Here is a 69548-nt window from a genome sequence, read left to right as displayed (position 1 = left end):
TTCCGATACTTAATCTATTAGGGAAATTAACGGGTCACGCGAATGCTCGATCCCGAGAGTGCGAGAAGATCGAGCGATCCTGGAGATCGGTACCTCCCTCCCTCCTCCCGTCTTCGACCAGCTTAGATCCTACGTAGATATACAGAGACTCTAATTAAACAATTAATCGAGAAATCTTGCTAGCAATTTTCTCATTCGATGACAGGATCGATCGTTGCCGCGTGTGAACTCGGAAAATTCTCATTCATCCATATCAACGATCTCTTTCGTTGTCCGATCGTATCTTTCTAAATTCATCCTGAAGAGAAATCTTTCTTTGATCTCTTGTATCTTTGCAGATTCGCTACTCAGAATATTTCTTCATGCCTTTTAACACTATATAGAATCATCGATGGTGCATTTTGGTTCCGCTAACTAATCATTTCAATTTTGTCTTTTTTTTTATTATAAAATATATAATGTAAAAAAAGAATAGGAAATTATCAAATTGGCACCTTCGGAAATTCTAGTGGCATATCATCAACGGTTTTAGTGTTAAGAATAATGTTGAAATAGAACATCAAGTTACGCGATACAGAATTTTTTACGTAATGAAACCTAAAATAAATTCAGGTTATTTCTTTTATTGCACAACTTTCAAATTTGTATTTGCTCGGATACTAATATTCTAGAAATAATATTCCGATAATGCAATCGAATAATGCGTGACTAATGTAATCGAATGATCAATTGCAATTGACTCCACAAATAAATATGAGCGTAAAAATGTCGCAATACTTTCTCTCACATGTAATTTAGCATATTGTTCAAACATGAAACAAAATTATTATCTGTTGTAGACAATAAAGAGTTATTTATTTAATATTACAATTACGACAATATATCTGCTCTGATAAATTAAAGTTGTATTTAACATTTGAATTTTGAATCACTAATCATCACGTTTATTGTGCTTCTACCTAAACTATCATCCTAAAAAATTCTTCACGGCGATCATTCATATTTTTGGAAAAAAACGTCGTAAAATTACAAACATAGAACAGTTATCGTTAAGAAAAGACGAACCTATTTATCGATGCATTTATACATCACGACAAATGATTAATAATTTATTGATCGTTTCCATTAGTTTTTCCCTTTGTAACATAAAGTTGTAAATATCTAACTATAATATATAATAATTAAAAGTCAGGTATCCGACTAGTAACTCATGGCAGTGCAGCTTTGTGAATGCGATGCGTAGACGAAAGCGAGAAAATTATCTTCGATAATATAAGGTTATGCTTACTCTATACAGTTTCTAGACGGCGAAACCGTTTCGAATGTTAAATAAAATAATAGGAACGATAATTTCCCCTTCATATATGCGGTGTCTACTTCATTAATCGATCGTATGATTTGAAGGCCTTTCTTGAAATAATATAGAACAATCTCTCTCTCTCTCTCTCTCTCTCTCTCTCTCAACTTTAAACAAAGTTCCAATCATTTTAATTATTATTGTTATAATTGCATACTTATAATTATTAATATATATACGTCTACTTTAATATGAGATAATATTGAAAGTATCAATAGTACATATCCCAAATGCAGAAGATAAAGAATCAAGGAGTAAGTAAAGATAAAATCATGTTTATTATAGTTATTTACGTTGTTATTACTCGTAAAGATTGTTAGTTTCCCTACACAGCATCAGTTTAGAGTGATTTTCTCTCTTGATATTTCTATCTTCTTGCTGTTTAGGGAACGTGTCGGTAACGGACAAGGTAACAGAACTTTAAGAGTTAATTAAATCAAAGACTGCCGACACAGGCTCGTAATAAAAGTAAGAACACGTCCCGAGGTATGCATTATAGGAGGATGCAGCAATAAAATAAAAAGCTTTCAGGAAGGAGGAGATAACCGTCCTGAGTGACCTGAAGAGTTTATGCGGCCGCTTTTGGACCTACAATAAAATTCGGGCTTCCTATGATCGAACACGTCCGCATACTGAAAACATACCGATGCCATGTGCAACTTGGACATCATAGCTTGATTTTAAGCGATATATTGCACGCGAATGATATTCGAATGATTAAAACGTAATTTCTTTCATTTTGCTAAAATGCTGCGATGCATTTTAATATCAGCGTAATAAATATTTTGGAGAAATGTAATATCGTAATTTTTCAAGAGTTTTATTAACTAGTTACGTTTCAAATAGTTATCAAGTTCGTGTTTGAGAACGTCCTATAACTAGAAATACTTCGTAAAATTTCATGATCGACACCCCTGAAGGCTCGTCTAAATCTTTTACTGTTCTCAAAATTAATCCACTTACAACTTAATTACGCCATTCAATGGATCGAAACAGACCGCTAAAAGAGATGAAGGGGTCCTTTCTTTCAGTCGACATAATAGAATTTGTCGGTTGATGAAGAACTCTGTTGAGAGAAGCAGAAGATGAGATGGGATCCAAACGGAGTGCGATCGGCAGGGCAAACAATCGACGTGATCGAATTTTTTCGAAAATCGGTTGACAGTGCGGTCGTGCAACGGATTCAGCCGCGTCATTGGCGGCTCCTTTGGGCAGCTATCCTTTTTTTTGCCCCGAACCCTCCCCCTCCTCGCGTCGATTTTTAAAGGAGCTTCCAAGATTGCTAATTGATTAATCATGACCCCCAGGAGTTACCAGGATCCCGCCACGCTCCGCGTCCGCCATACTCTTTATTTCTTCCTTGTCCTCTTTTTTTCGCAGATCGCTCATTCCAATGGACCCATCTCTTCTTTTTCTTATCCGTAGTCCTTGAAGTGAGGTGAAAGGATTATCCGCGAAAAAGATACGACATTGAGGACGTTTCAACAAATCTTCTGAGCTTGTTAACTCTTGCACGTATGCAATCTTACTAAAAGAATCTGAAAAATAAATTATACGCTTTAATTCCGAAACTAGTTTCGCGTATTATCCGATTTGTTTTACAGACTAAATATGTCTCTAAAAAATTCGATATAAATTTCATTAAATTAATAATTTTGCTTATAATTTAATAACATGTAAAAATGTAATAACTATTCATAAAATTGTATACATCTTGGAATTACCAATTCAGCATCATTTCATACGACGATTTACTTCGAAGACAATTAGTAATGTGATTAGTAATGCAATTAGTAATGCATGTTATTACACGAAATATCATTCTATCTGAGGTTTTTAATTCCGGAGCACGATGACTTTTGAAAAAAAGTCCTCTGTGGTGGCCTAATTACGACTTGGAAAGATAATTATTCGATTATTCACACTCGCTTGGTCAAAAATAATAAAAAGATCTGATGCCTAGGGAAAAAACGGGGATTTATGGGCTATTACGATTCGTTCTACTGGTATCCACGACCACCGCCAGCCATCTATAGTGGGATGTTCCAAAGTAACGCTGGTATATTCGAGAAATCTCCTTTCACATCGGTTGGTAGAGTAGAAAATGGACATCAGACAAATATCAATATACGAGAATTCTTCTTTAATATCTCTTGGTGATAAAATCATCGTGTCAAATATTTCGATTATCAAAGGAGATATCTTCCCATGTAAGTCTTACCCAAGATAAAACATACTGCTATATGTAGTTTTTAGTATCTTTTGATGATAAAATATATCTTCTCACAATTTTTATATTGATTAATTTTCTTACATTGTATATCCTTACAACGATAAATCCTTTATATTGACATTAATAAAATAACTTTAATTTTAAAACCTAGGAACGATATATAGACTAATCAATGTAATAAATTATTTCATACAATTTATATCTGGCGGATAATTACTTTCTGTTAAAATTATTGATCGTAATTAATATTAGAAGTATTTGTAGAAAAAGAAACAGATTTATTGTCCATAATATTCATAAAAATAATAGAACATAATCATTATTTATAAAGATTTAAAATCTCAATAGATGGAGGACATCAGGAAATAAAAATAAAGATGAATTCTAACGGTCGTGGCATACCAAAAACATGAATAGCAAGACGTAAGCAGTCAATAAATTAACATTTTGGACTTACTATTACTTACACGTTCTCGATTGTGATTGGTCAGTTCGCTTATTGCTTACGTCTTACTGCTGTACGTTCCTCTGTGAGTCATGGATCTTAACTCAATTCTTAATCATTGATGAGATAATTTGTTTTTGTTTTAAATGGCTGCATTATAAAAGATGTTATTATTTTCTATCAGTTTCCTCAAAATGTAATTGTATTTGAAGTAAAATTTTGATTTATTTATTGTTTATTGAAATATAAGATTATTTATATAGATAATAAAATGAGATAAAGTAAACTGATAAAACTCATACACAAATATACATCATATATGTGAATGTCAATCTATGTGTGATGATACCACGGATATCACATCAAGGCATCGCGATAGAAGCAATCCTTCTGCGAACGATATCTAAGAATGGCTATTCCCGCGATGACGAAAGTCGCGCTCTCAGCTTTGACGAGGGCTTGACTTCTCTTCGAAATTCCTCGTCGACAGGAAACCTTGTCTTTGCCTTCGGCGAAGGCGAGCAGGAAATTTCGATCGCCGTTTGACAACGCGAAAGTAACCAGAGTGCAAGGCACGCGGGAGAAAGAGAGACTTACTCGCGCGAGCGTTGGCGCGCGATATGGGCGGCCGCGCGCGTGAACGTGCGCATAAGAATATAAAAGCAAGAAGACCGGATGACTGCTAACTGTTTGTTAGTCTTGGGTTTTAAAGTCCGCGCGTCTGTCAGTCCAGAGACGTAATATTAGTGCTTAGTGTATGCTGCCGCCGCCACTCCCGCTCATTCAGGTTTCCTCTCTCTTTTCTTCTTCCTTCCTCTATTCCCTGCCTCTACATCATGAATCCCGATCAGCTCCTCGCTTGTCGATTTTTCTTGACTTTTCGAACTTCTGAGGCCATTAATATCGTTAATAAAAAAATATATTTATTAAAATTAATAACCTATGATTATAACATGTAACAATTATAGATTTTATATTTTAAAATGTAAGATTTATTTTATAAATTTATAATTTCTTTTAATTTTATATAATATTTTGGACTATTTTGGACATTTTTAATTTTACATTTTTTAAAGAACTTCGCACTTATATGGAAAATTGGAATCTTAGTGAAAAAAATACAAGTTATTTTTTATACATAATATAACTTATAATGTGGTAAACAAAACATGTTATAGATAATCAATAATGGGTTTTTGAGCTACCATATATCAAAGATGTTCTGTGAGCATAAGTTTAACTACTTTGATGTATATGCATATAACTCAAAGACTATTGAGTCTTTCATTATTGAGTTTTGTATCTATAACATGTTTTATTCACCACATTATATGTTAAAACTTACTCATTTAACCGTGACTCAATTTTCCATATAATTAATATGGTATTCTTTTATTACGGTTAAATACCAACGCGTATTCTGTTTTATTACAAAAATAATATATTATGCAATTTATGAGAAGTGTTATATATTTTCTTCAATTATAAAAAAGCTATAACCAAAGATTATTTTAGTCAGTATCATTTAAGTAAAAATGTATAAAACGTGTGATAAATTCAGATTACAGAATAAGCCCTAATAAGTACCGCTCATCGATTCGTCTGAATTTCGACCTTTCTCGTAAAAAAATGCCCCAATAGCTCATTTAGGTGGACCGCTATAAATAGTTAAAATTACTTGGAGGACCGAACGGAACGAGGGTGTTTTAGCGACCATTCTGGAAAAATAAACGATCGCGACCGCGTAAGAAACAGATGACTCTGCCACGCGGATGCCAAACTCCTCGTTGGAGTGACAGCCGCCGTGGCTGACGATTGTTTTTCAGTTTACGTTAACGTTTCGCTTTCGTTCCGATACGGTCGTTGAACGAGCTCCGCCGTTAGTTCGCAGTCTTTATTGACTGCCGGTTAAATTGGGCTCGGAAAGAGCCTTGTACAGAACTATTTGATTTTATGGGACATCTCCAGTTGCTCTCTTCACGCGACAGGCGAAGACGAGCATTTTAAAAGGGTAACCGCAAAGCTCTGTTTAAGACAAACGTCGAGGCCGGTGACATTTTGCGCAACAGACCGACTTGTCATATGAATGACGACTGCCGGAGTTGGCAGACGGATGCTGGCGAGATAATGTTCGCTGACAGAGACTTCATTTCGTAAACGACCGACACTTCATCCCGTAATTGGTCCACCTATCTCACGACGACGTGTCTCTCAATAAAAATTCCACCTGCTCTATATACTCGACATCACGCGATCTCGATATTTCGAATGATTGCTCATGGCGTAAAAAGAAATATCCGAGTGGCAAAAATCGAGCGAAGGAGGAAAAGACGAGAGGTAACAAAGTGTAGCGAGATAGAGTAAAGGATGGAATCGGCGAAGGGCGAACGTCGGTCTTGTTCGGGGGTAACTGAAATAAGGTATAATTTTCCGCGCCAATTAAGGTCTTTAAGAATTGCGACCAATTGAGCGGGAGGGTCAGAACCTTAGCTTTAGGGGAGAGATGTACCACCATCCCCCTATAATTTATTATTGATTAGATCGGATCAAGAAAAAGAGGTCTCGGTATGTAGACTTAAGATTGGTCTCAGAACGTCTGTGTATAACGGAGTGTAACGAGCAAATGGCGGATGGCGTTTTTCCAATATCCGGTCCGGATACTTAAAGCATAATGGTTGATACACAATTTGTTCTTTATTTTTAAAAAAAATTTTGTTGATTTTAGGTAATTATCAGAATTCGCGAAAGATCATGTGTCATTCATAATTTAAGTATTCATAAATTTTTCATGTTCCGTACCATAATCAAACAAGAAAATAACTGTTGATAATTTTATATCAAAATAAATGTAAAAGATGATAAAATATATACATATATCTCAAATAAAATTAAATATATATATTAGGATAAGGCAGCTAGTCTCCTAAATATTTTTTTATTTATTTAGAAACAGTATAGAAAAAATATTCTTAGAGCGTTTTGATTCTCACGTTGTAATGTTAAAGCGTGTTTATAGTTTTCTATTGTTAATTAACATTTTAATTAAAAAAAAAGTTACTTTCAATGAAAAAAAAAGCAAACCATATTTTTGACAAAGAATTTTTAATTTCCATATTTAAAATAAGTCTGTCAGTATAAATAACTTTTTAAAGATCATGTTAATTTGTATTAAGATTTTAATTATTTTTGTGTGTAATAAAATTTGATGTACCACACAATGACAAGTTATTCAAAGAGAGGATAGAGAGAGCGAAAGTATTTTCTCATCGATATCTCGAGCGCGTGAGGTCATCATCAGATCAACTCAAGCGTAGTCCACGTTCCTGTGGTTCACACTTAATTAAACCGCCATAGGAACTCGGGTGCCTAGCACGTGGCGGACAATGCCGCGAGTCTTTAGCGGCGATTGTTATGTAAAGCACACCCTATATATGCACCACACAGTTTCTCTCGTATCGTATCGAAAAGTATCGTAGCACCTACCATTCCGTTTATACCTATGTACAAAGAGAACGGAGTAACTTTTTGAAATTATCTAGTGATTTGATTCCATTAACTTCGATCATTTTTCATTAACTAGTAGCATGGTCTTTTGAAATATAATTCCTAACCATTTGATATCGAATACTTTATTTTATAATAATATCTCACTTCTTTTAATTTCTTAAAAAAAAGTATTTTAAGTCCATTTTAAATGTAATTTGCGTCTAACTTTAAAATAAAATTTTATTTGTAATTCCATATCTGTCGTATATTTTGATATGTGTGTATGTGAGTTTATATATTTTTCTGACTTTTCAAACGTCTTTCATATTATACAGTATACAAAGTTGTAAATAGAATTTTAATTCTGTGATATAAACAGAATTTAAGTAGGTCGTTTAAAATACACTTTAGATTATTCAAGTATTACTTTTAATAAAAAATATTTTATTAAAAATAATTAAACAAGAATGATATAAAAAACGAGAAAGAATAAATAGGAAACGTATATCACAATATTAATTGAAAAACTATAAAACAACTTTATCACATTCTGCTGTAAAAGAAGATGTCAAATGCAATAGATTATATATAATCTGATTAAATCTGATAAATACTTTCCTAATCTACTAATATACAATTCGATCAAATCTCATATATTTAATCATAAAACATATATCAATGAAACTGTCATCATGTATGACTACCGTGAGTGATTGCTTCATCGCTCGATAAGAACTTAAGCAGCCTTTTATCATCTTCGCTGACACGAATGACAAAACGAGAAAATCTCTAAAGTGCCCGTACGTTTCCGGCGGGGTCGCGACAATCACGATGATCTAAAATCTCCCGCGATCCCACTCCGTAGCAGAATCTTTCCCGACCTCGTGCCTCCGCCTGGATTGGCCATCGCGGAAAAGCGACGTCGCGGGAAAAGCTGTGGATTGGTCGTAGGGCGAGGCTTGCGTCGTGACGGAAGCGTCACGTCCGATCGCACGTAGAACACCCAAAGCTCCACCTACCTCAGAACGTGCGATATTCGCGCGTGTAAGCTCACTCAGGAGAGCCGGGACTGAGAGGGTGGGTGACGAAGAGCATTACGAAGCTCGTTAAGGAGAGGAAAGAAAGTTCAGAATCTGATAAGTTTTGAGCTTCATCTTTCGATTAGCAGAGACAAAACCGTCTCGAGTGAGATCAGCTTCGTGAAAGTAGAGACCTTAGTAAAATAGAAAGAGAAACAGGAGGAAAGAGGGATGAAGGGAAGGGCGAGAAGAGGGCGAAGCATCTCTTAGGTGGGGGTTGGTCGAGTAAAAGAGGGAGGCTCTTCTCAAGGGAGGAAGGGCGAGTTGTGGGTTGAGTGTGGTAATTCGAAAAATAAGTCTCCGCGGGCGACAAGCACACTTGACCGAAGCATCACTCGAATCGGAAGGGTCGAGCACTCGGGAATAACAATTAATAACGCCAGTCGGCCTACCAACGATCTCTCTGGCTGCTCGAGAGTCTCCTCAGGGATTATGTGAACACGGAAGACGCCTAGCATTCGTTGGCTGATCCTCTATTCTAACACGTCGACGGACAAGCGAGAATGACAGCATCCTGCGTGACTGAAAAAATTCGACATGTAATCTTACGATTTTTTTCGACAAGTTTATAAAAGTGAAAGAAGTCAAAGTTTTTTGTGAAGAAAAAACAAAGTAGTGAATTTGCACGATGACAATTTGTAAGATGTGACGAGACGAGTTTCCTGGAGTGTGTGAATAATCGACGATGGTAGTTATGAAGAAGATTAAAGAAGAGAAAATTTGAAGAGGACATTGAGTGCATAGAAAAACTTATTTTAAGACAGCTTTCGTTGTGACCATCGTGAGAATAATAGCGAAGCATAGAGTGATGGAGGACGAGAAACACAGCGAAGCCTCGCCGAAACCCCTTCAACCAACCCCCTTTAGTATCGCTGATATCTTGAGTCGAAAAAACTCTGGCGCGGATTCGAGATGTGATTTGGAGAAAATCCAGGCCACAGTTTCTATGTCGATGAGAAGACACAATCGTGAATATGAACGCGCGGAGAACGAGCAGTTTGACGGAAGTTACGATCACGATCAGGTGATTCATTATCAAAGATTGCCCACCCCAGAGCTGAACATGGCACATGAGCTGGATATCTTGAGGAGAAACTTGGCGCAGGCGAATTTATCAAATTTCGGAGGCCTCCCGCACTTGACTCAAGGAACTTTTAAGAATCACTTCGAGGCTCTGGGAAATCTGACGGCATATCAGTCTGTTAAAGAACCGGAAACTTCTCATAGACAGCAGGATGAAGCCTTGGACATGAGTAAAAATAAATATCTAGGTACGTGATATTATTTGCATGCATAAATTATCATTGCATAATTTTGTAACACAATACGTATCGTACCGCGAATTTTTTCATCTCCTCGAGTAAAACATGAAAATAAAATCATGTATTTGAATTTTTAGTCATTAACTCTGCAGTATTGAATTAAATAAATTAATACTCTGCAAAAATAGCAATTGATAGGCAACTTCACATGCGTGCAACCACGAAACAAAATTTTCTTAAAAAACTGAGGTCACATTACTAAAAAAAATCGTTATGATAAATATCAGAGATTTATTCTTAATCATGTAAAGTCTACAAGGAGACGAAACCGTGTCAATTTTTTCAAAAAAGAAATTCAACTAACATATGTTGCGAACGAGAACAATAATTTCGAGATTCTAAAAGACGGTGACCAAACGAAGGATCTTGTATCGGATACGAGGATGCGAGCTTAAGAGGTCATTTGAGCAGATACGCGCGTAACAGGCGAGTTCTTTTCAAGGGTTTTTAAAGTTAACCCGAGCGCAGATAACGTAATTGAATGTAATTTTAGTAGCATAAGTGGCACTCGACTCGGCAGACGTCACGAGTACCGGCTACTTCTTGCACTTGTTCGATCTCTGGCCACACTCTGTTTCTGTGTGTCTCAAGCACGCAAGAATTCGCAGATTACCTACGTTTAGATCAAACCATTTTAGATCAAGGTTACGATCGCTAACTATTTCTGAGTAAACGTTCATGATTGATTTATTCATGACAGATGTAGTGCTACGTGTTCCATATAGGATAGCAATAATTCTTAGTTAATCGTTTGCGTTCGCTGGCTACAATATACGTATTGCGCTACGTGTTGCACGAAAATATACAATATTGCTATTTTATAGCTATATACATATATATATTATGTTTGGAATATTTTATATTTAATCAATTGAGCTGTATCATATGTACATTGCGTTATGTATTACACACACAAGAGATAACGATAGTTTACCTTTGCATCCCTTTATGCCACGTCCATTTTTTCGTAATACTCGCCCTCGTTAATGATACGAAAGTATAGAGTTACTTTAGTCGAATAGTGTTACCTTAGTATAAGGGTAAACAGATACTCTCCCTCGCACTGGCTGCTTTATGAAATCAATCATGATTAACAGCATTCATGATAGGATATACGCAGGATTTCTATTTTGTATTCCTTCATAACTATAAAAGTTATAAGTAAAGATATTTTTTAACATTTAGAATATAAAATTCGAATCGTTATTGACCATAACTACTAATTGTTTCATTCCGGATTTAACAAATTATATGTATTAAACTGTGATAATTAGATATATTTTATAACAACTTGACTTCTACACGTATTATATTGCAAGAAAGAAAATAGTACAAAATGATTTGAAAAAGTTGAGAAAAAATAAGATTCACAGTAATTTCAGGATACGTTCATAGAAAAAAATTATAGGAAACACGTAAAATTTTATAAAGATAGATCGTGTAAAGATAACACCAAATATACAGTAATTAACATTACGAAAGAGCGTCTGCTCTTAAACGAAGAATTGTCACCTGAAACCGCACGATAGCACATTGTTTGCAGCAGCTCGAGGGTGAAGAGGTAGACACGAGCTGGCACCGATTCAAGGTGCACTTAGAAAATTACGAGTCCACTTTCGAGGGGGAAATCTCTCCAGTCATTTAATATGATAATGGATAGTCAAAAGAATCAACGTTGTCGCGACAAATTATTATTAACCACTTATTGCTGTAATAATAACTAATAATAACTGAGAAAATCCTTCTTGATTTTCGCGTCCTTCCCGATAAAATCTATCCGCGATGGAGGAGCCGAAAAGCGTTTTAGTGGTCTCGAAGGATCATCGATGTAATCAGAGTCAGTAGACGCCACTTGCTCTCCTGGAACTGAACTCTCGATATAGACTCGATATAAACATCCATAGGATGTTTGACGAGCACGAAGGATGGACGCATTAGCCGGACGAGATGGCATCTAGTCGACGTCGAAAGTGATCAAATATAGATCTCTCTAAATGCTCCACGTCTCCTGCTGACCACCGACGATAAACATTGACGTAGGATGAGCGTTTCGAGCGTGAAATAATTATGACACTGTTAGGAGAACATTGTGATTTATTTGAAAATACTTCCTGATTTAGAAAAAAAATTATTAAAAATTTTTTTGTATTATTTTAAAATACGTGAAAGTATCTTCCTTGAACACGATACTTCAATTATTAATTATTAAAAGCAAGGAATCTGCATTTTAAGGATAACATGTTTTAGAGAGAAATATCGGAATTTCTTAATAATCTCATGCAAACAACGATTTTGCTGAAGTATCTAAAAATTTAGCTAGATACAGATCTGAAAATAATTTTATTGAACCATCAAAATAATTATGTAGAAATATCAAGCATGATGAATAATACTACAAAAAAATTTAACATTCTAGCAATCAGCTTGCGTCATACATAAATATTTTGATTTTAATAAAATTATTTCCAAATCTGTATTTAGCTAAATTTTTAGATACTTCAGCAAACTGTTCTTACTGTGCAGATATTTATAACATTTTTTATATCCGTAATCGAAGTATTTTTGCGAGAAAAAATGCTTAGAGTAAAAGTTTTATAGCTTTATATCGAGAGTAATTTAAAAAATATATAAATTTAATTTAAGAATTACTATTTTTAGTTTCAAATATGTGAGTTTTTTTTGTGTCGATAAAAAAATCTGCAAGTATACCTTAAAATTAAAACGCAGACTGTTATTTGTTTTCAGAGATATAATTAATTTTTATTATTCTCGTTAAAAGTTATTTTTTATTCATAATGGGAGGTATGTATCGCAAAGTAGCGGATCAAGCTCGTTGCCAAGTAGAAGAAGCTAGTCTGATCTGCAATACGATTGTACTCTAGTGCCACTGGTTAAACTTAGAGGAGAATTACCGCGGAACAGAAGCATAAACATGTCGGAGTAGCGAGTACATGTGTTAATGTTTGTACGAGACATCAAAAGCAACGAGGTTCTCTCTCGTTCTTTCTCTCTCCGATCGTTCATCGTCTCTATAGCTCCTCGTTGATGATTACTCCGGCTTTCGAGTTAAACGATTGCTTTACAGTATAGTTGCAGATTCTCGCGCAAATCTAAATATTTGTCCGCAAACGAATTTGTACAGTAAGCTCGCGTTATTCGAAAAATGAGATTCCACCATTCGTCGATATGTAAAAACTTAAAAGCTCTGTTCTTTTAATAAATAATGATTTATAGATATGCATTAGAATGTGTTTGATAACATCAAAATTTTATGGAAATTATCAATATAATAAAAGTTTATTTTTTACGCCTCTATTAATTAAAATTTGTTCACATTGTAATAAATCATAATATTTATAAAATAAAAGTTCGTTCACTTATCTTACAGACGAGGCGGAGGACGACGCGTACGAATCGCAAAATTCAGGCCAAAGTTTGCAGAACAGAAAAAAGCGCAGCAGGGCAGCATTCTCGCATGCGCAAGTCTATGAACTGGAAAGAAGATTTGCTGCTCAAAAATATTTGTCGGGTCCAGAAAGAGCAGATTTAGCGCGTGGCTTAAAATTAACGGAAACGCAAGTCAAGATCTGGTTTCAGAATCGACGGTGCAATTTTTTTTATCTATGCTTACACATCTCATTATTTTCCTAGATTTAATACGAAAATCTTGGAAAATACATATAATTTTCAAAAAACAAATTACATTTTGTTAAAAATATTTTTTTCAATTATGAAATTTCATTAACTGTTAATTAGGAATTGGGCGCCCTCGTAAACTCTGGAAGTGCCAGGCGCGTGGCTGTACGCGTTCTAGTACATCCGGATGAACATTTGAGGGGATTGCCTCTTCGTGGTTCCGGACAACTTCCCGGGCAAATGTCGAACCCGCAGATTCATCCCGCGAACAAAGCGCTCGGTGGTTTCCCGTATTATTGTCTGCCATATCATCCGTTACTCTGTCCACCCCTACATGCCACTCATGTTCAGGTACAAAGCCCAATCACATCCGATTTCGATCCAAACCAAATTTCGAAAATCAAGGACGAAAAGTGAATGATAGACTGCTCTCGAAGTATCGACTATTGTTCCATGTCTAAACGAAGATGATGGTAGTTCAGGAAATAACGTCAAAATATCATCATTTAGAAAATACTTTGATGATATAATATCTTTAGGTAGATATATTGAAACGAATGTTGAGAACTCCTTTCTGGAAAATGATTTTGTCTGAGAAATGAATTGAAGGACTTGAAATGAATTGAAGGCAACAATGTGCTCAACTACATAAAAACTGTACACATATATGAAATTTTTAGATTGTATTTATTTATTAAATAATATAGCTTCAAGAAGCATATCTACATTTTTTAGAATAGAAAATTAAAAATACGTTCGAAATTTGACTATACTAAATATATACTAATAATTTATGATTATAAGTAATAATATTACTTATAATTCGTTAACAGCTCATTTGCAAAATATGCTCCAATTTAAGATATTATTTCCAAGTCTTTCAATTGTATTTTGACCTATAAGCACTTTTTGTGCATAAAAAGTCCTTTCTTCAGAATTATATTATCACATAAATAATTGGATTTACCAATCATCTTGTAGTTGTCATCATCGCACGCATATGTATTGTAATTCAATAGCGATATAAAAACAATCGTGTAAATTAGCCTGTAAATAAATGTATAAAATACAAAATATTAAATTTCCTGTATTTTCTTTTTTGTTATCTGAAATACCAAACTTAAATTTGGAAAGAAATAGAAAAATCAAAATTCAAACCAAGCTAGAGCTTCTGTTAATTTCCTATTAATCTTTTGATATTTTAAACTTCAATGTTTCGTACCTTAAAGCAAAGAAAACCAAAGACGACGTTGCACAACTATTGTATTATTAAAATTTATTGTGCTTTTTTCTTAATTGAGGAAATATTGTCTGACTATAGAAATTACGAAGTACAATTTTTATTAAAGTGAAAATAAAAAATGTGTTCTTCGAATTACTAACAAAACATGTGCAATTAATAGCGGAACGTGTGCAATGTAAAATATAAATTAAATATTTAATGCTAATTAAATTTGTTTAACATGCGCTACGCGTGTACCGTGTTCAAACTCAATTTATTGTTAAGTATAGATGCGTAAATGTCTTTAAATAAAAATATGTATATCAACAAGGATCTATCATGAATGTTTTTTTTTCCTCAATTTCTCCCTTTCTTTCTCCTTTCAATTTCGAAAAAAAAAATACAAAGTTGCAGGTGGAAAAATGGGTTTTCTTGGTGATTGCAACCGACTTTCTCATAAGGGTTTTAATGGCTGTGTCTGGGTGGGCCCAACAGACATCAGATATGTTTATTCAGACGTGGAGACGAGCAAGCTTAACCGACGGACGAGAAAAAATCTAGATCTGACACTCATCTGTTGTAAACAAAAGTGTTACATTGCCCTCGCCGAAACGTCTTTTACATTCCGCCCATGTAAATCCTTATGACGGTCTCTGAGTGTCAAGGAATTAGTAGTTTTTAATGTATTTGTTTAGGCTTCTTAAGTTTTAATTGCATGCATACGCACAATAGCAATGATCATAGAGTATTTAATAAGCTCAGATATATTATTCTTTTTTCATCAATACGTCGAATATGTGAAAAAGTATAATGTCTCAACGATAAATATACCCAGATATGTGTACAGATATCTAATTGAATGCTTCATAAAAATCAAATAAATTAAAGAAGTAATAATTTTGCACAGCTATATAAATAAAGGAATTTAAATTTTGGTAAGCAACAGAAAACTCTTTGATCATCTATCATCCATTTGCTTTGTAATTCGTATTTTTGGCGTTCCTGAGTATCAACAAACTGTAGTGGTCGGCACAATTTTCGTGACGCAAGCCACAAATTATTACGAGTTTTGCGTGGCACTAACAGCGACTGTGCATCGACACAAGGCCTCGTTTAGCGCAAGAGTATTATGGCTTTACAATGTTTAGAACTGTTCTAAACGAAGCAATAATGGACTGCAGAAGCGACTATAAAGTCTATACAGCCTAACCGATTTTCCGTTGCGTACGTTTAAATCACGAGTATGGATAGAAGTCATTGCGTTAATTGTTACAATCAGCATTGTTCCAATCTTTTGATATAAATAAATAAAAGCTGTTTCAATAATGTTACAAATCCCTGCTTAGCTTGTGGTAAAACAAGCTATACAAATAAAAATAAAATAAATACAAAGCGCATCCAATCAAATAGATTTGTCAATAAAACAGATTTAATATAAAAAATTATATTTTCAAATTTACTCTCTATTTTGCATTCAGAAAATTAAAATCATATTTCTATAAAAATAATGTCATTATTGATTCGAAATGTTTCTTAGTATTAGCATTTATCGAATATTTAACTATAACGAAATTTATATTTAAATTTGAAGAATATTAGTTCAGAATGCAATAAACCATTTCCAATTTTTGAGTCAGAAATTTGCTATCGACGGTAACAAGCTCACAATTTGAAGCAGAAGTACATTCGTTTGAGTGCACCACTGATGGACTTGTCTCGTAAAACGAGAAAGGAACGATTTAACGCTCAATCAACCGACGAAAGCTAATTTTCATTAGCTGTTAATAGCACAAGACCACCCTCTCCCTTGATCACCCTCTATGGCTCTACGCCTTAACCCCTCGCTACACCGTTCTCCAAGCGCTCGACTTTCGTTTGTTACGAGAAAGCTTTACGTGTTAAATGAATGGTACGGAATAGAAACTTGCAAAATTAACGTAAAATCTAACCGTTGAGTAATAAAGTATTGCAATTCAGTAATATATAATACATTTGAGAAAGCAATTATTTTAATATAAAAAATATCCTCTTTTATAAACTTTTCATTTGCTGTCATAAAAAAAAATTCTATAAAAGAATATTTTAATTTTTTAGACTTTTAAAAAATTTAATTTAATTTGAGAGATAATTGCAAAATTCTCCCACTTCTTGTAATAAAAAATTTTTTTTAACTTTATATCTTGTAGTTACTATTTGCTACACAAAAATTAATTTTGCTGATGTAGGTACCTAAAAATTTAGCGAAGTACAAATTTGAAAATTTTGTTGGATTGTTAAAATAATTAGATAGGAACCCCAAACAGCGTCCTACATAATTATTTTAATGGTACAAAAAAATTATTTTCAAATCTGTATCTAGTTCAATTTTTTAATACTACAACAAAATTAAAATTCTTTCCGTGTGCTGTTGAGTATATCATATTTTTATGATATATTCGATAGATTGTATTATCGATTATAGTTTTGAAAATCCTAACATTTTGTTCTTGTTAAAAGTTTGCAAAAATTAATTTTTTATTTCTTTTTAAGAACTCAATTCAATATTCAAAAGATAAAAGTCAGATTTGAAACAAAAACAGACAGACTAGAGACAGTTTTTCAATATTTCTGACTAAATATTCTTTACATTTTAATGAATTCGTACGTAGGTAAATATATATCGAGAGTCAGATTTACTCCAAAAAGAGGAATCAATTTGAATCTCATTTTAAAAAATCGTACAAAGAGGACAATTTAGCCGTTCGAGGCAACATAGCGCCTATTATCAATTTTTCACGAACCATTTGCGTGCATAGTAAAAAATTCTGACTTTTTCAAGCGCCTGCAGTATCTCTTACAATGGATGTAAAACGAATTTAAATGAAATTTAAAAGTATAATCCAGACCTTTTTTACATAAAGCTGACTTACCAATATTTTATAGATTTTATTAAATATTTTTTAACATGAATTATTAAAAGACGTATCGAAAATGATGAACCCACAATCGTTGAAATGAAAAAACTGTAGAGATACAGGTTTTTTTTTACTTTTGTAAGCAAATAAAACAAGTGTACGATGCAAATCAGATTTCGCCATCCTCTCGAAATAACATAAACGGAATTGCCGGTTCCAAGTTTGAGATTTCAGTCGTTACTTTCGTCTCTATCGTTACTTTTTCCTACCTCTCTTATATACCATTCTTCCGACTTCTGACACGCGTTTCAATTGGGATGGTTGCCAAGGAAACCTAGGAGCCAGAGTGTCACATGGACTATTGAAGACGTTAAAGGGGACACCTCTCCATTTCGTCGAAAACATTCGAAACACGATGTCAAAGATCAATATGATTTATAAGTCATGACTATATTTAAGTTAAAACTTGAATTTCAAATTTTATGAATTTAAATTCCTCATATTACTTTTCTAGATAAATTATTCTTTTTTATGCCAAAAGATCATCTAATATCAATGGATAAACGAAACAACTTAATAATTTTCTGTTATTAAAAAACTAAAACACTTATAATTATAAGATTATTTAAAGATTTGTTATAGTTACAAAAAAAAATTAAAAACTTCACATTTCGATTCTTGCGATTGACCATAACATTTTTTAAAACGTGAAAACGCTTTTTAAAAAAATAATAAAAAATATAATAAACCACAAAATCTTTCCCTCTTATTAAATAAAAAAAACAGGATAAAATCATTTTAATTACATTAATTATCTTACAATATATATTTAAATTAATTATTTAAATTTTTTGAATAAAATTATTTTATTAATTTTTTTACTTGTGTGTGTGTGTGTTAACATCCATTCTTATTTGGTCTCGCATGTGCGAACATTTTTTTTCGTCGATCACCGATACCTGCTCTACTTTGTGAATTGTAAAGGTGAGAGAAAATCAGCCCGAGAGAGTACATTGCGCGGATCATCAAGTGAGTAACGATGCTTGAAGTCTACCAAGAAGAACTTGTCGAGCGAACTACGGAGGAAACCGTTTCCTCCGCTTTTCCGGCATTTCAAAGAAGCAATTTAGCGATTTTTCGTGGCGAAGCGCCGTCGAGGAAAATTGGCGTACGAGCGGCCAATCAGCGGTGTTTCATGCAGCCACCATGATTCAAAGAAATTCTTTCAAATATTTCATAGATTTCTTGTACTTACGAACTACGAGGACAGCTTACTGGTAGTACCTTCACTAGTGACATTCTTTGTACTCTAAAAACAAAAAAGCATTGCTTATATTAATTTAAGCTTGATATCTCATACATCATATATAACATTCAATTGTACAAATATAAACGATAAAGCAGTTGATAAATTTTGAAAAAAAAAAGACAAATCACTTTTAAAATAGTGAATAATAAAACAATAATAAACAATCATAATGAGAATCCCATCAATATTTTATTGATTAAAACGTACAATTAATATATAATGTTCCTTGAGGAGAATCGAGATTTATACAATAAGAAATATATACATAACATATATTTTAACATTATATACAAAATTATATACACATTTTAACATTTTGGAAATATTTTCTGCAATAATATATAGAGTGCAGGACATGTCAATAATAAAAGATGTCAATTATAAAGAAAATTACTGTTTCATACGTTGGTAAATCAGACATTTAAGCTTGAGTTTTTGAGGGAAGCGATTTCAGGCGACTCCTTGATCTCACAGCGCTTTGATACAAACGACAAACGGTTACAGTTTCATCCACGGTAAAACAGAGTTCTCTACGACAATAAACGAATATTATTTTTTTAAACAAATTGCTTACTTAAATTATAAATTTAGATAAGTTTCATAAAAATTATATAATATTCTTTAGTGAAAAAAATGTTATTTATTTCAATATGCTACACGTTTATAAATTATTATCATAAGGTATATTATTATTAAAAACTGAATGTGAAATAACTTTGAAAGAACAAATTTTTTATTATATCTTGAGCAACTTTAATAAAACTTTTTTAGTATTTACATAATTACAAAATATCTCAAAATTATGAAAAAATTAATATGGAATATCTCAGATTTTTAGATAAATGTATCATTCATTAATCTGTTGCAATTAATAAATTAGCAATATTCAAGATAAAGCAACGCAATTTGATTTTAATAAAAAATTATATTTATGTCAATACTTCATCTGTCTTCATTCTATGGTCAATTTTATTATTGCAAAGTGCAACAAGTAGATTTTTCTGTTTCGTAATCCTTTCAATTTTTTTGATCAAATGATGATTAATGATCTGTATGGAAAAAAGTTCTCCATTTATAACTAAAATCTTCTGATTTGTGGACATTAGTCCTTTTATGCATATGCTCATCTATTTGCACAACGTCGCGTGCTTTCTCTCTTGAGGGACCTCGCGTAAACGTTTGTTGCGGTCCCCCTTTAGCTTACAAGCAAATAGGATCGAATTTCTATGTTGAGCGTTTCATGATTGATTATCTGAATATATGATATCGTAATGGAACTGTGCTCATATAAGACATAGATATACATGTGGAGTGATGCATTGATGCATCGACGTTATAAGTGTGTGAGAAACGCGAGAAACGCATTTGATGCTCAAAAGGATTAATTCATTTAACCTTTCAAAATTAACAACTATCTAATCCTAAATACGTGACAGAAATTAATAAAAATAGTATATGATTTATTAAGAAATTTGCTTATTTTAACTTTCGTGTTTTCCGATGTACATTTCATCGAAATCTTTATCTCTTTTAACTACATAATTTTTTTCCTCGCGTAGATATGTATAGATAAGAGAAATTTTCGGATTAAATTATCTCGTCAGATTGGAACCTATCGCAGGTGCAGTCAGGTGGATATCTGGAACGCGATGCAGGTTGCATTTCGTTTAGATAGATACAATATGGCCATGAGTCTTATGAAATTAACAGTGACATTCTTATCAGCTTGTTCCCATGGCCCTTTATGGCACCAGTAGCACCATGAATGCGATTACACTGATGTAAATCGTCTATGTGGGCAGCACTTGACTGCCAGATGACCCGTCGTGTTCGCGCGATAACCCAAAAGGCACCCATGGCTTCGCTCAAGCTGTCAGAACTCACCTATTTATAAATGCCATTTCGCCATATTTCTGTATCGAACCGCGAACTCACAAGAGGCATCTGGATTAAATTTAATTCGATAGAAATCGATCATAAATACATGCGGCATTCATGTAAATGCATGCCTCATGGGTAATAAATACACTACACGGAGAGAATTTTCTTTTAAAATTTACCCTGAAAATATGGTAGAGTTATAGTACAATACAATATTTTAAAGATTTTTACCATGCACTTCAGTAAAATTGATCAAACTTATTTTATACCTTATTGTAGTTTTATTAATGAATGAGAGAGATTTACATTAAAAAATTCTTCGAAATATAATGTTGTCTTACGACTGTCATTTTCAAGGTAAATTCTAAGAAAACATTCTCTCCGTGTAGTAGCAAATACGTCATAAGCGTATGTGACACGCATACAATTTCTTACATGTATTAATTATAATAAGTTAATTTTATTAAGTGCAATGACATAATATAAAACAGAAGATAAAATAAAATAATAGAAAATAATAAACGCAATTGCAAAGCCGAGACTGTAGTTGATTCAATGCCTAACCCGAAATTTAATAAAAGTTGAATTCTTTAAATTTATTATTTTCTCTCGTATTTATGCCCATATTTATGCACATCTTATTATAATTTCATGCTTATTTTATTCAATTTTGCGATAAATGTTATTCTTCGACTGTAAAATAGTGTTTACTTAATGTAAAGATCATATTCATCTATTTTAAAATAAGATAAAAATTTAATCTATTACTAAATACATGATTTCAAACCTTGTCCTACCATAAAATTTTTATAAATAATTATAAAGAAGTCAAATTAATTATTCTATCATAAAGTTGTATCATATTAAATATAAAATTTTATTGAAAACTTAAGTTGAAGTAATTTTCGAAGTGTAATATATATAGGAAAAATAACACACTTTAAGATCTGTATTACACATTTAATAGAAAACTGAACATTTCTCGTTACTTATTGACAATATACATAATTCTGTTTCTATTCAGTAAAGGTCCATCTGAACGAAAATTAATTTATTGCACAACTATAGCGTCTGCACTTAAAAGTCAGTGAAAAAAACTTTTCGAGGCACATGACATACGCGGAAAAGTGCTCGATGTTTCCGCAAAGGCCACTTGAAGCAATTTCCGCTCTCTTGTATGGCGCGTTACTATTTCGAAGGGAAAATCTTAGCCAACTAAAAAACAGCTGCCAATATCGTAAGCTTATTCTCTAGCGTACTTCTAATTTAGCGTTAATCGTTTACGTATATGTATAATAATAATAATAATTGAAGAATACATCTTTTAATTACTCTCTCTCTCTCTCCCTCTTTCTCTCTTTGATGGATTATTTTTTTTTTTTTGTTAACGTTGGTCTTCCTTTGTCCAGATTTAGATTTAACATCGAATTATCAACTCTTTACACATCTTTTCATTATGGCATACCCGACTTTTTTCCAACATTTTAAAAATGTTTTTTCCATTATTTACAATTTTTTATTTTATAAAAATATAGATACATTTGCTTCGTATCGTTATATGCCTATGTCTAGCGTTTCGATTGAGAAAAAAAAACTGATTATAATATATTCATTTTTATAAAAGTTATAAGTAATCGAATTGGATTTTGGGTATATCATATCAAAATATGTTGTAATATAACGTTTAAGAATTAACGTATATAAGATTTTTAATGTTTTAGATAAATACATATAAAGGATGAATATCTCATTATGTTACATGCATAAAAATATCATATACATAACATAAAAAAAAAGAAATGTAACCCATTTTTGAAGGTTAAATTATCCTTTCCAATCATCGTATCGATTCTAAATTAATCAATGATTGATAATAATTAAATTGATAATGAAAATTAAATATTTATTGATAAATGTAAAATTCTTTCAAATAGTGGATAATTAATAAGCTAATTAATCTTTGAAAGAATTGAAGTAACGATTTAATTAACTGCTAAATCTAAGTTATTCTTATCAACAGAACCACCGTAGATCCAAGAATAGAAACTGCAATGCGATTTTAATTACTCAAAATTTTCGCATCACCTACCACAGTCGTTGAAGATTTTGATCCATAGGTACTTGTTCCATATAATTCACGTATTGCATTTGGTAATTAGTAGGAGCAAGATAATTCGAAAATCCATATTCGCCATTAGAGACATCCATAGACATCCGCCTATCAGTCATAAGCTGTTTGTTGTCTGACTGAACAGTTTTCAGGTCTGGATAAGACACAGCTTCGTTAACGTTAGAGCATGTTTTAAATTCCGACTTAATTAATCGATTGCAATCATGCACATTCGGCGGAGCTTCCGTCACGAAATTGCTCCTATATTCTGGAACGTGCTGCCTGTCTGCCATGTCGTTCAGATTTGATCTTCCGGGCATGTCTGAATTTACTTCTGGCTTGTACTCCGGACTGATATTAGAATCAATCCTCACCTCGCTCGAGTTGGACCTGAAGTCGGGACTAAGACGAATCTCGTTTGTCCTAAAATCCGTCTGTATCGGAGCGTTTAAATCCGATCGGATATTTGGCCAATAAGGTGCGTTGTAGGATTCTTGTACATTGGGTTTACCATCCTTGATGAGGATCGGTACGGCGATCTTTTTCAAGGGCTGATTCTTCATATTCTGGGCCTGCAGCTTCTCAGCATCCTCGATCCGGGCGCGTTTGTTCTTATATCGTCGATTCTGGAACCAGATCTTCACTTGAGTGCTGGTTAGCTTCAGTGTCTGAGCCAACATTTCTCTCTCAGGTGCGCTCAGATATCTCTGCTGTTTGAATCGCTGTTCTAATTCATAAACCTGTGTCTGCAAAGTATATTACAGAGTTATTTATGATTTAGAACTTTGTACATTTTAATATTCATTTTAATATTCATAATTTTTAGAAAAATAATCTTAAAGTTTTGGAATTAAGTTTGTATATAAAATCATTTTTATAAAATTATCTTATTAAATTATTATCTACTCGAATATAGATTTTAATAGCTTTAAAATAGAATAAAACTTACTTGCGAAAACAACACTCTTGGCTTCCGCTTCGTTCTTTTACCAGATTGGTTTTTGCGTAATTCTGTCTTGCTGGACGTAACAATGTTACCTAAAAATAATGTAGGTACTATTATTAGAGAATTTACATACAATTTATTATAATTAATAATTTTCATCGCTAAAGCGGAACTCTATTTTTATCGCTAAATTCGGAACTCTAAAATAAACGAAAATTCTAGTAAAGCATATCTCAGAAGTGATTCTTGAATTAGTAATAATAATATATGAGTTTAATAATGATTTTTAAGATTAAAAAATTAGTTTTACTTTTGTTATAATTTATTCTCTAACATAAATGTTTCTTGGAAATCAGCATTGTACAACATTAGAAAAAAATGCAAATATTTGCTGCAATAATTTGAAGAAACCACAATATAAAAAATTTTAACGGTATTAATCATCATTTTTCAATAATTCATCACAATTTTCGTTTAATAAAGAATAGTATAGGGCAGAAGAATAATATCTTGATACAAACAAACTTTTATAATTCCGTATTATAAAATTATTGTAAAACAATTAGATCATGAAAAATAATATATCTTTAAATTCTTATAACAAAATAATACTTACCGTCCTCAGTGATAGAAGTCTCTTGGTATGGCGGTACCACCTGACTCAATTGGTGAACGTGGTTAAGATCCGAATAATGCTGATAACTGGGCATCGGTTGATCCTTAAATTTATCCATTTCCCAATTGTTTTCAGGGACAACGTTGTATGAATAATATTCTTGATGCACATGTTGTTGTTGAGCTTGATTTTGATGATGCGCGTAACAATCCATGACGCTGAGTTGCTGATCTTCGCTGAGAATATCACGAACACTGAATGGAGTCGACACCGAAGAAGACAACATTCTAAAGCATTTTTCGATTTTCAAGTCACTCGTTATGCATCGAACATCACTTCATCAGAAAAAATTTTTGACGCGTTGCATTCTTTTTTAAGCAAATCTCAGCTTTTTAATTCTTAACAAAACTCAATAATCAAAGTTTTGCTTTCACTTTGCAGAGCTTGGAAACTCGTTAAAAATTCGTGATTTAATTGTATACTAACAGTAATTCTTTAAATATAGTCTAATAAATGTTCAAAAAATCAGTTTCTCCCTCAGAGAAATTTTGTCAGCTTAATTGTCAAACTTTATTAATTCATACATTCGTCAAGAATTTTTTAAATTCACACGCAGAAGTATTGATAGTGCGTTCACAATGTGAACTGTCAAATGTGATAAGAAATCGTAAAGAAATATCCGAATATGCGTGAAAATCTTGATAATTTGTTCACAATCTTATCAATTATCGAAATATCACACGAGACAAACACATCACTGTGTCCAATGGATACAAGTATCTGTAAAATTTGCGTGAATAGCGAACAGTCGTTTATCGATGCACTATCCCTGTTTCGGGGGATGGTCACGGTTGAGTGGTCGGGTCGGAGGGCAGACGTATAATGTGACTTGGTCTTGCAAGGGAGTCAAGTGTTGGTCCCGTCGCACAGGAACGTCATGGCGATACACTGATGTGAGTGTGAGGATGCATTAGTGTACGACTGAAGATTCTCACTACCACAGTTGCACATAATTTTAATGGTAACTCCGTGTATTGAAGTTTATACGAAATAATTTATTGGGAGATGTCATATATACGCACATGACAATCTAAATTATTGTAACAATATTTCTGAATTAACATTAGAGAAGACATTAAGTCTAAGACTTCTAAATATAGATTATAATAGATATTATCTTCTTAGTTAAAGATAAATAATAATTAAAATAGTTAAAGATAAATAAGAATTAATATAAGTGTTAAATATAGCAAATATTTAATGATTCAAAAATGATTTAATATAATTACTAAAATTTGTAATAACTAAATTTATTTAAAAACTGTTTATAATTTTTTGCAGAATGTAAGATTTCAATTTTATAAAAAATTACGAAATATTTTAAACTCAAATTGGTTATACAGGGTGACAAAAAAATTTGGCTACAAAGTTTATAAAATCATTAGTCATGTATATTTAAAAAAAAATAAACTCTGGACTGTTAGTTATATCTTATAATAATTAATAATTACAATAAAAAATATAATAAAAATTAATAATTATAATAAATAATTAAATCAAAAATAATAATTAACATTAAAAATATTCATTTTTAGCTTTATATATTTAAGGCATTTCGGGAACGTATCAACGATATAGGTATGTATTTTTTTATTTAGGTAGCAAGCTGATGTTATTTATCGTCATTTTAACGTCGAAATGATAACAAATAACGTCAACTTCCTATCCTTGGATGATTTGATAAACATAAACACAAAACTTTGTCATACAAATTTTTTATACCTCTGTAATTTAAGCAGGTAAATCAACTTTAATTGGCACATCAATAACCTTTCAATTCCTTTCAATTTTTCTTGACAGAAATTGCTTAAAAAAAGCAACTGAAATGAAAGCAACGACTGTAACATATAATAATCATTGATATCGGAAGTAACTGAATAATTGAGAAGACAGCAAAATATCTTTTTGCGTCACGACAGCCATAGTCGTTGGTAACGTAAGGCGGAGGAGAGTACGAAAGGTCCGCCTATACAAGACGAATCCCACCAATCGAAACATGCTGGGAGTCGTGTTTCTAAAAGCAACGATTAAACGATCATTTGCGCAATACGTTCCTTCTCGTTCTCCCTCGATTAATCATCATCGTTTTTTCGTGGAAGTAACACGCAGTGTAATTAATTGGCATTTTTTGTCGACCATCATATGTCATCGAATCGTTATATGAAATTCATTAAAAATTAACAAAAATTAAAGTAAAATTGATAGAATAAATGTAATATACATCAATCTCATCACACAAACGAAAAAATCAATATAATAAATCTGATTAAATAAATAACTCATAATATAAATGTAACGATATTTCTTGCTTTAGTTTTTCTAAACTTGTAGCTTATTGCAAAATTTTAAAAAATAGGATTTATAACATAATCAAGGATATCAATTAATGTAGTATTTGCTCTAATTAAACTAAATTAAGCTAAAAGATGACTTTATATTATAATTAACGATAAAATAAAAAATATTTATATCCCAACGGTAAATAATTAAAAATAAGATAAATATTTTTAAAAATAGGAGACTATTCTCCGTGGATACTCTCAGCGATTGTCGGCACTAAGCAACGGAAGACTCAAATTAATGTGATTTCTGTTTTAACAGAAAACGTGAAACGATCCGCGCGCCGTCTAGACATCCAGATACACGCAATTGTCTGGACCACTCACGGAAAAACGACAAAAGTCTTGTTCGAGCGCAGAAATACACAGTCGAGTTGACCTCTTCAAGCATAATAGAGAGCATCCTCATCTGCAGCCCTGCAAGTCTACAAGTTCGGATATGCAGACCACGTTAAATATATAATGTTAAGTATATAAGTTTTCCAGATTTTCGCTATTTATACACTGAAAAAAAAGATTGGTTGCTGCAGCAAATTAGATGGTAAAATATGGCATAGCATTTTTAATTGGTTGCAGCAGTCAATTTTTGGTTGTGTTAGTCTATCGAAATCCTATACTGACATTGCAGATAGGCTAAAGCAACCAAAAATTGGCTGCTGCAGCCAATTAAAAATACTATGCCATATTTTACTATCTAATTTGCTGCAGCAGCCAATCTTTTTTTCAGTGTATAACTGTTAAAATGTTTTCTTTTACATACGTGACAATATTAATCAAAGTATATTTTTTATTCGTTTAATTTTATGCTTTAGCTGAAGTTGAACAAGTTAATGTCTAATTTACGAACTTTTCTCACATAAAATATATACATAAAATATGTAAACAATTTACATTTGTAAATTCAAATAATTTGTTATAAGCTATTGCATTTATATTCAATAATACTCGCTATGTGTGTGATTAAAGGATTATTTTTATAATTTTTATCTTCCAGCAAAATAAAACAATTATGTGAAAGAACGATTTTTCTAAAGTACGAAAAAAGAAGTTTGGTGATAGCTATCAAATGTTTAATGAAATAATGCCAATTAAATATATGTAAAATTATGTTTGGTTATATTAACCAAATATTTAATTGGCATTATTTCACTAAACATTGGTAGCTATTACTAAACTCATTTTTCAGTGTACCTAAAAATTTAGCTAGATACAGACCCGAAAATAATTTTGTTAGACTATCAAAGTAATAAAGTAGAACGCTCAAGTATGATGAGATTATAATGAGCAATATTACAAAAAATTTGGCATATTCTAGCAAATTATATTCAGCGTCCTACATAATTGTTTTGATGGTCCAAAAAATTATTTTTAAATCTGCTAAATTTGTAGAATTTCAGCAATATTATTTTTCCACGTAATAATTATCACATGTGTAATATTATTAATCAATATTAAAATATCTGACAAAGTGATATTATGAAGCTAATTATGTTACTATCTACATCAAAAGCCGAAATGAAAAGAGAAATTTATGATGATTGCATTGTTGACATCATCGGAGGTGTCAACAATATTTCTTTCTTTTGTGTAATAGGTCGGAACCAACATTAACTTTTCTCTGGTCCTATCTATAAGGCTTTTTTCTGGCTGATTACAGTAACGTTCTGTTATTATCTAGTAATGTGTAGCAGTCATCGATAATAACAAGAAAAAGAGCAGATTTCGAAAATGCAGAAGCCTCGCCATGGGCGGCATAGGACCCCCCACGTGCTTGGTCAATACACGCCACCGTGCGAGATTTTCCTATAAACTATACACGGATAGGGCATCCGAGGCCGCATGCGGCTATTTAAATGCGAGACGACAGCACAAAGGGCCCATTTATGCGGCAACACGGACGGGTCCGTCTTGCAACTGGACACCGCATTATGCTGAGATCTCTTTTCACGGCCTCAGTTTAGCGAGCAATCAAAGTGCATCGATTTTGCTTATTTTGAATACCTGATTATTCGGTTGTCAATTCCGAGAGAGATGTATCATAGAATAATTTTACGCAAATTTAAATAACATAAATATTTTGTAGCGTTCTCTTGATCTATAATCGTAATTAAAATTTAGATCACGATAATTAAATTTTATCTTACGGTGATATAATCAATAAATTTTCCAAATATATCTAAGTACATAAATAATCATATTTAATAAATCGATATTTTTTATATTAGATTTTTTTCAGGAAAGAAATGTGCATACATCATTCTATTGGAATAAAATATTCAATCAAAAGACATGATACTTCAAAATTTTACAAGCTCTAATTATAATAAAACAAAAGTTTTTATCGAGTTTTACTTAAAATCTTATGAGAATAAATCGAAATTATTAATTGATAATTATTAACATATGTATTATTACGCCAAAATTATGATTTTATGCTATGAAAGATTTACATTTCCAAGAAAACACTCTTGCTCATTTTATCAAGAAACGGCATTATCTATAGTCAAACTAAAAACAAATGATATTTTTTTAGTTAAAATGTTCGTGAGGACGCTCACACGGCGCCTTCGCAGGACTCTTCAGACGCCGGCGCTTCTTTCCCACAGTTAAGAAGGCGCCTGCCTTGCTATCTTTTGGCGCCTACCACGCATGAATTCTAATGTATGTCCACGCACGCGCCGCTCTTGTGCGTGTATATAATTACACGCGTGACTAACAAGGCGCATTAATAAGATCGCGTCAGTTAACAAGAAGACTTTATGGGAATGAAGTTTTATGATATTTGCTACATCGATGTTCTTCGCACGTACTTGATAATTTTCATTTTTTATTACCTACGTCACATGATTTTCACTTTGGTAACTTTTAATTATTCCGCAAAAATATTCTACTATAATCCATTTAAATACAAATATTGAAAATCAACAATATAAAATGAAATATATATGTATATAAATATATATATAATCTAGAAAATTCTAAATGTGTCTTTTTAGAATATCATAAAATATAATCACTTATAAATGTTCAATTTAATTTTTTATTGTTTTATTTGATGAAACACATGAAAGCATAGCTAAATAAATTTACATGTAACATGTTTTTCATTTTTAATGTAATTTTGATTTTAGAGACAATTGCATTTGAAACAATTGAAACACAGGTTATTACAATAATTATATGTATATACATATATGCATATAGGTATATAAATTATGGCAGTAAAATATATATATATATGTCTAAATGCGTTGCACTAAGTTCGAGTTTCGAGGGGGCGATTTTTCGAATTCCAGCCACGGGCGCGTCAAGGGTTCCCGGGCGCCTCTAGAAGCGCGTCTGGATTATGTTAGTTTCGACTCGTCGAAGTCGCGCAGTCAAAAAGGGCCGAGGAGAATCTCCTCCTCCTGTTACCCAGGGAAAAATGCATTGTTTTGTTTGCGCTTTAACTCCGTTATTCGAGAGTCCCGATACTGACAGCAAAACCACCCTGTTGAAATTATGACACGCTCCTCCTCTGTTCCGTGTCAGATGTCACGGTAAGAAAACAATTAGCTTTCAATTTTTTCACGAAAAATTGACATTCTTTAAAATAATATAGTGCCTCCCCTAAATAAAATAAAATCCCGAATATTAATTCGAAAACAATTGTAGGATAACTTTTCGATATTTAAAAATAAAGTATTTTTTTCAGAACACAAATCGTTGACATGTACTTATTGTTAATTTAAACTTTCTACTTTACAATTATTTACTTTATATCGCAAAAATTATATTCAGGTAATTTTTAAATTCAACGCTTCTTGATTAAGAAGAGACATCGTGGGAAAACGATGACTCTCTTATAAAGATAAATCAGTCCTTTTCTTATCTTCTAAATTATCGTGTCAACAAACTTAATTGCTTAATATGTTTTTCTTTCCATATTGAATTTATAGCAACTCTTTTTTGAGACCAATAAATGTTTATTTTCATTATTATTGTATATTTAAATTTGACTCTGGAATGGTTCTAAACTTTTTTGAATTTTATATTTTTAATTTTATTTAAGTTTAATAATGAAAATTTAAAAAATCTAAATTAACATAGCAATGTAAATAATTCTTCTTAACAAATCGCACATAAGAATTAAAAGAGCATTGCTATAAACAGAAAATCTTTAAAAAAATAATGATCTTAATTTTATTAGCATAATTTTTCAAAAGAGTGAAAGTTGTCTAATAAAAATAATTTCTATTAATTTATTAATTTACACACACACACAGAAAAGAAATAATATTTACAGTATATTTCACGTCTGTTAAGTTAAGTTATTGGCACAACTATTTTTATTAAATTGATTAAAAGCTAACGCAATAAAATCGCGAATAAAACAACAAATTAGTAATAAGAAAAAGTACTAAATTTTATGTTTTATTCAATTGTGCTGCAATAAATGTGCCAATTTAATAGTAATATATATATTTTCTTGTCTTTCTAATAATAAGATAAAATAATATTTAACGTAAGATAATGCATACATGAATGATAAATTACCATGTTCATTTAAGTATATTATTTGAGAATATCAACAAACATTTAAAATAGTTCTCAGTTAAAAATTAGCGATGTGATAACAGTAAATGAAACCATCGGTAAAGTATCGATAGTAGAAATGCTAATAATTTGTCATTAAAAAAATTAGAATGAATTTTGGAAAATATAAGTTTTGTTATTATTTAAATACCTACTACAAAAGCGAATTTAAATATAAAATGTTAAAAACTATAAAAGTATCAATAAATAAGTCAGTATCAATAAATAATTAAAAATTGAAAGTAAAAGAATTAAATCTTTTATATTGCACAAATATATCTTATGTAGATCAATGTTCCATAAATATAAAAATTATTAAAATTTCTTTATAAAATATTTTTTAAGTTATAAATATAATATTTTTGTACCAAGATATAGTAAATTCTCTGCAGTTGATATATCTTCTATACTTTCTATGTTACCACTACTGGATATGTACCAAGAGCTCGGTAATATATATAAATTAAATTTTTTAAAAACGTATTTTCCTTTACATATTCTTTGACATATATATAATTATAAATAATTCTAAAATATTTTATACAAGCTCTATAAATTTTGCATTTATAAAAGAGAAGATAAGTCATTCTAAAAGAGTAGTACTTATCTCTATGGGCAGATGGCGCCATCTTTTATAGCCTAAGACATTCTGTAATCGAATATTATAAATTGTTTTATAAATATCTACAATTTTCATGAACTTAAATATAATTACTCGTTCAAGGCCATTCTAAAAATAATTAATTTTCCATTTAATGTTTAGTAAATAACTGCTGTTTCTAATTTCTATTATTCATATAGACATCCTGATGCTATTATTAATACTATTAATTTAAGTACTTATTTTACAATCATTATACTTCATATCTTAATTTGAGTAGATACTTATTTTATATTCATTGTAGGTATATCATTCTATATTCTATATAAGATTAAAAAATCTATTGTCAATTTAGAACTAAATACAGTAAATACCTAAAATTGCACTCCATTGCTCTGAAAAGATAAAAGTTACACAATTAAATCCAATCTGACATCAAGTAAAGAACAAATCAAATTACACGCCATAAACTTTAATTAAGATTTGCCGAGTTCCCTCCACGTGCATAATGGCGTGCTCTTGCCATCGCAAATTTCTCAGCCGTACCTTTAATTATTCTTTAGGGCCACATTCATCTGCCAACGTGCAGAGTGCGAGTGAAGAGGCCAGTATGAGAAAGAGTGAAGAGAATTTTAATCTGATATTCACCTTTCCTCTTCCTGTCGCGCCGTTCAATCGTTTTTTTTTTTACGCTGACGATCTTTCCTGTGCCTATTTTTCGTGATTTATGACCCTCGGAAATACGGTTCCGACTTCTTCTTGCTACATCAGGGCCGAAGCGAGCGCCAAACTAATTTTGTAATATTAGACGATCGCCGTTAAAAATTCATTAATGTCTGATAGTGCGGCCAATTGAGATATCGACTTTTCTGATGGAGGCCGCTTTCTGTCAGCCAGAGCATAGGTCGGTCGTTTCTCTTTTCGATAATGTCCGCTTATTGAATTTCTCGAAATCCGAGTTCCTTATTTATGGGACGTACCCTTCCGACGGAATCCGATTTTGTGCCCATATCGCACACTCGTTGTTTTAGATTAGCTACGAACGGGAACATATTTCTCCTCGGTCTGGCATTTCGCTGATCAATAATGCAGTCAGTTTCCATCAGATTTGTAATAAAGGTCAAGGAAGAGAATTACGAGACCGATTAATTACTGTGCTCTAAGATAACTTTATCTATGCCTGTATATTTATAATAACACTATGAATAAATCAAATAAAATAGAATTTTCTATTAATGAATTTTTTTATTGTGTTTGTGTATATGAAATAGTATTTTTTATAATATTTATAAATATACTAACAGTTTACTTGACAACATTTTCAAAGCCATTTACTAATTAGGTATGTCAATATTTATTTCTCAATACAGTTTTGTCGTTCATCTTTTGCATTATGTAGAAATAATTCGATTTAGTCTTAATCAAACATTACGTCTTAATTATACGGCAACGTCGATATATTTTTCACGCGATGGCTTTCATAACAATAATTAAGAGACAGAGCTCGATGAAATCTTAAAGGGAAGCCTGTCTATATATACGAGAAGACAGATCATCGAACGTATCTTGTAGCCAAATTCCTGACGAGGAAGATGAGAGCGCCCCTCTCGGCATCATCATTATCTCGATATCTCAGCTGGTAGCATCCGTAGGCTTTTTTTACTTTAGACAGCGTGTGCGGAGGTGCACTAGGGGGTATTGCCCAGGGTGGTCCAATTTGTCTGTCGGTTCGATATTGTTACGAGCTCATCTTTAATAATATAGCCTCGAGCGCTATCGCCGTTTAAGCTTTCAAAGCGAGCGGCCGTTTTGATCATTTCATTCGATGAACATTTTCTAAACTTTGACACTTTGTGTAAAAACGTAATGTAAAAAGTGGACATTGTATATTATTTTATATAATATGTATAAAGTAATTTAAGAAATACATGAAAGCATTCGTAAAACGTACTTTCATTATTAATATACATTTGAATTTATCTGAAGCAATTTTAAATTTTAATGTATTATAATAAGTTAAATAAAAAGTCAGACAGAAATGTAAAATTAATCGTGAATCGGCTATGCATAATCTTTCGAAAGCAAGACATGTAATTAAGATTCGTTGAAGCTGATTTGCCTTTTGGTCCGACACATCAATTTGTTACTTTTAGAGGAAAATATTAACTGCTTATGCAGTTCAAACAGATCAAAAGGCATGGACCAAGATTACGCAAAGACGGATATTGACCAAGAAAAACGAAAGAAGAAAAATTAAGGAGAAGCTGCATGTCTCACTTGTAAGCGTGATAGTGGCTTATCTAAATAGTTTAGATCTGAATTACACAAGCGGGAATAATAAACAAGCGTTTATGTTTTATCACGAGCCAGACCCGAGACCGTATCTGTTGGTCGGTTCTGTTTAATCGCGAGCTTCATTTTTTCTTCCTTCGCCTTCATATCCTTGATCTTCTCTTCTCGTCTTTCTTCGGTCGTTTCATTCCGCTTGTCGCTGGATTTTCTACTCTTCTTTTTTTCCGGTTCGAACGTTACAAATTGCTTATCGTCTCTAAGCTGGCAGCTTGTTGGGCCGCTTTATCATCTCGTCAGAGTTCTCATATGGGCAGTTTTTTTAAACCGTTGACTTCATTCGTTAATGAAGGTTTTTTTCAGAATTCTATTGAAAGGCTTTTGTTCATGTATCTCCATATTTACAATAGTTATATCCTTATATTTTATCTTTCCATAAAGCTTGAATAATAAATTTTTAAATAATTATATTGAAAATATTTCAAAAAAATTAAAAAAAACACTGAAGAACATAAATAGATAACTGATTAAATACATAAATACTTATACCGAAAGACTCGTGTTTATTCTAGCAAAGATTGTATTAATTAATTCTAAATTAATCATTTAAAACGTTAGTGTATTGTAAATTAAATGTTTATGTGTGTATAAGTTTTTATTCTTTTATCTGAACTTTAAAGCTTTTCACGATCTTTCTTTAGAAATTATTTCCTCACTTCAATTAAGTGCATTATGCATGCGAATTAAAATGTCACTATCATCATGATAAGTATCGCAAAGGAGGGACCAATCTACGAATAAAAGACGCGAAGAAAGCTCAAAAGAAAAGAACGAGACGGACAGAAAAACTACAGTTTACTAATGGCTTTTAGACCGAATCTTACTTCTGGGGTCCAGACTGCGAGTGTAGTGGGATGTGAAAACATCTCCATTCTGTGGAGCACAAGGCTGCGCGGTAGAATTCATAAGAGAATAATGTTCGCTGCTCGAAAATTAATTTAATTTGTACGAAAGAGAGGACAGAGAGGAGGAGACGAGGAATTGTGCCGACGGAAAGAAACGGGGACGAAGATGGAGAAGGACAAAGGGAACGTAGGACGGTCTGGCACAAGACGCAGGTTAGAATACTCTTTAGCGGTTGGGAGAGGGAGGATGGTGCCCCGCTGGGTAAAATATAGCGGGCCAGTTCCTTCGAAAGGCGCTGGTCTGTCTCCACCGTGGACTCCTTAGCGGGGCACTGAAACTTTACCTCCCATAATTGATACGAATGTCTTTTCGGCCCGTGCTCGAACATCGCACGGCTATTTAGTCGCCGAGAGGAGTCTTTGGGCTCCAAGACCCCGCTGACCGATCTGCTACGTCAATTATCAACGCATATCTCTAGCATGGTGCCGCAAAACCGTGTGATGCGCGCTGCGGTATCGATAACTCTGATTGATTCTTAAATTTTGTATAGAAATCTTTTATTTCTGTATTATTACTAGGAAAATTAGAGTTTATCTAGAAAAGCTACGTCAAACTTATTTCTAATCGATATGTAAACATTTTTATTAGCACGAATAGTCTTTCAAGTCGCTTGTCACTTGATCGAGTAGAGATAGAACAACACGTCCAGAGTGTGTACCATAACCAAGACCCTTCTTTCTTACTCTCTCTTTGAGACTCATTAAACATGGTAATGCTCGTTCACCTTGCAGACGCTGTTCGGTAGGTACCTACTAATTACCCGAGGCTACCACTGCTGTTAATCGGAAGCCACAGGATCGGTGATTTCGATCCCGCCTGTGTGCGATCGTCTAATTAATTCTTCTTCGAATGTGTGCACAAATCCAGTGAACCCTCGAATTATCTGTATTTGTGTGAAAAATCAGAACAAAGTGCACAGAGATATATTCATGAAAAACTTTGAAGCACTTAAACGATTCGAATTTGGCGGAATAATAATGTAAAGCAGTAAAAATAAAAGTTCTCTATGCATTACTTTCTATATATAATTACAATTTAAGTTTTTAACCTATCATTAGTATATAATGAAAACTTATTTAATGAGAACGTATAATCTAGCTTCTTAGTGCTTGTTTCTACCAATGTAGATTAACTTTAATTTCGGTTTAATTTATTCTTTATTTTTTTCTAATTCTTAGGATTAGAGTTAAACAAAGATTAAAATTAATTTACATTGATATAGAAATAGATATAAGTAATTTAATCAGTTAACACACACAATATCTTCTTTTTTTCATTCAGAGTCAACTTTATATCAACTTAATAAAATATAATAGTTATTGAACAGTTAAAATTTACATTTTTATCAAATATTCTATAATATAGTTACGATTAATTATTAATTATGTTATAGTTCAACCTAGCTAAATCGCCACACATTTCGTTTCTCAGAAACGGCGAAGAACAACAGGCATAACGGGGTCAACAAAGGGAGACATCGTTGAATTTAAGATCGGTAGAAGGGTGGTAAAAAAAGAACGCATATAACTACCACTGAAGACAGAGCATCGAAAAGATTACGATCTAAGTATCCCCAGAAACAAATGCCGAATGCAACTCAGCCCATTGCCGGGGTCTTTGTCGGCTCTTCGAACGGTGCCCTGTTACCGGTACCAACACCTGCACGATCGTATGCGTCGCCTGTCATAGAGACTGCAGTTATTGATTGCTCACCGCGAGAAAGCGACGCAAAATGACGGCCTACTCCTCCGCAACTTGGATCCGACTCTTTTACTCAACGATCGTCCTTCTTTCTTTATTTTTATATTTCATTTCATAGGACTTTCTTCTTTAGAAAGTTGCCTTTCAATATTATTGCAGAAAAATCTCTTATATATTATAAATGTATATATATATTTTTCATTTTATATTTTTTTATTAATTTTTGTAATATCTCCTTTTCTATAAAGCTTTTTATAAATTTTTTAAATATTCTCTGTTCTAACTTGTTAAGATTCATTAAATGCCAAATTTAGTTTTAATGTATTTTAATATCTTACCATGTAAATTTTGATAATTATTTACTTTATGAAAATATGTAATGTTAAAGTAGTTAACATTAATTAACGATTTTAGAAGAATATACATAACTTATTTTAGAAGAATATATAATTCTGTCTTTGTATTTATCTAAAATCTTGATTGCCTGAAGAATTTTTGCATTATTTTTATTTTTTAGGAGTAACAGAAGAAATAAAATTAAAAAATGATTATTAAACTGAATATTAAATTATTAATAATTAGTTTCTTTATTTTTTTCCATAACGGCACTCTTTTATTTCATAGAATAGCGCGCATGTTATTACTTGAAACTTTACTTATTTTCTATAAATTTGCATGCCATTTATATTTGACAATTTCAATTTAAGCGTGCAGGTGTCACTGATCTGTCGAGATCATCCGCTCTCCGAAGTTACTATTCTAGCCGAAGAAAATTGAAGCTAGATGTCATAGTGGTGCGAACATAAGCGCTTTTGTGTCACTCAAGTGACTCTCCTTTGAACGCCTTGAGTAGCTTTTTTACGGTCGATTAAGAGGTTACCGATGAATACAAGACGCAGGTGAGTCCCTTCGACTCGCCGCTACGATGATATAACTTCGCTCTGCTTGCCTGAGATCGCTTTGTATCTCGTCAAGATGGCCGAAACAGCGTACTAAAGCGGTCTTGAGAAATTCCAGATCGGGAAGGGACATCGACGAGGGCTTAATAAAATCATATACAGGACATTTCTCTACGTGGGAGTCGGTTGAGAAATTTTCCAGATGACTGCTCGCGACGGATCAGTTCGCTCCTACGAGGAATCATCGAACAGGTAAAAGATGAAGAAGAGAAGGAACTAGTTTACAATAGGTCACCCACCCTTTGGAAGAAAAATCGCTTTTTAACTCGACTCTGACCTTCCACCCTCAACGAAGCAACGACGCATACTTTGTACCGGAATAATTTGTGTTTTCTATCTCGCACTAGGGGGTGTGGCGGAAAAATTAAATTTTTTCAGAGATTTCAGCGGATTGGTAACCAGCGCGGGTCGTTTGTCATCGTTAAAATAATTCCCTTTGTTATCTATGCCAGTGGGAGAAATACATTTAGGAGGTATCATTCGTGAAAGGATCGTAAGCCTATAACGGTGACTGTGATGGTTTATATAGCACCTTCAAGATATATAGCTTTACTAAAGTTTACTCCTTTAGAAAGAATTCGTGCTGGAATCTCTGAAGAACGTTAAAGATTTAATGTGTGTATAATTCTCGACAGAGAAGAGTACTGTTTATGATCAAAAGTTTTATGAAAAACTTCATATATTTAATGTTATTATTAGATGGACCGAGGATCATAACAATTGCAACAAAATCATAACTGTAAAATTAAGTTTTTTATTTAAAGCGACATGATTTTAAATTCAGTACATACAATAATTTTATAATCAGACTTTAACATGTGCTTCTACACGGAAAGAACGTTTTGCTGTAAAAGTATCTAAAAATTTAGCTTTAGATCTGAACATAATTTTGTTGGACCATCAAAATTATTTTTAGATCTATATTTAAAGTTAAATTTTATTTTAGCAAAACCGTTCCTTCCGTATAAATCGAAGCAGAATGTCGTTGTAGATCATTAAAATTTTGAATAAGCACCTGAAGCACTAGGATAATCAACTGACAGATTAATATCAATTAGTATGATTATTCATTAGATTTCAACGTCATCGCGTCCACCTGCCGAATTCCATCTGTGACGACAATACATCCTGTGTTATATCGACATACGAACTAAACAGGAAAATCCGTATATTATCTCTCCTATTCTTTTTCAAAAGCCTCTCCCTCATCTCAATCTCTCTCGATGGCTAGATAATCGATCTCCATTGTCATTTGTTTGTCTAACTTAACGGATTAGAGCCAGTCATCTGCGTCAAAGGCAGCCGCCCGACCGATCCGGCTGAGATATCGAAGATGAGAGCGCGATTTGTTCGTGCATGGGCCACCCTCGAGCCGATCGTCCGCGATGGTACGGACTTACGTAGGAGTAATTAATCCCTTGAAGCCGACAGATTAGACGAGTTCATAATGCTTATAACTGCTGATGATAAAAGACCTTTTCAACACTCTCGATGTGTCCGTACGACAAGGAATGAAGTTTATTATTGCGACGATAGTCACGCAATCGATTCAATTAACAATTAAATGAGACGGGAGAGTAGATAATATTGAAATTCTTTGCATAAAGAGATACGACACGAGATTAATATTTTAAATTGGATTGAAAGAAGGTCAGCTGTATCACGAGCGTCGTAGTGACATTACTGCATATACCTATGCAAAATACTGATTTTAAATTACTACAAATAAAAATATATCTACGTCCGATTCAATATTTATTCGACGTCTTAAGTGTTGCAAGCGAGAACTCGGAAATCATATAACGAATCCGGAATACGACAACTGACGTGGGGCGTGGCTCGTTTCTAATCATAGAATCCCGCGAACATGCGTTAATCTGCAAGGATACTAAATCGTCTTTATGTGCGCCCTCAAGGTGCAGCCAACAGCGATGACAACATCACGACGTCTCCGATTTCTTGCTATCTATTTCGTCGACGAAATTTACGATCATCATAATTCGTCATCCTCAAATATCGCCAGTTTTTACTTAGTTTTTTTTTTATTAAAATATTAAATGCTTCTGTTATCTATAAAATACAAATCGTAACTTTTCCTAATCGTCGAAAGACGGATCAATTGTATAAATAAAAAATTCCTACGAGTTATATTATCGTTTATGTTTCACAGATAAAAAAATATAGATAGATTTACACGAGGCGTAAAAGAATACTTTAATAATGGGAACTAGAAACACTTCTAACAAGTCTGTGTTTCTGCTTCTTCGTTACGATAGAACGAGCCAGAGCACTGATTATAATTTTTCTTCGAATTTAAATGCGACGTAACCGGGATCGAGCCAAGTCTCGTATGGGAAAGAGGAAAGAGAAGGCAGGAGGTTCGTGAGCGTACGTAGAGCTGATCGTAAATACGATTCTCCGAGAGCATCATGGCCGTTAGAACCGACCACGATGTCTCAATCTCAGTTCTCCTTCTCAGAACATCCGCTAAATAAATCTATCTGTATAAAAATATTTACTATGACGGAAGATTAAATGATATTTTTATCATTTTTCATATTCATTTACGTAGCAAGTAACTTAGACTGAGCAAAGAACATATAAACTAGTCGATTTTTTAAATTTCGCTACAGTCCTACAGTTTATGATATATTTTAATCAAAATTTTAGAAACTAAATATGGAAAATAGAGATTAGCATGCTATTAGCTTATTGTTACAGAACAGTTCTTTTTCCACAGCGGCTCGATACATCTTCGCCATTTATCGACTATTTTCGATATATCCTTGCACAGAGAATCAATCTCCCGATTTCCACTCTAGAATAAACTAAGCCAGGTTAGTCCGTGCCGACCATACCTTTTCTTCGAATTCAAATGCGTTCCGGGCGTGCAGGGGCGAGGCCTGGCGCTCTCTCTCTCTCTCTCTCTCTCTCTCTCTCTCTCTCTTTCGCGCGCGCGCGGGATCGGGAAGAGGAATCGACGAAGAGAGTTATCACGGTGTGGAAACGAGAGGTACAGAGAGGAGAAAGGAAAATACGCTCTCAGGCGCACGGTTACACGGCGTTACTCGTAAATACGATGCTCCGAAAGCATCACGGCGCGGTACAAAGAGGCCACGACGTCTCAATCCTGAGTTCTCCTCGAGAGGCCTCCTTGGAGGGTCCACGAGGAACACGCTGCTCTTCTCCGCCTCTCTTCTCGCCACCACCTTTCCGCAGCTCTTCTTTCTCTCGTCGATCCCCCTCAGCCGCACTCTGCTCGCCCGATCGCGCAGCCCTCTTCGCAAAAGCGTGCAGGACGCTTCGCGAAAGGGGTACCACACACCGGGCCTCACAGATCACCCCGCTATCTAAGTCGCCAGATCTCCAGGCTTCGGTATATACCGTATACAACGTAGCCACCACTGTTCACTCGCTGAGAGACTCTTTTCCTCCTGTCCTTTATTCTTATATCCCGTTGTCTCGGTCTCGTCGAATCTTTCGTTCGCTTCGCCTGGCTCCCGTGTTCTTCTCGTTCGTTCTTTCTCGCGTTCATAGTCTTTTCTGGGACGTAGATCTTTTTTTGTATTTCTTTCTTTCATCGACAATGTGCACTGGCTATTATTTTCTTTCTGTTCTCGCGATCTCTCCTATTCGTGTTTCATCGCAACTTTCTCCAAGTGGTAAATTTCTACTTTTTTTTTTATTTTATACTTATTTGGATTTATATTTATAACGTTTTTATTATATTTCTCGCTCAATCATTTCTTTTTTGATAGTTATCGTGCATGCAAAGTCAAACATCAAGCTGTACATGCTGAATATAAAGAAAAGAGAGCTTATAACTAATTCATTTAATAAAATTATCCAAAATAATTTATCGCCAAAGTTTAATAAAAGACGAAAATTTCTTTATATATATATATAGTAGAGATCTACATTATTTTATATTATTTTTGCGGTCTTAGAAGAGTCACTGATTTCATCGATCGATAGATCAATGGAGCGTTAGATGTCTTTGTTTCTTGGCCGAAGAATTCAAGGTCGCTACTATACTAAATCCGCGAACAGGCTATGGTAATGTAGAATGTCATTTGTTAATTTAAATATCACGATAATTCACTCTACCTCTCAGATTCATAGTCTCTCCCTTTCTTCCTTCCTTGTCGTTCTGTATCGCGAGACCTGCACTCATTCTCGTCCACTCTTCTCTTCTTATTCTTCGTATCTTCTCTTCTTCATCTTTCTTCCTCGAATCCTCAACGATACTCGTCTTCGCTTTCGTTTCCTCCATACCATTCGCGGTGTTGCTCGATCCTTCCTGTTTTGTTTTCAACGACCCTCGACGATGCCCCGAACGGCTTTAAAATTTCAAATTAGCTTCAATCGGATTGGTTCGAGCGTGCCAGGCGTATCGCTCGCGAATTCGACAATGCAATTGGGCTCCTGTTAAAGTCCATGTAGCTGCACGAACGGAAGAACCTGAGAAAGAAAGGAGCATTGGCGTAGCCAAAGTTGATTTGCGTCCGTTATTCCATTGACTCTTAGCAGGATGTAACAATAATGTGGCGTGTTTCGTCGGTGCCGAGCGTAATTACGTGAAGGTTAAGTATCATCTCGTGAGAAGTCGATCCAAAAGTAGTATGCGCAACGAATGGAACAAGACAGAATAAAATGACGAAGAGCTTGGGGCGCTGTTAAACCTGGCGACCGCTGGCATAATGACCGAGCTATCTCTTCCTCCCCCTTCTTTAACACGGGGTATGCGTTCGCTTAAAAAGTCTTAAACACAAGAGCAAATACAATTAGAGGTAGCCCGGAAGGGCTTCTCCTCCTTTTCTCTTTCTATCTTACTGTAAACTGGGCGCAGTATCTCAAACTTCTCTTTGCCGCTCGTAGGCGCCGCAGAAAGAAGAGACAAAAGGAGGAGGGAAAAGCGAAGAAGACTCAATCCTGCGTGGCGAGCCGTGGCGCGGTATATAGCTGAGGAGGAAGAGACGGTAATAGCCAATCACGCGGCAGACGCAAAAACCACACGAGAAGCGTCGTAAAGTCCGCCGATAGTCTCTCTCGGTTGCTCTCGCATGATCTCTCACCCTCAACGCTACATCCACGCGAAACGAGGCCCGGGACAAGCCGGTCAGAGAGAAGAAAGCCTCGGGAGTGACCGCGGGATAGGGTGGAGACCCTCTTCTCGTCGCCCACCAATGGGGGAGATATTAATTAGAATAATTGCTGCTAACAGGCTCGTTAGCGTTGAACTGAGATAGCAAACGAGCGCTTCTCGGACGCGAAAATAAAATGATGGGGGCCTCGTCCCAGGGCAAAACCTAAGCTGCCATGCAAGGGCAAGACTATTGGCAGTTGAAAAGAGGGAGATAACTGGAGGGGAAAGGCAGAGGACGAGCTAGAGAACGTACGCGGGCTTCCTTTCGCTGCAAAAGTGCCTTGATCGGACGCGAGCGTAATCATTTGCATATTTCTCCACTCTCAAACATCAGTTCCTTCTTGTAATGAAGAGAGTCCTCTTCTCACTAAATCTACAGTAGCCAAACATTCAGCAATAGCAAATAAGTATATATATATATATATATATATCGGGATTCTGAATATTTGAAGATAGAGCAAATTATGTTACACGTCGGTAAGATAATTAAAAAAATGTTAAAGATGTCCTTATATGCTATTTTACGTAATTGTGAGTTGCACATATTATCCAGAGAAATTTAATACTGTAGATATAAAATTGATTAATTACTTATTTTGAATATTAAAAGTACTGTTATTAATGATTTTAATAATCAAAATAAGTAATTAATCACTAACTAATTTCATACTTATTATAATTTATATTTATATTTCATACTTATATTAAAATTATAATATTAAATTTTTTTTAAAGAAGTGTGTGTGTGTGTGTGTGTGTATTATCACATGTTAACACAAGAGTTTTACAATTGACAATCTAATATTCACTAATGCCTATTTTAATAACGAAATTGAGAATTTTGTCAACATATCCCACGAAGGACAAGTTGAGTAATCATGTATCATCCTAAACGAACATCCCCTTCCTCCTTTCTTCAATGACGACAAGGATACGGTAACGATCTTCAATCATTATATCTACAGTTGACTGTATTTCGATTCCTTTGAGATACAGAAAGAAGGACAGTGGACGAAGTCGTGGACGAGCGACGTAAAACGAGCGAGTGCAATTGATGAAAAGAGATCGCGATAGAGAACGCACGGAAGTCGATGGTTGGCCGGCAAGCAATTCTGTCTTTATTCCGCGGAGCGACGCGCCGGGACCCTCCTAATCAATTCCAATTAGAGAGCGGAATATTTGCGAGGTAGGTAATGGAGGAGAGGAGGGAGAGACTATTAGCAGTCTCTCTTACTACCGAGAGAAGTCCGCTGACTCGTCGGTCGTAAATCAAGCATCGGCCCATACAGAGAGAGTCCAACATGTAGTGACGAGGAAACCTCTAGAACGATGTGTGTGCCCCGGCGCGTTCACGTAGTCCTCGTACGTATACGCACACGAGAGGCACGGTCGTGTATGCACGTACGTTGAAGGAGCAAGTGGAGAACGACGAACGAGGAGGCGGCAGCGAGCAGGGCCCCACGGTGGCCGGAGAGGATTGCTGGCTAACGAAGCGAACATAACTCGGCCAATACAACTCAATACGCGATCTTCGGTGACAGTTGGTAAAACAGAGTATTTCTAATTGGCTGGACGAGCCGCATGCTGATTAGACTTTTCTTTTATCCTCCTTGCAGGATTCCTCGCGGACCATCTTGCCTACGATAAAGAAACACGTTGATTGGACGCGTGGGCTACTCCGTCATTACACGCACTAACCCCGTCCGGTTGAGCTCGTTGGATCATCCTGATGATAGATCGCCGTTAATATCGTAATCATGGGAGGGCAATGACAATTGTATCTTAAACACGTAGCAGGTGCGTCTTAATTTTCTAAGTTGAACTTATAGAAAATTTAAGCCTTAATCGATTATACATATTTGCATTTAATGGACGCGTATATATTTCAATATTTTGTGCATAATCTTATAAAAATTCACTCAGAGAAAAAGACACATAGTAGTATTATATACATAGTGCTACTATGAGGATGACAACTGTACAAAATATATAGAATATATATATATATATATATATTGAATGAAGTATTTTATGGTTATTACCATAAAATTATTCAACTATGTGTACATCTGTACTGATTCTATTGGCCTGTTCTTTTTGGCTGAACTTTTGCACCAGTTCATCTTTCTTCCTCTTCTTTCCTCCTGGAGAGAAAAGAAAGAAAGATGAACTGGTGCAAAAGTTCAGCAAAAAAGAACAGGCATACCTTCATATTTTATCTTACATTTTATAACACGCATAACGCGATCGATTCCACCTTCTTGAACGTTGCTGCGGAAAAAAACCGTCAAAGTCGAAAACAATTGATTAAGTTTTAGTAACCAAATTATCATTCTATATCGATCTTCCATACAACACCTGTTTCGTTAAAAACGCTTGTTTTATAAAACGCAATGGCATACAAAATATCCACGTATCGGCGAGTTATGTCGCGGTCAGTACAATGGTAGTTATTCAATTCCTAGTTTCTCTGTTCCATTTTATTCGGCAAGCCATCTTGCATTACCATGTGAGAGGTCGCAAAGGTAGATCGTGAATCGAGATTTCGAGGGAATTCGACGTCGGATCCGACCACGTGGCGGAGCGTAGCCCAGGGTCTGCGCTGAATTTAAAATTCTAATCTTATGATTTGTGGCGGTCTCTCAATACTTCTGATGGCGACTACACTGGGGATGACTCTATTAGCTGGACTTTACTCGAAGCCGCCTCCGGAGGCATTTGCGTGCTTGCAACTACCCTTTATTTGTTTTTCTTATAATGATAGAGGGGATGTGCCACTCGAGGATTAAAATCTGTTTTGATCACGTCACTATATAGATTTCCTTGAGGATGTAACACGCATGTTGATATTGGACAATAGAATCTTGAAACGTTATAAACTTTAAAAGTGCTCAGTTTTTTATTTTTTATAAAACATAAAAATAACCTTATGCTTAAAATTATAAATAATTTTGCAACTAATAGTTAATATTTGTATAGATTATATATGTGTACAATCATAGTTATCACAGACTTTACATAAAATATAGATAATTTATCCTTTGCACTGTATAAAAAAATGAACACGATTAACTATGAGTCTGTTAATTACAAAATAGCATGACAGTATGACTTATTCTACTTATATATGGATTAAAATAGAGTAATATTTGCATTTTTTTTCATATGCTGGATACTTTCATCTTTTATCTCTAAAGAAATAGCAAAAAATCGAAATATTCTTTTTGAGTGTTTTAATGAACGCGTCAATAGACACGCAATGCAACTTGCACTCGATAACGAATACAAGCTGAAAGTTGTAGGCTTTGTGCGACTTAATCGGCTCATTATCTTGATGATTAGTAAATTTAACGTGGTTAATTAAGACCTTATGTCGATCAATTTACGATCGTTGGATGTGTAATAATTAAAAAGCAGTAAAAACTCTAGATTCCGTGGCGCCGTGTGTCTGCAGTATAACGCTCATTAAAACAGCAAAATTATAGGTGCGAGAAGTAAATTGGCCAATGCGTGATCGTGTCTCTTCGCTCAATGCATTAATAAAAACTCAACTATCATGTCACATATATTTATCCGACGTATTAAGATACCTTAGAGCGAGCAATTAGAGATTTAAGATAATGCGGCGCAAGCAGAGCAATTATTAGAGATCTACGTAACGATACGATTTAAAATGCAGTTTGCTTCTCATTCTTCTTTTTCAAAAATCGAACAATACGATGCTTATTGCGACGATCTGATACAACGTTCACACACATAGACATTAAAATAGGTACATTAAAATCCAACCCTGATGAGCAAGAAAAGTATATTTCTCGATACAATGTGACGCACTGCAATAAATGACTTCTGTAAAACAACATCTTATTTTCAGATAATTCTGATATTATTTATAGAATTATTTTTCCTCAAAGAGTTTAATATTGTTTCTGATATACTTCAAAAAGAAGTCTGATGATTTAAAGCAAAAAAATAGCGGCCCGGAGATTATCAATTTCTTCGCTCGAATTTAAGTTGATAATACTTTTCGATGGAACTTTCGAGCCACATCCACATTAGGAAGAGAAGCGCATTTTAACTGGAACGAGACGTCTAAAATATGCAGATTCGATGCCGAGTACGGTAAACGCATACTTGCATCATCGTTATTTCATAACGCATTAATTCAGATTCCCCCTATTTGGAATATGTTATCTTAAACCTTTCAATCCTGGAGTAAAGTAAGATTTCGAGTCGGCACGGTTTGACGGTCGAATTGTCGGTTAGAGCGAAACGGAAAGTAATGAGAGGACCACTTAGCACAACGCAATGCGGTTACACATCACGCTTGTTAAGGTAACGCGAGGTTAAGGAAGAAGAAATTGAAGAGACGTTCTGGCCAATTTAAATATATATTGTTGGTCCCGGTTTAATTAAGCTTACTTAATTTTCTCGAAGGGTCTGCGCCAATGCTCCTCGTAATTAGTACGGGCGCGCATGCCGGCTCCACGATCTCGTCTCGGTTCGCCCTTTTGTTTTCTCTCTTATTCCTCCGCATTAGCCTCACCTGTATCTTCGACTCCTCTCAACATCATCCTCCTCTCACCGCGACGGACTCAACAGCCCCTCCGTTCGACGAAGAGAGCGCATCAACGAGTCACTCTTACTTTGCACTTTCGGACGGGCTTTGTGCGTTGTGCGAGTCTTCTTACGTTATTAACTCTTTACCGTGCGATTCTTTTTTGCGGATAAATTATTATATTTGCCAAGAGAAAAAGAGAAAGAAAGAGGAGTATATATCGCGTAAAAAATATTTTAATATGTTTCACAGAATATTTACATAATGAAGAAAGTGGCGGCCCGCCAATCTCGTTTGCGGCATGACATTGAGTATTGCCCGTGATAATTAACAACACGTTAAGTGGTTATCAAAGGTTCATACACGTGACACTTCGATTGACTTCGTCAGACAAGTTGAAACAAAAAATCAGCGGTAAAAGAAGAAAGAAGTACGAGAAACATACTTTTCATCCTTTCTCCTTATAAAAGCATTAAACAGAAGCACTTATCGCGCTCTTGAGTTTCTAGAAGTCTTGTTGCGTTTGTCGAATAAAAATATCGGAGCTGAGAAGAACGCAGAACAATATGTGAACAATATTAATATCCAAAAGCTAAAACAATATTCTTTATGATAATAAATGTGTGTTGATATAACTCGTTGTGTTAACAACTGTGTCTACCCATTTATCTTCCTAAAATAAAAATTTGACATTAATTGAATATTTTTTTAATAGTGTAACATTGTAAAGTCTGTTAAAATTATTAATATAAAACTATAATTAAGTATTGTGCATTCATTGTATTCTATTCAATGTTCCACTTTATCGTCGAGAGAGATAACAAGATTATTAACTTCAAGTTTATTTAGGATGATTAATTGATACAAAATGTACATTGATGTATGGATCGTTAAAAACGGATATCCAGTATTAAATTTAATACTCTTGTACAATTCTTGCATAACTGATTGAAACCAATTAGCAACATTTAGGGAATGGAAATTGGCATAGTCTCGTAGTGGCTAACGAAAGCATTTGCAAAATGAAGATATCTTTATTGCAAATAATTTTTGATAAAGAATAAAAATCGAATTTTAATACATGTCTTAAAATTCATTTATTCCATAAACACGCACTTATGAAAAATACGCAAAATATCTTTCACATACATTTTAGAATTTTTTTGTGACAAAAATATTTATATGTTATTAAAATAGCATGTGTAGTTATTACAATTTAAGTTAAATGATTATAAGACAAATGATTTTTAACAATTATTCAAGATATACTACACAATATTATATACAGGTCAAGACTTTTACTCACAATTTTTTTTTTCATGATTACTCGAATAACAGTATGCACGTGGCACGTGATACCCATCACTCGACTTGCAGCTCGCGTCAAAAATACCGCAGGCAGTATACGTGTAACAATAGCAGTCAATTGGAGGCCCGTAGAGGGCGATTGTCCCCTAACATACCCTCAATGTGATGCTGCGACGTACGCTATTTTTCTATGGCTCGTCGTTATTCTTCTAACATATGCTTGCCCGTTTCCCCTCATGCAGGGGATCACCAGTTACATTCCCACCCGAGGATTTAAAGTGGTCTCGGAAGATAATCCGACTAGTTAAACCTCTGGTAAACATGATCAAAACATCGGATCATGCAAGTTGACGTTACTGCTTTTTCATAAAAATAAGCTCTTCGCGTGTTTGCCTTTCACACAGTAAAAATAATTAATGACTGTAAGGAAATCGTGCAACAAAAAATCGTACATAAACTCGAGAACGAAAGATTGATCATTATTACGTGGGAAATTATAGAGACTACATAAAACGAAGTATAACTTAAGTCTGACAAATGCAAATTAAACTTATATTATCTGTTTATCGATTCTGTCAGTTTAAAATAATATCATTTATCGATTAAGTGTAATAATTTTATAGAACCCTACATAAACTAATGTTCTTTATGACTAATAATAATATCCCAAGTCGTAAGCTGATCTGTCATCATTAAAACGATGAAGCTTGCTATATGGGATTGTTCCAAAAAAATTCTATTTTAAATCTGAAAAAAGCAAAAAATTGTTACATATTAAAAAGATTAAAAAATGGATTTTTGTAAAAATTGTAAAAGTCAAGCTTTTCATAAAAATAGTCATACTTTTCTTGTAGCATGTACAGGAATAAGAAAATCAATGATAATTTTTTCGTAACTTAAATGGAATTCTCTTATTTAGTTAGATTAATTCTCATTAGTCTAAATTCATATCATATTGTTTAAACGGTTTGATAATAGTAGTATTATTTCCGAATGTGTATAAAATGTTAGATACTCGTTGGATTCGCATTGGATTCACATAAATTCTCAGCACGTACACATTCGCCTTAGCGGATATTAGCTGTTCTTAAGGTAAATTTCACATCAAAATTAAGCACGCCTCATTATCACGTAATATATTCCCGCATTCTCGGCTCCATTTCTCCTAGTGTCCACGGATATTAATAATCGAACGTCCGGCATGAGCGGCTGTGTAGATATAACCGACAACACGCATATTATGCCATTATCCCTCGCATGCACAGTAACGCACATTAACGGGTGGCAATAAATTCATGATCTGCACCCACCATATGTAAATCCGGTAATGTCATTATGGCCAGATTACACGCGGTGATCTCTATCATACTATATGCATTTCCCACCGTACCGTAACGCAGCTCTTTGGTAGGGTGCTTTTTTCGCGGGGGTGAGTGGCTTATTAAAAAGCGGGGTGTCGATCGCCCTCGGGTTCCCGTAGGGCTCGAAGGGCCAACGCTTTATTAGTTTATTTATCGTGTGTTGCGTTGCTACATTCGGCCAACTAAAGATTACGCGGATTTTGATTGGCTTGGGACTAAAGCCCACGTAAATCCTACGCGTGCCTCATAAAGATTAATATATCGCCAACGGCGAGCGATTGGCTTCCACGATGACGAAGACGTATGATTAGAGAATTGCTAGCTTCTCAATTTGTTAAGAATGATGTATGGTCAAAAAGACGTATTTCAAAAACAATAATTTATCATAAATAAAGCTATAGTTTATTTATTAATTGACATGAGAATAGACGGTGATAAGATATTGGCATGCGTTTAAATAAGATACGTGATAACTTACAAAGATCGAGCAATATTTCAAGAAAAGAATCGGAAAGTTTGTATCTGTAGAAAAATATGTCCAATACATCTATTTCTTAATATAAATAATAAATGTAATATAAAATAAAATAAATACATTATAATCAATGAAAAATAAAGATATCCCCTGGATTTAATAAATATTGTATTATCCTATCTCGTTTTTTCACTTACAAGATTAATTTTTTATATTAAAATTATTCAAGTTCAAGAAAGCAAAGAGAGGTAAGGCTGAGACCAGGCCCTTATACAGGGAGGCCTAACAAGGTCCAATACTTATTCCGTCTTGCAACCAGTGGCAATATATTAAAGTCTAAAGCACGGGGGGCCTCCGCATTGTTGCTGCCTGTCTCCTTATGTACCAGGCAAACTTTTGTCTCGATCTTCGATATATACGGAAGACCTCGCGGCATATCGACTCTCTATTCTTCGATCGATGCTAAAGATCGCGATCGTGCACGTTCCCTTCTTTTTCAAGATAAAACGAAATAGAATGATACAAGAAATGGCAAAAAACTAACTTATTTGCATTTCCTCATTTGAAGATCTACAAATAAGACATTTTTTGCGTGATTAACAACAAAGATATTATAACTCTAAATTCGAATAATATAGATGTAACACATATTAATTATTTTAAACCTATCAAATATTCTTTTTATTACAGATTCTTTAGTCAATTTAGAATTGATTGCAAAAGCCACTTTAAATTTTCATATAAATATTTTTTACACGTGAAAAACAAAGATAAAAATTTAATACTTTATTTTACGTAAGAGCAGTGGCGATGTATCGCGATTAAAACGCGGTATGACGGTTGATTACTTGAACGGCCGCTTAATGAAGCGATGGCCGCGTGCAATCAGCCGACTCTCGGCACCGAGGATCAAACGCGTGTATTTCGAATATCATACCAGGTAGATCTCGTATCTCGTATCTTGCCTCGATGCAAATTCGATGAATTCTATAGATGCCTCGCACACTAAAGATCGCAAATTCAATGCGGGTCAATGAAACAGTCGGAGTGGTTAATTGTGAAAAAAATCCAAAAGATAGAGCCAATGATACCTGGAAGGAGAACGGAGGTAGGATGGAACAACAAAATGAGAAACGAACACAAGGTTGAAATAGAAGAAAAAGATCTTATGCAGTAGCGATGTACGGGATTATACTAAACTATTGCAAATTTATAATTTCGCAATTATTAATTTATTGAATCTTTATCTATATCTCGTATTTAGTGTGTAAAATCTAGTTATCCAAATCTCGATATATAATTATTCAATAATGCCTCATATATTAAAATAATAAATCTCGAAATTTATAGATAGAAATGTGAATAAGAATATAGTCAATTTTTAATATGTACTCAATTTTTTTACGCATTTTTCAAAATTATAATTTCATGTTAATAAATAAAACAATTTACAAGAAGAATTTAATAAAAACTGATATAATGATAAATGCCAAATATTTATCATCAATGACTAATTATGAGATATTTCGATATTTTTTGTCATGAAATACGCTTAAAAAAGTCACATCTTTAAGTCGAATGAAGCTAGTAAGAAGAAGCGTCGAGAGACCAACGCTAACTGGCACGTTACTCATCCCAATACCGACGCGCTGCGCCCATAAAATTTGTTTGCATTCTCTCGAAAAAAGAAGCTACCGGAGCGTCGAAGGAATCACGTCGACAAGAGAGGAAAAGAAAGATGCAAGAGGAAGGAAGGGCCAGCAAAGGGAGACAAACGGCGAAAAACAAAGATAGGACCGAAAATGCGCATTGGGCTGCGGCGGGGGAAGAGCAAAGGTAGGATGAACGCAAAAAAACGGAGAAGAAGACGAAGAAGAAGAAGGGAGGAGATGGAGAACGGTTTCACGAAGAGTCGGGTTGGCTAACGGATGATTTAATTAAGAGAGGCACAAATTACAGGCCCGCTGGATGCTAATGCCCATTCACGCTCGGCTCGGTAGAAGCTCCTTAATTAGACGCTCCTGATTCATTGAGAAATTAAGCTCTGACGAATGATGGCGCGGCTACCAGACGTCCCCAGTGTTGTTTTTTTCAGCTACAGGCTCGCGAGTATAATCGCCTGCAGACCTTGTTTCTTAATATTGCTCACCTAGTTGACCCTTCTGTGTACAAATATAAAAAAAATGATACGACAATTTTATATATCATCCAATTACTTTGCTGCCAAATTGTAATTTTTTAAAGAAAATCTGCAGAAAGAATAAGTGCAAAAAATAAAAATGTACTCACAAATCTTATCCAAGAAACAAAAAAAAGTGAAAGAGAATGCTCGTCGTTTCTTTTGTTTTTCTAAGTGGGACAAGAAATATGAAGAGATAAATCTTGGTATACGTTAACAAATGGCGACAGTTCTTACATAATTCCGCAAACAAATCCCACGAATTTTGTGACAGATGACTTGTTTACAAGATTAATCTCACCGCGGATTCGAGATATTCGATATCGTGCGTTGTTTTCGGATCAATCAGATGAAATTGGAGAAGCGACAGATTTACTTTTATCTGTGATATTCAATAAAAATCGTCCTTCGTATCTTTATTTATTATGAGAAAGATATATTTTCAGTGTAAAATCATTTCTAATATTACGAAATTAGAAGAACATCTTGAATTTTTGCTATACGGAAAGAACGTTTTGCTAAATCTAAAAATTTAGCTAAATACAGATAAAAATAATTTTGTTAAATTATCAAAATAATTATGTAGAACGCTCGAGCTGATTGCTAGAATTATCAAAATTGTTTGCAACACTGCTCATCATACTTAAGTTTTCTACATAATTATTTTGACCATCCAATAAAATTATTTTTAAATCTGTATCTACCTAAATTTTTAAATATTTCAGCAAAATCTTTCCGTGCATAGTCTTTTTGCATTAACAATTAAAAAAAGGATTATTTTTACGCTTGTAACATTTACAATAAAATCAAAATTAAATTGGAATAATACATAACTCGAAGAATCTGTAATCGAAATTGATAAAATTCATATTTGTCATTAAAGATTAATTGGTTAATATTGGCGATATTTGTCTCTCCTGATTTTTTGTGCGACTCGGACATTTCTGAAAGAGAATATACTGAAATTATAGTTTGCATGTTAATTAAGTATCATAAGAGTAATGTGCGCGTTTTACGCGCGCTCTCCTTAAACCTTATCCGCATATATCAAGCTTGTGAGATCGTGTTACGAACTTTATTGCGCATTTCCTAAAAGCCTCCATTAAATTCATTATATTTTATCGTCGGTCAGAATCAACTTACGTACGTATAAAGCGTATCGTCACACCGTGCGTTAATACAACTTGTGTATTAATGACAATTAAAATTTAAAGATTTATGTCGGTCGCATAACGCTCTTTGCGCAGTATCGCGAACTTCGTATCAGGGAAAATATAAATGCACGAACGCGATTCCATTTAAGTTACCGTGCTTCTGTGCTAACGAAAGAGAGTACTTAATAAAAAACGGAGATATGCAGCGCGATTACCGGACGGTTATCATAGCGCTATAAATATCGCACAATCGATGCAAAATACTTACAGTAAAATACTTTTAAAATTCAAGTAAATCAGTCAAGTTATATTTTATTCTATCAATCGAAACGAAAAATTAAACGAGAGAAGATACAATTGCTTCTCAATTCATATTTATTTTAAAAACTGTAATGAACTGCTTTTTTACGTATTGAAAAATATAGTTATACTGTATTTTACGTATTTATCTCGTCATTAGTTTAGAATCAAAGATAAAAATTGTCAATTTCCAAGAAAAAAAATTCCAAAAAGATTAAACTTATATTTTTCGAAAGAAAGCATAATTAAAAAGTAACACGATTTACAAAATTAATTTTAGATTTGGATCTATCTATAAACCAAAAAGATCTAACATTCAAAATATCTAGTACACAATCTAATTGGTACTAAATGGATTTTAATGCGTATAATAATCTCTTGCTGTGACGGATACCAATTCCGAAGGAAGAAAGCTCGTGACGAGCTGACTGTAGCGACTTGGTGGCGAGTGCGTTAATTAGTGGGATGCTCACGCGAGCGGGCAATTAAAACAACATCTTCATTATTAGGTGTATATACCGAACTCGATGGTCCGGCTCTTTCAACGAGGAACGGCTGAGCCAAGAGAGCCGATAGTCCATAAACGGAATAACTCGGTAAGCCCTGCTACCGCCTCGTTACCGTCGTGTTATCGCGATCGCTGACCAGACCTGGGATTACTTAACGCCATTTTCATCCTACCAGAAGAACAAATATGTTTTCGTAATTGGACGAACGTCGGCCAAACCGGCGGTGCCGCGCTAAAAAGGATATGGCTCTGTCGTCTCAGAGAAAAAAAAACACGCCACGACGCTAATTGTTTCGTTAATACTGGTTGAGGAATTCTCGCACCTTATTTACTTATCGAAGTGTGTGGTGGATAATTAAAGAGGTACAAATGGATAAAAAGCAGATAGAATGTGTATTTACGTATAAAACGATTAACACATTACGTCTCGATAAAATAAATGCTATTCTTCTTAATTTGTCGCTGTGTATCGCCATGTAGACTTTTCAGATATCTCAGTGTATAAAAAAATAATAATTTATCTTCGGATTTAAGTTTTGCGACAATATATATCTTTTCCACTCTCTCTCTTCCTTCTCCAATTGTAATATTTCCAAAGTCAACTTTCTTACAACATAATTTTCTTTCTTGATAAAAATATCAAGGATGAACGGCAAAGATTCCCTTCGCATCTACTTAATATTTTTCGGAGGCGCAGATTCTGCAGAGCTTTACGTCGTATATCTCCGTAACGATCGTATCATCTAATAAAATCTCGGAATAATAATGGAAATTGCGAGATAGCCAACCAGCCAGACAGCCAGTCTCGAAAGAAACGGATACGCCGAATGCGCGAAAAAGGGGCGTAGAAGTTAACGACGTTAGCAGCGGCGTTGCGACGCGTATATTTTATTATTTAATTTCAGCTGGCAAGGCGTTATGAGACATGAAAAAAGTCTTGGGTGATATTGTAGGTGGATTTCCAAGCGAGAACACGCCCCTGGTGCCCCGCGTCCTACCGGCAGGTCCCGCTGCTGTACCACCGCCTGCGCCTCGCCTCGCGCCATCGTACTAGCGGGCGACCGCCGCGCGCGGTGACATTATTATTCGTTATGAACGGGTTTACGAGGCCGCAAATCATAGCCATGTTCATATTTCGAACGGCCGCTCTCCTCGTTATTCAGTTTAATGGCGGTGGTATTTGAATTCCCGATCCCGCCCGCTGCCCCCTTTACCACAGCCAATGCCGCTGCCGCCCCCGTGTCCTCAACCTCCTCGGCGTCTTTCGCCACCCGTCGCAGCCGCGCATCACGTAGCGACATTACAATGTTAACTTCATAGCCTGAATATACTTAACTTCTCCATAGTAATTTCGCGTTCAACACGAAGAAAATATAATTATTAGCAAATGTCTTGTTTTCACGTCTTCAACAAAATAACAGTGTAATATGAAAAGCATTTCTGAACCTAAATCATCTTGAAACTGATTTCGAAGAAAATAGTGATTTATGCACGAAAAGAATGGTTTTGCTAAAGTATCTAAAAATTTGGTTAAATACAGATTTGAAAATAATTTTTTTGGACCATCAAAGTAACAAAGATGTTCGAGTTGATTGTCAAAATGTCAAATGTTTTTGTAGCATTGTTCATCATGCTTACATAATTACTTGGATAGACCAACTTATTTTTTAGACCAAATTATTTTCAGATTCTGTATTCTAAATTTTTTTAATATTTCAGCAAAATCATTCTTTTCGTATATTTTAAATAAAAAAATTTGATACAAAAATATTTAACATTGTCTTGCTTTCGTTTTGAGAATAGCTAAATTAAATTCGTATACCTATTATAATTAATAAAGAAACTTCGTGTCGCATCAGTTCCGCATTTCTAGAGATCAAATTACACGCGAGTTTCAGAGGAGAGCCGCGCGGCTCTTTTGGAAAAACAAGCAATGGCAAAGGTGCCGACGATGGTCTGATGGTCGCTAAGTAGTTTTCCTTTTCGCTAGGACCTTTTCGAGATGTTTAGGCAATGTCATAGGGGATTTCTACACCTGGTGTCAAGAAAGGATTGAAACAACACGATGTCTCCTGTCATCGCTTGGGTTCGCATTTATCTAAAACAACCCGGACTTAACCGCCGTCATGACTTAAATCGTACAGAGCGACGTAAAGTCATGGAACTCAATTGTATATGAAACCAAAATACAAGCTTATTCTACGGCTTCAGAAAATTTTGTTAAGACACAGAGGTTCGAATTGTGCTGTCACGCATCTTATTACATTGCGAATTAAATAATATATACGAAAAGAACAATTTTGCTGAAATACCTAAGCTAGATACAAATCTGAAAATAACTTTATTATGGAGCATCAAAATAATTATGTAAAAAATTCAAGCAATGCTCCAAAAAATTTTGTATATTCTAGCAACCAACCACTTGAGCTACATAATTATTTTCACAGATTTATTTCTATAGATTTATTTCTTCAGCAAAACCGTTTTTCCGTATAGAGGTGAATTTCTTATTAGAAATACTAGAAAGTAGACAAATTAAATACAGATTTGAAAATCAATTTTGTTGGACTGTCAATATAATTATTGCAGAACCCTCAAGCTGGTTGTTAGAATGTCACAACTTTTTCCAGTATTATTCGTCATATTTTAATTTCTTATATAATTATTTCAATGATTCACACATATCAAAATTATTTTCAGATTTGTATCTACCAAAATTTTTTAATATTTCAGCAAAATCGTTTTTTTTCGTATATCCATACAATGTTTCGTTCATATAAATGTTAAACGTTTAAGTAACTTAGCTAGAAATACATTCGACAAGATAGCGATCACGTTTCACAACGTCGCAGACTTCTTCGCGCGTGTTTGCGCGATCATTAAGGAACCCCAAAGACTCAACGTCAACAACCAACGGGCAATGTTCCGCAGTAAATTCGGAACGTGCGCGTGTCGCAGTGCGAAAATTAAAGACCATAAATCATGCATGAGTTTCACATCGGCGGCCCATGAATATTAATGAAAATCATTGCGTCGTTTACAGGCCTATTAATCCGAGGGTTAAAATATTCCGTCTTCAGTGGTGTTTTATCGGACGCTGCTCCACGCGGCAGCTCCATTCTCGGGCGGCACAACGATGAAGAGGTTGAGGCGAAGGAAACATCGTTATTAGTCCTATCGATCATCTGACGCGAGGACCGACACCCTTTTTGGACCCTACGTGCCGCGCGTAGCTTAGTCGATCACATTTAACATTGAGCGTGTTTTCTTGCTTGTGATCGCTTTCGTGATTCATTGCCAATCATTCATTGATTATAGGATCGATATGTTCATAATGGCTGATATAATACTAATCGATAGCATATACATGCTAATCCCACTGTTTTTTATTACTGCATGCCAGCAAATTGCTACAACTTAGAAAAAAAACAATGATTTTTACGATTTTTATTAAACTTGTACGGAAAAAACGGTTTTGCTGAAGCATCTAAAAATTTAGCTAGATACAGATATAAAAATAATTCTGAACTATCAAAATAATTATACAGGATGCTCGAATTGCTAGAATAATAAAATTGCTCTTTTTGCAACATTACTATCATACTTGAGACTCCTGCGAAATCATTTTGATGATCCAACACAATATTATTCAGATCTGCATGTAGCTCTTTTAGATACTTCAAAACCGTCATTTCTGTGTATATAACTACAATAAATTTCAATATGTGTACATATATAAGAGAATAGTTGTTTAATAATTAATTTATTAATTGTAATAAAATAAGAATTTTTTTATAAAAATTATTTTCATGAATAATTGATAAATTTGATCAATTAAATTATCAATTATCGAGTGCAAATAAAGGATAATCTATGCAGGTCAGAAATAGACTGCGTTTAATTTATTCATCGCTGCAACAAACAAATAACCTGCTATGTGAGCGATCACGATGTGAGACCACGAAGATTCACAGCCTTCAATCACCAAGAATCACCAATATTTTGGCAACAAACTGAGGGAAGCTAAGACCACCCGCAAGGGAACCCCTCAATTTCGAGATCGATCGATCTTCTTTGCTCGAAATATACGCAGAGCGTCTGACAGAGTGGACGGCCGTAAACCGAACGGCATGATACTTTAATGGACTCCAGGAAAATCTATCGGGAGCGATATACTGGACGAATCTCGATGCGTTGCGCCACGTTTTAGCGTAATTCGCCGATTCCTGTGCAAACGAATATTCCGATATTCCGATCGGCCGACACGGTTAAACGCGAACGGAGGCCGGACTATGGTCATCCCGCAGGATACGCGCCGGTTCGGGGACTTATCCCTGGGACAACGTGGATTTCCTTGCGACCGAGCATTTTATCCCCCACGTGTGTGTCGGGGGAAGGAAAGTAAGCGGTGCCATGTAAATCCGCGAATACGTACGTAGACGGGCGCACTTGCGTTAAACAATGGCTTTTGTTTCGCTAGAAATGCTGCTAGCCATGAGAAAAAGGCTGAAGCCACCGATACATCGAGAACCTTAGATTTTCCGCGCAACGTGATAAGCTTGGGGTGTACCTTTTTATTCGCGAGTTGGTATATTCTTTAGAATCGTCGCCGATAAGATTAGCTTTTAGAGATTCATATAATATTTATATAATATATAAAGACAATATTAAGTAGAATAGAACTACATTATGTTACATTATTCTGTATTGAAATGAATCTCATCAACAATATCAGCATATATGCTGGTTTTTATCTCGCAATATTAAATCAACACTGAAATAGCAAATCAAGTATTAAATCAATTGAAAAACTGGAGTTGGACTCACCACCACGTTGCGAAGCGAACGTAGCTGCGATCCAGTAGAACAAGAATCTGAAAAAAAAAATATAAACATATTTGAAGATATATTATTGCAAATATGTACTGCAAACAGAGTTATCTCACAATATTAATTTAATGAAAATCAAGTATTAAATCAATTTAAAAGCTATGGAATGAAACTCACCACTACGTTGTGAAGAGAACGAAACTATAATCCAGTAGAACATAATAAGAATCTGAAAAAAGAAATATAAATATTTAAAAATATATTGCTAAATATACTGAGTTTTTATCTCACGACATTAATTTAATAAAAATTAATTAAAAAAACTATGGATTAAGATTCACCATCACGTTGTGAAGAGAATAGAGATGCAATCCAGTACTATGGCTGGTATTTGTAGTTGTATCTTATATTTGAGATTGCTTAAATACATTCTTATATTTGAGACTGCTTAAATACAGTCTTAAGATGGTCTTAAAATAATAACAGACTATGAATCACCCCATGACAAGAATCTGAAAAAAGAAATATATATATATATTTGAAGTATTATTAATACATACAGTTTCTTAAGAGAGAGAGAAAGAGTTTGCTAATTTTTGGATAAATTAAAATTTTTATAATAATTGAATGTTGTTTGCAAAATCTCTTTTCTTCTTAAGATGCCTCCAGTCGATTTGGCCAACATAAGCCAACTTTGCACACATTCACTAAATTGGTCTACATTCATCGACAATTATGCGCGTCATGTGTCTGTATGTGTGTAATATTTGACAATTGGCGTACATTGGCCAATTGTCTGTGGAGGCACCTTTATCTTAACTATAGATAAAAAGAATTCTCACATAAATTTTTATTTTTAGATTTACATTAAACGTTATTACATTTTTCATATTTTATTTTTCATGTAGCCAAAACAGAAAAAATAATAAATGCGTAATATGTGCTCCAAATTTATTCTATCAAATAAATGAAATTTGTAATAAAAATACAAATTGATAATGCAAAATAAATGCTTTCATATCAAATGGCTTATTTAATGAGTGATGAAATAATCAATATGATGAAGCAGCCTTTCCATTGTAATATTACGACACAATAATAACATTTTTGTAAAATGATCGATTAGAATAAATAATAAATAAATTTACTCACCAGAGTCAGTCCCTTCTTTTCGTCTTGCGGCGCCTATAATTACAGACGCTAATTGATCCAAGGACCACGACTTTCCCGTTACCTCGTAACCATTTAGCACTCCCGATTCACGCGAATAACGGCAAGATATGAAACACGCTTGATCACATATTCGACATTTTTGACAGTTCCGACACTCGACATTACGGACTTTGAATGCAACGAGACTCAAGAAAAATGACGACATGATAATGATAAACACGGTACGCGTATTCACCGATCGTTCACCGAATACCGTAAACAATTACACGGCAATAATTAATAGGTTACGTTGCTGAGATAGTCCGATGATCTTACAATCGGCGCTGCTCGACAATTACGACGCGATCGTTTCGATAGACACCGACTCAACGCGACGTCACGACATCGGTTGCACATACCGAAGAACGGCGAAGGACAACTCACGATCATACGTCATCACAACACACGATTCGACACTATTCGATATTCACACGCTGCTTGCTTAGATGCTTCCGACACTCATTCGCACGCGAGATTCGCCGTTGACGAGTAAAAGACGCGAAAAACAGACGTGTGTGAAGTTGACCCCGCACTTTTCGAATTTTGGAATTTTTTTTATTGTGCTGTGTTGTGCTACGTTTGTGCCACGTTGTGCCGCAAACCGCAATTCAATAGCATAAACCGTTTTCTAAAAAAAAAAAAAATTTGCTAACCCCGCACTTTTCGAATTTTGGAATTTTTTTTATTGTGCTGTGTTGTGCTACGTTTGTGCCACGTTGTGCCGCAAACCGCAATTCAATAGCATAAACCGTTTTCTAAAAAAAAAAAAAATTTGCTAACCCCGCACTTTTCGAATTTTGGAATTTTTTTTATTGTGCTGTGTTGTGCTACGTTTGTGCCACGTTGTGCCGCAAACCGCAACTCAATAACATGAACCGTTTTCCAAAAAAAAATTCCATGCTGGCCTTAGGAATTTTTAGGATCGCGAAACTGAAAACCCCTGTATCTCGCGAACGGTGCAAGATAATCGAATTCTGCGAGTTGTGCCGAGTTGTGCTACTCAAAATCTATGCGAAACGTTCATAAAAGGTCCGGAATGGCAGAAGGGACGACGGAAATGGTTAAAAACGTGGTGGGGGGAAACATAAAATTTGATATTTTTGAGTTTTTTCAGTTGTGGAGCTTTCGCATAGATTTTGAGTAGCACAACTCGGCACAACTCGCAGAATTCGATTATCTTGCACCGTTCGCGAGATACAGGGGTTTTCAGTTTCGCGATCCTAAAAATTCCTAAGGCCAGCATGGAATTTTTTTTTGGAAAACGGTTCATGTTATTGAGTTGCGGTTTGCGGCACAACGTGGCACAAACGTAGCACAACACAGCACAATTAAAAAAAATCCAAAATTCGAAAAGTGCGGGGCCAACTTCACACACGTGAAAAACAGCGCGATCTCGATCACTCCCGAACGACCAGTAAGTACGTGATGCGTGACAAATGAAAGATGGCAGCAAAATTTGGCGCGTCGCGTCGTACCTAATCCGTAGCCAACTTCACGCTCGCGGCTCGCGCTTTCACCTTTCTTCCGCGCGTCTACTAGTTACATTTTACGCCGTGAGAATTTTCAACGACGCATATTATCAGATGCACTGATTACATATTATAGAATTAGGGGCTGCGCAGAATAAAAGGAACGGAGAACAGAGAATAAGAATTTCAACCTATTAGAAATCATGTATTGTGAAATACACACTTTCTGATAGGTTGAAATTCTTATTTTCTGTTCTCGTTCCCTGTTCCTTTTATTCTGCTCAGCGCCTTACTCGGTATGGATTCCTGTTGGAATTATTCAATTCTCTCGATTTTTATTTTCTAAAGAAAACGAAATAATTCCGATCGGAATTCATCCCGACTTGTTCCATGATAAGCGTCCTACTTCGAGCGATTTTATTACTATTATTCGATAATAAATTCGATAATTATTTTATACTACTTGGACAAACGACATGACGAGACACCGAGACGCAATTGGATGTATCGAAAGATAATAGACTTGCTTTCGCGTTGCTTGAAATCTTCGCTTTCTCTCCTTTCAATGCTTAAATTCATATTTATTATTTATTTCGTTTTAACTGCAACAATTTTTAGCAATAAGACGACAAAATGACGTCATTTCAACAAGGATTAAACTACAGTTGAGACACTATAGTTGCATGCATCGCAAGCGATTAATGTATAAATGAATATTTAGAAACATTTGTCTATACGTTTCAAGTACTACAGCTGTACATCGCAGTTTTGCCATTTTACGAGTAAAAAACACAAAAATAACGGAACATAATCGAACTTGACTCCAAACGGCACCGCACGACGCGATATGAGTGAAAATAGTCGCATTACTGTCTCACTAGTCGCGCCGTATCGTAACGTGTTTATTTACATAATCTTTCGAGAAACCGAAGCCATACGTTATAAACACAATAGCCAATGCGTACGAAAATCAAAAACTACCAGTGTAATACGATATCATGCTATTGAATAAAGAATACCAGGAAGAAGCATGAAACAAAAATACATTGTTTTCTGTGCGAATAGGATGTCATAAAAGTGAAACAAATGCGATTATTGATATGAGTTGAACCAAGTTTTATGATGTATTTTAAATAGATTAATATTTCTTTATTATTTCTTTTTTCGAAACTAAACTAATGCATCAATTCTAAACAGAATCATAAAGCTCTTGTTCTCGTAATGCGCTTTCTATAATAAGTCCGGATCTACAATAAATATTTTAAGCCTTAAGTCGTAAAAAATTCACCAATCACAATCGAATGTGAGAAGAATAATCGACTATGATTGGTTAATTTTTTACGCCTTAAGATTTAAAACTTAGATAATAGCTGCGTTCAGCAGACAAAATTAATCAGATAGCGTTTAATGATTCTTTAATATGATTGGTTCTTGCCTTTATAGTTCTTCGCTGAATCTAAGTTCACAGGAAATCAATTACATTAAAGAATCACTAACCGCTAACTGATTGGTTTTCTCTGCTGAACGCAGTCAATGGCTTACTGTAGAAAGCACATTAGACTTGTAAGAACTTTAATTGTAATGCTCATAACTTTACGCGATAGGCATCTCGTCGTGTCATTTATCCAAGTAATATAATACTAATTATCGAACTCATTATCGAATAATAACAGTAATAAAATCGCTCGAAGATGATCAGTAATAATATGATAACACGCGTCATTGAAAATTCTCGCGGCGCAAAATATGTTTGTAATTAAACGCGCCGCGCGCGGAAGGAAGGTGACAATGTGACCGTTAAGTTGGCTACGGACGACGCGCCGAATTCCGCGGCCACCTGATTGATCGCGACCGCGATTGATTTACGTTTGTGTTCTAATCAACGCCAAGAAGCACAGGACGGCATATCGGCTGGTAAGTATAAATTCATGTATTATTATAACTTATATTTTTATCGATTTTAATAACACTGTTGTATTTCAATTGCGAGAGATTTGAAGAATCTTTTTGTATTATTTGCTCTTTTATTAATTAATTAAACAAAACCGCTTTTTATGTATGTTGAAATAGAGAAAATATTAAATTATGATTTAAAAAAAATTTATTAACATTAAATTTGTTACGTTAATAAAATTAATTTTATAAATATATTTATTTTTTGCAGGCAGATTTCTTTTTGTCCCATCATCATTCGGTGAGTCTTACAGTATATCTATTGCTTTGTTTCATATTCGTATGTATTAAATTTAATCTGAAAGAAGATTAAACGATTCTTCCAATGCATATTTTTGTGAGATAAATTTCATTAAAAAATCTATCAAAAATTAAAATAACATAATTTTATTTAAATTTATGTTGTCGCAAACGAGACATATAGTATGAACTTTAGTATGAATTTTAAAAGCCAAACTGATTAACTCTACTTTTTTGTAAATTTTTCAATTTTAATACCGCAGCATTAATTAATGGCTTTATTATTTTCTTTACTTTTTATTTTATGAAATTGATCAATTTGAGAGAGACTTCCGAGAGAGATTCGTTGCAAAATACATTTGAACGTAAATGTGAAGAAAGACAGTTGTAAAAAAAAAACGACGTACTGGAGACGTTCTTCCTCGGAGCACCTTTGCTTTCGTCAGGATTCGACGAATGCGCGAATACATTTCGGAGCAGTTCCCGCGGGAATATCTTGCGTCGTCTCCGTGTTCGATTTCGGGAGCACCGTGAAAGGCAAGGGGGGCGATCGAGCGTGCGCGAGCGCTTAGGAAGGAAGAAAAATCGTTTTATAAATTCCATTCGCTTCCCTTTGCATTTCTCCTCTGTCCTACGGCTCTCAACGTCTCCGTTCGTGCCCCGAAATATAGCTCCCCTCTCGACGAGCGTGAGTACTCGCGCCAATCCAGCCTATTCGCTCGATCCGGTGCCGTTTCGCTTTTCGTTATCGCGTCCAATTTCAGCGGAAGATATCCGGTCGGTGATAAGGGCGCAAATTTAAATAAAACGAATCAATATTCAAATCCGCCACTCTCGCTAGCTGATTCCCCAAGCGTCTCCTTTTCTGCTTTTTTGCTCGCCTCTTTTTACTTCCTTCTTTATTTATTTTTATTCATCTCTATTTCCCGCCGCACCTTCGACTTCGACCACTTTCATCTTCTTGGTCTCTTTCTCGTTTGCTCCGATCTTTCATTCATTGATACAATATCAGAAGCGTCTCATTTATTCGCGTCTCTTTGTCGAAACGATCTCTTTTTTTCTAGACCTTTTCAATCTCTGTACTCATTGGATTTCAATAGTCTGAATAATTGGTTTCATACTTAACGAACTGCTTTCGTTTCATTTGCCGGGAAGAACGAGAAATTCAAGATAAAAAATCTGTTGAATGATAACGAAAAAATTAAACTAAATTAAGTGATGAAATTATCGTTGATAATTTAAATAGATTTTTTATAGAAATTTGCCGTTTAATCAGAGCATTATAAGTGTAATGTAATAATTTATATATAATTGTATGTAATTATAATAATAATCAAAAGTTCTAATTTATTTCTCTTTCAAATTGATAAAACCGTTTATTTCAAAATTAAGATGTTATTTATTGTTTATCATATTTAGTTTGATATTTTATTACTGAAATATTTAATAAAGTTCTATTACTTTTAAAAATTTTCGCAGTCAAATTAAATTTAATATAAATTAGAATTAATGTGAGAATATCTTAGGTCTTGTTTTGCGTTCGCAATTAATGCGAAGAGATATTGAATAAAAGCGTTTAAACAAAGCCGACGAAGTCGCAGTTATGTACCAAGAGAATTCTTAATAAGAATTATACGCGGTCAATAAATTTAACGCCAGGTATATTTAAATTATAAGCATCAAGCATGTTATATTTCACCATTCTGATCCGCAAAGTAGATGCTTTAAATTTAATAATTGTCTCCTCTTTCATAAAGCGTAGCAAGAAATTGTTCTTGAAAATATTTGAGCAAGGGACAGAATTCGACGGAGATATTAATTTTCACAGAATTTTGGATGAGACATGCGCCTTGAGGATGTATCATTCATTCAATCTCTTGTATTCCTCTACTAAATTTTCGGCGATGCTTAAACATATATCGCGGTTATATGAGATACTTCTGTAAATTATTATCAAATTCCAAATTATTTTAAATATGTTAGTAAATTCCAACATAATTTTGTTTGAAGTCGTAAATTAGCATCAAATCCAAATTCTAATCCTTTTAAATTCATATTAAATTTTTCAATAAAATTATTGATTGAGATATTTGTACACTTTGTATAAATAAAATATAAAACTTATGCGCTTAAGTAAGTAGACGTAACTTCTAACATGGATGTTCAACGTATGTACCTACTACTAAACACAAAGAAGTTAAATTAAAATACGATTTAATTTTAAATATTAGCATTTTATAACGTGTCATATTTTAAAAATTTCATTCTATACAAAAATGCCTAAACGACTTCAGCAAAATCCGAGCTTCTATAAGACGCATAATTTCTCAGACTCTTCTACTGCAATTAAGAGTTTTCATGATGGTTTTCATAAAGCCGTATTAAATCCCGTGGAGGCATCTAGTGCGTTACGCCGGTGGCCAAGGTGGTTGGCGGGGGATGAAGACACCCCATCCTGTAGGAGAAAATGTTATTTCTTATTCCAGTGAATCGTGTCGAGAACTTTTCTACGGGGCGGCATTAGGCGAGTGAAATAATTCTAAAGAAATTTCATAACTGTCGCGGCGACGAACAGCGTCGCTATAAAAGATTCTCCAGGTAATAACCAAAGCAAGAAAGGCTCTCCCTGTGTGTCCTTGAAATGAAGGAAAATTCGAAAAATATGGGGATGTAACTGTGATTTGTGGCGAAACAGATTATACATTTCTTGAACTGCTATGTACGAGTATATCTCTTTCACCTTTTCGGCCAGCATTCTTGATTATACATGACCTTTTTCATTCTTATATTTATAAGCAAACTTATTAATTCATAACAAGTTTCAAGTGTACTTTATGATGATGAAAGATTTAACTAATCGCGAATAATAATAAATTATATACGAGTACATTATAATAATACAATAAACTATATAAGTCATAGTATCTGATAATTAATAAATCGTATAATGGTCTACTCTCTAAAATTCATGTTTAGAGTGAATTGTCTGAAGAGTGAAATCTTACGCTTAAAAATTGAAAATTGAATCACTCTTTTTCCGGACTGGCTTAATTTTCATTTTAGAGTGAGATTCCACTCCAAAGAATTTATATAGAGAATATATAATATAAATTTAGATACAAAATACAAATAGCAATTAAAAATAAAAGATAAATTAAATAAAATCGGTTCTAGGGAAAAATCGAGAGAAATTTGATGATATGGATAGCTGGTGAGTGGCACCAAATTTGGCTGACGCCAAATGTTAGGGTGTTGTTTGGCGTGCAAGAGGGATCGAAGAGAAATTCTTTTCGAAATTTCCTCTTCGACCGCGTAAGCACCTCTGTCGCACGATCTGTCAAGCCCGGCTTTCCGTCCGCTCTCTCCCTCCGAACTTCTATCATTCTCTCTCTCTCTCTCTCTCTCTCTCTCCCTCTCCTCTGTCCTCCGCCCTCTTTTTCTACGCTGCTCTCCGCTCTCGGGGGCGTTTTATTCGCATTCAAATGGCAGCACTTTAATTTGCATGCTAAGAGTGCTCGCCGTCCTCCCGGTTGCCACCCCCTGCCACTCTCTCGGCCGGATTTCCATTTAAACTCACAAAATGGCGCTGACTCCGCGGGGCTACAAAATTTTTTATTGAAAGATTCGATGCGGATAACGTGAATGCTCGGGATAAAAAAAAGTGAACGAGGGAAACGAAGGGGGCAGACGTTGAGAGGGCACGGTAGGATGAGTAGCTGCCGAAGGGGTGGCGAGGAAGAGTAGGGAGAAGTAAATTCACATTCTACGGAGCGTTATTCTTCGAGATAAAATGTCCTTTATCTGTGCTATGTCTCTGCATCACCTACTGGCCCTTGGGATAACCACCTTTATTTCGCCCTCGAATTACTTTCCTCAAGCAAGATACGTTTCAAATGCCAGTATTGCATAGCGAATCGCCAGCTAATTCGCTCGTTTTATTCTTGCTGTATAGAATTTTACAATAGAACTTTGTAAAAGCTTCTGCCATTTCAATTTAATATGATCTTTATAAATGTAAAGTAAGTATTTCTTTTTGTTAGTTAAAAATCTATTAATAGATAAGAGTAAATAGTACTCTTAATATATCATTATATTATCGACAATTAAATTCTCTAAAGAATTTGCTAAAAATTTCTTTATTACCAGAAAGAAAATTGATGATAAGGTAACTACGATCGTATCCTAGTATCCTATAAAAGAAGAACAATGACAAATTTAAGATATCTGTAATCGAATATGCATCTTAAAATCGAACGAAATTTTTTATTATATATATATTATCTGGCAATTATTATTATGAGCGATCCTCCTTTTTTTTATATTCTTTTTTTTATCACTCTGATCACTGCGATATTGAGTTCAAATTTTTATTGCCTTGCAATGTTTCACTCTCTTGTTTTTATTTTTTTTTGCATATCTGTCTACAGTGTTTTTTTTTGTTATTTAATGCAAAAATTTTAGGATTTTAGGATTTACTGAATATTCATTAATATTCAACGTAGCATTAGCCAGATGCAATTTAGACAAAGCGTTTCTATCGCGACGTACTGCGGCGGAAATCCCGAAAACGGAGCTGCGCTTTCGGTGTCGGGAAGGAAGGTCGTTTATTGGTCCAACTGGGCAAACACAATCCCATCGATAACCCTCGAACTGTTCCGATCCACGACCCCTCCGAAACAATAAGCCATTGACTCAACGTTATCCGCTTACAAGTCAAACGCGCCCAGCGTTTCCGCCTGGATCTTTTCGAAAATTCGAAATCGCGTCGACTTCAAAGCGTGCGGCCGGATCCGCTGTTTACGGAGCTATTAGGGTGTTTAGGCATTAGG

The 69548-nt window shown here is 34.3% G+C and overlaps 2 protein-coding genes across 2 annotated transcripts; one reads left to right on the top strand and one right to left on the bottom strand.

The window, feature by feature from the left end:
* Nucleotides 1–9253: 9253 nt before the first annotated feature.
* Nucleotides 9254–13975, top strand: LOC108728519 (homeobox protein Nkx-2.5). The gene is given in 3 exon segments (XM_018457096.1): nt 9254–9871; nt 13311–13527; nt 13651–13975. Coding segments are annotated over 3 exon segments (1005 nt in total). The 5' UTR covers nt 9254–9408.
* An 8974-nt stretch (nt 13976–22949) lies between these two features.
* LOC108728523 (homeobox protein Nkx-2.5) lies at nt 22950–24822 on the bottom strand. Its single transcript, XM_018457100.1, has 3 exons — nt 24537–24822; nt 23924–24012; nt 22950–23720 (listed from the first exon to the last, which is right to left on the bottom strand). The coding sequence occupies exons 1-3, from the start codon at nt 24820–24822 to the stop codon at nt 22950–22952; spliced, it is 1146 nt and encodes a 381-aa protein (XP_018312602.1).
* Between the last annotated feature and the right edge of the window lie 44726 nt (nt 24823–69548).

The sequence above is a fragment of the Mycetomoellerius zeteki genome, unplaced genomic scaffold (assembly GCF_001594055.1).
Source record: "Mycetomoellerius zeteki isolate Tzet28-1 unplaced genomic scaffold, Tzet1.0 scaffold62, whole genome shotgun sequence".
Classification (NCBI taxonomy): Eukaryota; Metazoa; Arthropoda; class Insecta; order Hymenoptera; family Formicidae; genus Mycetomoellerius; species Mycetomoellerius zeteki.
The sequence above is the reverse complement of the archived record's forward strand: the minus strand, read 5'-3'. Positions and strand labels throughout refer to the sequence as shown.

Excerpts from the sequence above, each read along its gene's own strand:
- LOC108728523 (XM_018457100.1), bottom strand. The coding sequence starts at position 24,822 with ATGTTGTCTTCTTCGGTGTCGACTCCATTCAGTGTTCGTGATATTCTC. Across the intron at positions 24,013-24,536 it reads GACTTCTATCACTGAGGACG|GTAACATTGTTACGTCCAGC; the intron begins GTAAGTATTATT and ends CATTATTTTTAG. Across the intron at positions 23,721-23,923 it reads CAAGAGTGTTGTTTTCGCAA|ACACAGGTTTATGAATTAGA; the intron begins GTAAGTTTTATT and ends TATACTTTGCAG.